General features: G+C 38.0%; 2 protein-coding genes across 2 annotated transcripts; one reads left to right on the forward strand and one right to left on the reverse strand.

The window, feature by feature from the left end:
- The first annotated feature begins 24,006 nt into the window (after positions 1–24,006).
- LOC125837827 (uncharacterized) lies at positions 24,007–38,013 on the forward strand. Its single transcript, XM_049516897.1, has 4 exons — positions 24,007–24,249; positions 33,479–33,840; positions 37,401–37,533; positions 37,684–38,013. Exons 1-4 carry the CDS (start codon positions 24,007–24,009, stop codon positions 38,011–38,013), a joined length of 1,068 nt encoding a protein of 355 aa, XP_049372854.1.
- A 2,592-nt stretch (positions 38,014–40,605) lies between these two features.
- Positions 40,606–42,502, reverse strand: LOC125837828 (zinc finger CCCH domain-containing protein 39-like). The gene is made up of 2 exons (XM_049516899.1): positions 41,770–42,502; positions 40,606–40,826 (listed from the first exon to the last, which is right to left on the reverse strand). Exons 1-2 carry the CDS (start codon positions 42,500–42,502, stop codon positions 40,606–40,608), a joined length of 954 nt encoding a protein of 317 aa, XP_049372856.1.
- Between the last annotated feature and the right edge of the window lie 29,587 nt (positions 42,503–72,089).

Genomic DNA, 72,089 nt, shown 5'->3' on the forward strand with positions numbered 1-72,089 from the left:
GATACCTAGCCTAATTCTATTCCCCCTTATAGAATGGCTCCAACTGAGCTTAAGGAATTGAAAGAGAAGTTGAAAGACCTTCTAGATAAGGGCTTCCTCAGACCCAGTATTTCCCCATGGGGTGCACCAGTGTTGTTTATGAAAAAGAAAGATGGTTCTCACAGGATGGCATTGACTATAGGCAATTGAACAAAGTCACAATCAAGAATAAGTATCCCATCCCCAGGATTGATGAGTTGTTTGACCAACTTTAGGGTGCTAGTCATTTCTCAAAGATAGACCTTAGATGCGGTTATCATTACCTCAGAGTCAGATATAGTGACATCCCGAAAACAGCCTTCAGAACTTGGTATGGTCATTACGAATTTATAGTTATGCCATTTAGACTAACCAATGCTCTTGTAGCTTTCATGGATTTGATGAACAGACTGTTCAAACAGTATTTGGACTTGTTCGTTATCGTCTTTATTGATGATATCCTCATTTACTCTAGGAATGAGGAAGAACATGCGAATCATTTGAGGGTTGTCCTGCAAACTCTCAAAGATCGTCAGTTATTTGCTAAGTTTAGCAAATGTGAGTTTTGATTGCAGTCAGTTGCTTTCCTTGGGCATATAGGTCTAGCGAAGGGATCCGAGTGGATTCTCATAAAATAGAAGCAGTGAAATAAAGTCCTAGACGTACCTCTCCTACAGATATCAGAATCTTCTTGGGTTTGGATGGCTATTACAAAAGGTTCGTGGAAGGATTTTCATCCAGAGCCTCTCCGTTGACTAAGTTGACTCAGAAAAAGGTTAAGTTTTAGTGGTCAGATGATTGTGAGAAAAGCTTCACAGAACTGAAAAACTAGGTTGACTACAACTTATGTTCTGACTCTACCAGAGGGTTCAAACGGTTATTTATCTATTGTGATGCATCTATAGTCGGTCTAGGTTGTGTGTTAATGCAACGAGGTAACGTTATAGCTTATGCTTCTAGACAGCTTAAGGTGCATAAGAAGAATTATAAAACTCCTCGAGCTTGCAGTCGTGGTGTTTGCACTTAAGATTTGGAGACTCTACTTGTATGGGGTTCACATAGATGTGGTCACAGAACATAAGAGCCTTCAGTATGTGTTCACCCAGAAAGAGTTGAATCTTCGCCAGATGAGATGGCTTGAGTTCCTCAAAGATTATGACATGAGTGTGCATTACCATCCTGGTAAGGCCAATGTAGTAGAAGATGCCCTTATAGGCTATCTATGGGTAGTATAGCACATGTTGAGGATGAAAGAAAAGAACTTGCAATGGATGCTCACATACTTGCTCACTTAGGAGTTTGTCTTATGAGCATATTAGATGGTGGTGTAACATTTCAGAATGGGTTAAAATCTTCAGTGGTAGGGGAGGTTAAGGAAAAGCAAGACAGCGATCCGATATTGCTTCAGATTAAGGGTGCAGTCCATCAGCAGAGAGTTGAGGTATTCTCCCAAGGGGGAGATGGCGTGCTTCGCTATCAGGGTTGATTATGTGTTCCTAAGGTGGGTGAGTTGAGATAGAAGATTCTTGCAGAAGCCCATAATTCCAGGTATTATATTCATTCAGGCACTACTAAGATGTACCGTGATCTGCGGGAAGTAATTTGGTGGACTGGTATGAAAAGGGATATGGAGGATTTTGTAGCTAAGTGCCCCAATTGTCAGCCAGTGAAGGTAGAACATCAGAAACCAGGAGGTATGACTCAAGAGATCAACATTCCTATTTGGAAATCGAAAATGATCAACATGGACTTCATTACAGGTTTACCTCGTACTCGCAGACAACATGACTCCATTTGGGTGATAGTTGATAGAGTTACTAAGTCTGCACGCTTTTTGGCTGTTAAGACTACAGATTCAGTGGAGGACTATGCCAAGCTTTACATTAATGAGATAGTCAGGTTGCATGGGGTACCTTTGTCTATCATCTAAGATAGAGGTCCTCAGTTTACCTCTCATTTTCGGAAGTCATTTCAGAAAGGTCTTGGTACTCAGGTTAACCTTAGCACAACATTTCATCCACAGACGGATGGTCAGGCAGAGCGTAAAATTCATACCCTTAGACGATATGTTGAGAGCTTGCGTGATCGATTTCAAGGGTAGTTAGGATGACCACCTTCCTCTTATAGAGTTCACCTACAATAATAGTTTCCATTCCATCATTTAGATGGCCCCGTATGAGGCATTGTATGGGCGTAGATGTAGACCTCCAGTTGGTTGGTTTAAAGTAGGTGAAGCAGCCTTGATAGGGTCAGATTCAGTTCATGATGCTATGGAGAAAGTACAACTCATTAGAGATAGACTTAAGACAGCCTAGAGTCGCCAGAAGTCCTATGCAAATGTAAGGAGAAGGGAATTAGAATTCCAAGTTGATGATTGGGTTTTCCTGAAAGTGTCACCTATGAAAGGGGTGATTAGATTTGGCAAGAAAGGGAAGCTCAATCCTAGATATTTAGGCCCTTACAAGATCTTTAAAAGAGTTGGTAAGGTAGCTTATGAGTTAGAGTTACCAACAGAACTAGCAGCAGTGAATCCGGTTTTTCACATTTTGTTGTTGAAGAAGTGTGTGGGTGATCCAGCATCTATTGTACCTTTAGAAAGTGTGGTTCTGAAGGATAGTCTCACTTATGAAGAGGTGTCAGTTTAAATCCTTGATCGTCAGGTTCGAAGGTTGAGAAACAAAGAAGTCACTTCAGTTAAGGTTTTGTGGAGGAGTTAATCCATAGAGGGAGCTACTTGGGAAGAAGAAGTAGCCATGAAGGCCAAGTATCCCCATCTCTTTCCTTCCGATTCCATTCCAGCTTGAGGTAATAGTTCCTCTTCCATTTTTCAGTCATTCATACGCAGTTTCAGTCTTAGGATCATGTTCCTTTAGTTTATACTTGCATTTTTAGTGTATTTGCATGTCCTTCGAACTTAGTTCTGTCAGAAATCAGTTTTCAGAGTATAGTGGTAGGGGTTGCAGCTCTCTTCCTCCATTTCAGCTAGTTTAGTCTTCATTCGAGGATGAATGTTCCCAAGGGGGAGATAATGTAACACCCCGTATGCTAAAACTACCAAAATACAGGTTTCAGGAATTTTAGGTGGCACCAATGGCCACTACCCACGGTCCATTCTGATAGTCCGTGGTTCACAAAATGTGACCCTTCCCCCAGACCCTTCGAAATTTTGGCCAACTGTCGACCCACGGCCGGACCTACGGTCCGTAGGCCAAGCCATAAACCATGGTCCTAGTTTGTGGATCGAGGCCCCAGATTCCAGTCCCAGTCGTTGATCGATGGTTGACCAGCACGAACCATCGGTCAATCCACGGTCCTTGGGTCTGGTCCGTCGATTGGCCCTGACAGCAGTTAAGTCAAGGGTCATTTGGTCTTTTCCTTATGCATTGGACCCCTAAACTACATCGTTTAAACCTTAAACCACGTAGTTTTGGTTAGTTTTACCCTAGTAACTAAATTAGAATCTACCCTAAGCAAATCATTCACCAAAAACATATAAAAATTAGAGCGTAGAAGCAAAAAGAAGTCGACCAGCCCTAGTTCCAAAACGCAACAAGGTTTTCATCAGTTTCAGCTTGAAACCAAAAGATTTCTCTGTGAATTTCGTCACTAGGTATGTGGGATTTCACTAGTTGGTTCCTTTGACCCATTAGGTCCCTAGATTTCAGTGAGAATCTTGGTTCCCTTAATATTATATAGACCTACGGTTTCGTGAATGTAAGAAATCTTTAGATTTTAGCTGTTAGAATGACCCAAATCAGATTATCTTGAATCCATGATCATTTTTTGTAGATTCAGCTTTGTAGTTCTTTTAGTTCATGAATTACACATGCTAGGTCAAATAATTCAAATATACATGCCTCAGTTTTCGAATGTCTCATTATCGATATATTAATGTTGCATTCTCAGTTTGCATGTCAATATTTTGGCTTTCCAGTATTACTGAAATTCAGTCATAAAATGTTAATTACATAATGAATTGGGAGAAGGTTAATACTGAGTGAACTAGGGTCAGTCATCCTCAAGTCCCAGAACTACGTGCCCCATAGGATAAGTCCCATCTATTGGGCATTACATTTTAGTGATCACGCCAGTCATGCCTCTATACCTCTAGAAGGGTATATTGGGTCTTCTCGATGGGGCGTATACATCAGACTCCACATTTAGCTCATGAGGTTTTATGTCGATTATTAGTAGCCCCACAGTTCAGTCAAATTCTATTACATTGACCATGTTATCAGTTATACAGTCATATTTCAGTCTCAGCATGTTATAAACTTGGTCATTGCATTTAATTAGTTCATGTTCAAGTTTCTCAGCATATTTACATTTCAGTTCATCTTTTATCATTGCTCAGATATATGCTTTTGTTCAGTTATGTTATTGTTCAGCTTTATTCTGTCATGTATGCTTAGTACCTTTCAAGTACTGATGCATACTTTGCACTACATCTTCTCGTGATGTAGGTTCAGGTCCTCAGCAGTTAGATAACGCATAGATCGATTCTCGATCTTCAACCTTCAGCAGTGGTGAGTCATCATTCTTCGAGGACAGTTGACATGTTATCTTTCTGTTTTAGTCTTTAGTTTTTAGTTTTTAGTTTTTGCTAGATTTAGCTAAGGCATGTCCCAGCACTTCTAGTCAGTTAGAGGCTATTTTCAAACATAGTTAGAATCAGCTTTAGTATTTGAGTTTGACTTTTCTGTTGTATTCAAACTCTCAATTTTCATATATTCAAATTTAGTATATGGGTATTTCACCATCATTTAAGATTTTCTCATGATTAGCTTCCGCATAGTATTTATTGATTCAGTTTACTTTAGTATGCTTATGATATGCCAGCAGGGTTAGCTTGGGGACACTCGTGATCCTATGTCCCGTGTCCGCGTCCTGGGGGTAGCTTCGGGGAGTGACATATGTTTCCAAACCATTCTTGGATTCTTTTGTTATCGTGTTTGTTGATGTATTTTGGTTTATTCTAAGAGTAAGGAAGAGCATGCTGACCATCTTCGTACTGTTTTGTGTGTCCTGGGAAGAGAGAAATTATATGCCAAATTTTCCAAGTATGAGTTCTGGTTGAATTCATTTGCCTTTTTGGGGAATGTGGTTTCAAGGGAAGGGGTAATGGTAGATCCTCAAATGATCAAAGCAGTCAAGAATTGGGCCCGGCCTAGCCCTATGACTAAAGTTAGGAGTTTCGTGGGGCTCGCCAGCTACTATCGATGGTTTATGAAAAATCTTGCTTCCATCGCCACGCAATTGACAAGGCTGACCAAAAAAGAGGTGCATTTCTAGTGGACCGACAAGTGTGAGGAGAGCTTCCAAAAACATAAAGCACCTATTCTAGCACTACCGGTGGAAGGTAAATATTTCATTATTTATTGTGATGCTTCACATTCGGGCTTCGGTGCTCAGCTAATGCAGTAAATAAATGTCATAGCTTATGCATCGCATCAGCTGAAGGTGCATGAGAGAAATTACCTGCCACAATTTGGAGTTGGCAGCGGTAGTGTTTGCCCTCTAAATTTGGCGGCATTATCTTTATGGTGTCAAGTGTGAGGTGTTTACTGATCATCGTAGTCTACAACATGTGTTCGCTGAAAAGGAACTGAATTTGAGGCAGAAAAGGTGGATGGAGTTACTCAAGGATTATGATGTTACCATCCAGTATCATTTGGGTAAGGCTAATGTGGTGGTGGACGCGCTAAGTCAGAAGATGGTAAGTATGGGTAGTTTAGCTTGCTTGGCAGTGTCCAAGCAAACTTTGGCCAAGGAGATTCAGACTTTGGAGTCTAAGTTCATGAAGTTGGGCATCTTAGAGAAAGGTGGGGTGTTAGCCAGCACCACATTCATTGAGGAGATCAAGGCCAAACAATTTGAGGATGAGAATTTTAATGAGCTCAGAAAGAACACAATGTCTGGCAAGGCACAAGATGTGGTTCTTGATGCGGGAGGTATGCTTAGTTTTAAGGGGAGAATTTGTGTTGCCTAAGTGGATGACTTGATTCAGAAGATGTTGACAGAATCCCATGGTTTGCGGTATTCCATTCATCCGGGTGTGACCAAGATGTACCAAGATTTTAAATGACTTTATTGGTGGTCTATCATAAAGAAAGACATAGTTGAGTTTGTGGCTAAGTGCCAAAATTGTCAGTAAGTAAAGTATGAGCACCAAAGGCCTGCATGTTTGCTTCAGCGAATGCCAATTCCAGAATGGAGGTGGGAAAGGATAGCTATGGATTTCGTGGTTGGACTTCCCAAGACCTTGGGAAAGTTTGATTCCATTTGGGTGGTGGTTGACAAACTGACTAATTCAGCCCATTTCATTTCAGTCAGAGTAGACTATAATGCTTAGCAGTTGGCTAAGGTTTATGTGATAGATATAGAGAGGTTGCATGGGGTGCCCCTTTATATCCTCTCAGACCGTGGTACGCAGTTCACAACTATGTTTTGGGGAAAATTGCATGAAGAGTTAGGCACTCAACTCACTTTTAGCACAACTTTCCATCCCCGGACGGACGATAGTCAGAGAAAACTATACATGTAGCACCTCAGAAAAATCAGCTTTTGGACTCAGCAGAAAAATCTATGACCCACGACAGGGTTCATGGATGTGAAAGGAACCACGGTCCGTTGACCTGCCTGTGGCTCATTCCCTTCCAGAAGAAGTGGACCACAGGACCCTTCACGGGCCGTGGACCACCCCACAAGCCATGTGGAGGCTCGTGTATGCCAGGCAGAACCCCACCAAGCTTAGACACCAGACCACGGAGCCCTTCACGGGTTGTCGTCTTGATGATGGGCAGTGGTGGCTCCCGTGAAGCCAATCCAACAGGCCCTTATGCGTTGGACACCTAAACTATGTCGTTTAACCCCTAAACTATGTAGTTTTGGTCAGTTTGAGCTTAGTAACTTAATCATATCTTACCCTATTCGATCATTCACCAAAAACTAGAGCAAAAAAATAGAATTCAGGTGTTAGCATCCTTAAGAACAACAACAAGGTTTTCTTTAATTCCAACCTTAAAATCGAAAGATTTCTCCATGAAATTCATCACCAGGTATGTGGGATTTCACTGGTGGATTCCTTTCATCCACTAGGTCCCTAAATTTCAGTCAGAATCTTGATTCCCTAAATATTGCTTAAACCTAGGGTTTTTAGAACTCCAGATAATTGCTTTGAGTTAGTTGTTGTAACGTTCCTAATCAGATTATCATGTCTTAGTGATGTTTTGCAAAGATTCTTGCATGGAACTCAGAACCCTAATCGTGTAGTTCTTTTAGTTCATGAATTACACTAGTTAGCACAGATAAACAGATATACATGCCTCAGTTTTCAAATGTTTCATTATTAGTACTTAGTGTCGCATTTTCAGTTAACATGTCAGAATCTTGAGCTATCCAGTTTATTTGCAGTTATGTTGTATTGTACACATCTAGTTGGGAGTAGGCTTGGACCGAGTTGGACTAGGGTCAGTCAACCTAATAGTCCCAGAACTACGTGCCCCCGTAGGAGTATAATTCTCCTCTGTTGGACATCAATTATAGTGATCACTCCAGTCATGTATCGATACCCCTGGTAAGATATTTTAGGTCATCTCGATGGGGCATATACATCGTACTCCATGCTTAGCTCATGTGGTTTTATATCAGTTAGTAGTAGCTCCCACAGTCAGATTCTAGTGTGTTGATCAGGTTATCAGTTACAGTTCAGTATTCAGTTTCAGCGTGTCATGTATTTGTTCATTGCACTCAGTTTAGTTCATCATCAGTATGTTCAGTATATTTATCATGATCATTTTATATCATTGCTCAGTATGTTTTTTTCAGTAATGTATATTGTTCAACTTTATTCTATCATGTATGCTTAGTACCATTCAAGTAGTGACGCATACTCTGCGCTACATCTTCTCGTGATGTAGGTTCAGGTCCTCAGCATTCAGATCACGCATAGATCGGTTCCCGATCTCCAGTTCAGCAGTATCACTAGTGAGTCCTTATTCTTTGAGGACGATAGACATGTTTTCCTTTGCTTTCGGTCTTTTAGTTCAGTATTGCTAGAGTTAGCTGGGGCATGTCCCAGCATCTTTAGTCAGTTAGAGGCTTATTTCAGACATAGTTAGATTCAGTTTTGCTTGAGTTTGATATTTCAATTGTTAATTAACTCGTAGTTTTTATATTCCAACTTAGGCCGGGTATTCCCCATCATTTCAGATTATATCATGTTTAAGCTTCCGCACAATATTTCTCTTTTCAGTTTATCTTAGTATGCTTATGATATGCCAACTCAGGGTTAGCTTGGGGTCACTCGTGATCATAAGTCCCGTGTTTACGTCAACTGAGTAGCCTTGGGGCGTGACAAACTTGGTATCAGAGCATTAGGTTAAAGCGTCGTAGGATTTCTGAAAAGCCGCACTAAGTAGAGTCCTTTTCATGGGTGTGAAGCGCACCACATCTAATGAGAGGGAGTGTCACGACCAAAGGGTACCCCCTAAACGTAACAAGGTACATAATACCCCGAAGGGCACCATGTAAGACACTTAGCATATCATCACATAAAGCATTAGAACAATAAGAGTAAAACACATTTCAAGTCTTAAAAAGTTTTTCATTAAAGCAAAGTGGAAGTCTAGACTTGTCTCAATATGCCATCTATTACAATCTTGAATCAAATAGGGACACAACCCATCCAACAAAATCCGAAAGTCAAATACAAGAAAAGGAACTACATATTTGTCCTCGAACTATGAGGACTCACCAACAAGCAAGGAGAAATGAACAAATCCAAGCTCTAGCAACAATGGGGACCACCTTGAGAACCGGACCCTACACTTGGGGAAAATGTAGGAAAATATGGGTTATTACAAAAATGTACTAAGTATGATAGCCATCCATAAAATCATGAAAACATGCAAAAAGGGACATTTTAGTTTAATGCATGCAATTTACTTAGTTAAAGCGTCATATTTAGGGTAAAGGAAAAGCATAATTCATAAGAATATTCATTACATAGATCATCATATCATAAGAGAAACATATCATAGGTACCCTCAAAGCATACTAGTGCAATGCATGAATAAGATCCCATAATCCCACGCATGCTAAGTAAAGCTTCTTGAGTAGCCATAGTTCATAATTCATATTCTTATCATATTACGAATAAGACTTAACCGACATAGACCATGTGAGCTTACCATAGAATTCGGTGTTGCCCACACCGAAAAGGGTTGTCCTACTTGCCTAAGGTAGAACCATACTTTTAGCTTTTAGGTGGATCCACTAGCTAAATAACCTATGGGGGCACATAGTTTATGGTATAAGGAGATTGCTACTAGAAACCCGCCCTTTCTAGCAAGGCAGCTTCCATCTCAAGAGATACTTTCTAGAAACACCTTATTTCTAGCGGGGGGAACTTTGATCTCATATTCAATATCCACTCGGTGCTAAGAATAATTCCCTTGGATTACATATTAAGTCTTGACTTAAGTTCATATTCATGGAAGAATGCCTTGACACTCAATCAAACATAATTCATAAGATAGCTCATAGATTCAATAGGTGAGAATAGCCTTTCAACCTTAGAATCAGCATATTCATACATAGGTGTGTAGATGAGGATAACCTTTCAACAACACAACCACTAAATCATAATCATAATCACTTTACTCTCAAAGTGTTCTTAAAGCATATACATAAATCTCATAATCATGCATAATTCTCATATTTTTCCCTTCAAGGACCATATATCATATTCAATCAACACATCTACAATTCCTACATTAGACATGGATGATAAAATAATTCAAATAGCTCAATTACTACAAGCATAATCTCATAATATTCTTGTTTCATCAATTAACTCACATCACAAGGTCACAAATTGGGAATATGGAGATTTCATGGATTCTTGGGAGATTTCATCATAAAACTATAATAAATCCTCAATTCAATCATAATATAAAGTAATTAAATCAATAGAATCACTTTTTAAAAGGAATCCATGACTTAGAGTCAAACCCTAGCTTTTGGGGAATTTCTACCTTTGAAATTGAGTTTTGAAGGGACTCCATGGATGAATTATATCCATGGATGAAGAGCTACTATACCTTAGCTTTGAATTCCAATGAAATTGAGTAGAAAATCTTGCTCCTTCAACCCTAGCTTCACCTTCCTTCTTCTTCCTTGGAGTTCTAGAGAGAGATTTTTTTTTGAGAGGGTTTGGGTCTTTCTTTTGGTATTTGGAATTATGAGGAAGATGACTTAATTTAGGGACTTAAAAACCTTATATAGTTAGTATAATTTAGTGTAAAACGATGTCACTTAAAATTAATTAAAACTGGAAAACCCCATAATGCCCCTAAGTGTAACTGCCAAATGGCAGTTTCAGGCCTCACCCACGATGACACGACCACGGTCCGTGGATGGACCCCCATGTGGCGTCCTGGTGAACCGTGGGTGGAGGTTTAAAGACCTATTTTTTGTAGGCTTGACCCACGGTTGCCCACCCACGAGGTGTGGGAGGACCTACGGGGCATAGGTTGCCATCGTGGGTCACTGCCCAGGCAGCCTCCTTAGGGTCCTCCTCAAGGACCCATGGTTGGTCCTTGGGGTTTGAACCTTGACGTTCTAACACAAAAACATTTATTTTAAGGTACGAGGAGGTACGTTTACCACTCTAACCCTCATGTTAAGCTCTAGTTTAACCTACTAGCTTCAGGAGTATTACAAGGAGGGAGCAAAGTGTTTTAGGAGACCTTCACTTTCTTTGCTACTCTTATCATGCGTGAGGTATGATCCAACTTCTCGTTCTAACTCATCATTATGTGTTTCAGATCATGCCTCCTCATAGAGCTTATGCAAGGAATGTTAATGCCCGTAATGCTAATGCAGCTCCTCCAGTCCCAGACCATGAGATTTCAAATACAGAGCTTCAGAATGTTATTCAGCTTTTGGCTCAGAGTGTAGCCAACCAGAACAATCAACAGGTTCCAGTTCCTACAAATGTTAGTGGATCAGTAGCAGCTAGAGTCCGTGAATTTTTTAGGATGAATCCGCCTGAGTTCCTAGGGTTGCAAGTTGGTGAGGACCCCCAAAACTTCATTGATGAGGTTAAGAAGATCTTTGGGGTGATGCAAGTGATAGGAATTGATAGGGTAGAGTTGGCGTCCTACCAGCTTAAAGATGTGGCTCACATTTGGTTCACGTAGTGGAAGGAAAACAGGGGTTAGAATGTAAATCCTGTGACTTGGGAGTGTTTTACCGGAGCTTTTTTGGACAGGTTCTTTCCAAGAGAGTTAAGGGAGGCTAAGGCTCAATAATTTATGAATTTGAGACAAGGTAACATGTCAGTCCAAGAGTACGTACTAAAGTTCACCCAACTCTCCAGGTATTCTCCCCACATGGTTGCCGATTCAAGGGCACAGATGAAAAAGTTTTGTTTGGAGTATCCGATTTGGTAAAGACAGTGCAGAAATGCTATGTTTTTAGAAGATATGAACATCTCTAGGCTCATGACTCATGCTCAGCATGTTGAGGGAGATAGGCTAAGGGAACAGGCTAAGGACAACAAGAAGGCTAGGACACGTAACTATGATTACTCACAGTAGAAATCGGGTGGTGGAAATTGCTCGCAGTATCAACAAAGGTGTTTAGCTCCAGCACCTTCATCAGGTAGTGCACCATCCCCCAGGTTTCGACAGGATCAAAAGGTAGGGTATCAGGCTCTAAGTCTCAAGGGACTATTTAAGGTACCATAACCTACCCAACTTGTCAGAAGTGTGGTAAGAACCATCCGGGCGAGTGTCTTGCAAGAAAGGAAGGATGTTTTAGGTGTGGTCAGACTGGTCACAGGTTGAGAGATTGTCCTTCTTCTAAATAGAGTCAAGGAGGTAATAATAGTAGGGGTCAATCTACAGCTCCAGCAAGATCAGAAGGTCGCCTGACTTAGCAGGGTGTTTCATCTGGTACATGTGGCGGTCAGTGCCAGAACAGGTTGTATGCTCTCCAGGCACGCCAGGACCAGCAAGATTATCCTTATGTGGTCACTAGTACGTTACGAGTCTTTCACTTATGTTTATGCTTTGTTAGATCCAGGGGCTACTCTTTCCTTTGTAACTTCATATATAGCAGTAAACTTCAATGTCAGTTAAGAAACTCTCTCAAAACACTTCTTAGTCTCTACTCCAGTTGGTGACCCAGCTATAGCTAGACGGGTATACAAATATTGCCCTGTCAAAGTCATTTAGAAAGTCACCTCAACAGATCTTGTAGAGATAGAAATGGTAGACTTTGATATCATTCTAGGCCTGGATTGTTTACATTCCTGTTATGCCTCAATCGGTTGTAGGACTAGGATCGTTCATTTTCAGTTTCCAAGTGAACCAGTATTAGAATGGAAGAGTAATAGCTCAATGCCTATTGGTCGATTCATTTCTTACCTTAAGGACAAAAAGATGATCTCTAAGGGGTATCTCTTTCATCTAGTTCGGGTTAAGGATTCAAGTTCTGAAACCCCAACTCTTGAGTTAGTCCCAGTACTTACAGAGTTCCCAGAAGTGTTTCCAAAATATCTTCCCAGAGTTCCTCCCGAAAGGGAAATCGACTTTTGAATTAATCTCCATCCAGATACCCAACCTATTTCTATTCCTCCTTACAGAATGGCTCCAATTGAGCTTAAGGAATTGAAAGAGCAGTTGAAAGACCTTCTAGATAAGGGCTTTATTAGATCTAGTATTTCCCCATGTGGTGCACTAGTGTTGTTCGTGAAAAAGAAAGATGGTTCTGTCAGGATGTGCACTGACTATCGATAGCTGAACAAAGTCACAATGAAGAATAAGAACCCTAAACCCAGGATTGATGAGTTGTTTGACCAACTTCAGGGTGCCAATTTTTTTTTAAGATAGACCTTATATCTGATTATCATCAGCGCAGAGTCAGAGATAGTGACATCCCAAAAATATCCTTCAGAACTCAGTATGGTCATTATGAATTCGTAGTTATGTCATTTCAACTAACCAATGCTCCTGCAACTTTCATGGATTTGATGAATAGGGTTTTCAAGCATTATTTGGACTTGTTCGTTATCGTCTTTATTGATGATATCCTCATTTTCTCAAGGAATAAGGAAGAACATGCGACTCATTTGAGGGTTTCCCAAAAAACTCTCAAAGATCGCCAGTTATTTGCTAAGTTCAACAAATATGAGTTTTGGTTGCAATGTGTTTTGTTCCTTGGGAATATAGTGTCTACCGAAGGGATCCGAGTGGATTCTAAGAAAATAGAGGCAGTGGAGCAATGGCCCAGACTGTCACGCCCCGAGGCTACCCCCCAGGATGTGGACACGGGACCTAGGATCACGAGTGAACCCAAGCTAACCATGCTGGCATATCATAAGCATACTTAAAGATTTCAACATATTAGACATATTTTGCGGAAGCTAGAAACATATCATAAAATGAAATGATGGTGAATATTCATTCTAAGTCTGAATATATATATATATACTGAACAAGAGTTTAAGAAAATGAACTATAACTCAAATGCTAAAGTTGAATCTATATATGTCTGAAATAACCCTCTAACTGACTAGAGATGATGGGACATGCCCCAGCTAACTCTAGCAAATACTTAAACTAAAAGACTAAAAATTGAAATATAACATGTCACTCATCCACAAAGAATGAGGACTCACCATTGATGCTGCTGAACTGGAGATCAGGAACCAATCTATCCATGATCTGGATGCTGAGGACCTGAACCTACATCACGAGAAGATGTAGCGCTGAGTATGTGTCAGTACTTGAAGGTACTGAGCATGTAGGATAGAATAAAGCTGAACAATAAAACATAACTGAAATAGAGCATATAGATCAATGATATAAGATAAAAATGAAGAATATGCTAAACATGTTGAATATGAACTAACTGATGTAATGACCAAGTTTATAACATATTGAATACTGAATTGAAACTAATAACCTGGTCAATACACTAGAATATGTCTGTGGGAGCTATTAATAACCGACATAAAACCACATGAGCTAAATGTGGAGTCCGATGTATACACCACATCGAGGGGACCTAATATACCTTGCCAAGGGTATAGAGGCATGACTAGCGTGATCACTAAATATAATGCCCACAGAGGGGACTTACCTACAGGGGCATGTAGTTCTGGGACTATGAGGGTGACTGGCCCTAGTCCAATTCAGTATTAAACCTACTCCCAATAGAATGTATAAAATAGAACAAAACTGTAATAAATTGAATAGCTTGAGATTCTGACATGTTAACTGAAAATGCAACATTAATATACTAATAATGAAACATTCGTAACTGGAGCATGTATAACCGAATAAGCTAACCTAGCAAGTATAATTCATGAACTAAATGAATCTACACAACTAGGTTTCTAAATTGCATGCAAGAACTAAGCAACAATTCTATGAAAACATGATATTCTGATTTGTCTAACAACTTATTCCCAACATAAATCTGAAATTCTAGAAACCCTAGGTCTAAGCATGATGTAGAGAATCAAGAATCTGTCTGAATTTTAGGGACCTAATGGGTGAAAGGAACCCACTAGTGAAATCCCATATACCTGGTCAGACTTTCACGGAGAAATCTTTTGATTACAAGGCTGGAACTGACGAAACCTTGTTGCGTTCTTAGACTAGGGCTGCTCGACTTTTCCTCTTGTTTTGCTCTAAGATCAATGAAATTTTGGTGAATGATTGATTAGGTTATGTTCAAATTTAGTTTCTAGGCTAAAACTGACCAAAACTACGTAGTTTAGGGATTAAACGACGTAGTTTAGGAGTTCAACGAATAGGGGAAAAGATCAAATTACCTCTGACTTAAAATCTGATGTAGCTAACCACGGCTCCTCTGACGGACCGTCAAAAGGACCACGAACCGTCAAGCTGGTCGTGGTCCTTGGTCCAGTAGTTGCTGGTTTGTAAGACGAGCTTCCACGAGCGCCACCTTAGACCGTCGTCAGGACCACGACCCGTGAAGGGTCCTATGGTCTGACGTCTGGGCCTAATGGACTCTGCCAGGCTCCCACGAGTGCCAGTACTGCCCGTGAAGGGCTCCGTGGTCCAATTTTGCTGGAAGGGTGCTGAGTTCATGGGCAGGTCAACGGACCATGGTCCCTCTCACGGTCCGTGAACCCTATCATGGTTCACTGGTTCTGGTGTTTTTCTGTTGCATTTTCTAAGTTTGGTTTTTGAGGTGTTACAATATCTCCCCCTTGGGATCATTTTTCCTCGAATGAAGTTTAAACTAGTTGAGTATGGAGGGAAAAAGTTGCAAACCCTACCTTTGAGTACTAGAAACTGATTTCAGACAGAACTAAGTTTAAAGAACATGCAAATACGCTGAAAATGCAAGTATAACTTAAGGAACATGATACTAAGAATGAAGCTACGCATGAATGACTGAAAAACTGGAGAGGAACTATTACCTCAAGCTGGAGTTGAATCGGAAGGAAAGAGGTAAGAATACTTGACCTTCGTGGTTGCTTCTGCTTCCCAAGTAGCTCCCTCTATGGACTGACTCCTCCACAAAACCTTGACTGAAGCGACTTCTTTTTTTTCAACCTTCGAACTTGACGATCAAGAATCTCAATTGGCACATCCTCATAAGTGTGATTATCCTTCACAGCCACACTTTCCAAGGGTATTATGGATGTTGGATCACCAACACACTTCTTCAATAACGAAATGTGAAAGACCAGATGCACTGCTGCTAGTTCTACTAGCAACTCTATCTCATAAGCCAGTTTACCAACTCTTTTCAAGATCTTGTAATGTCCTACATATCTAGGACTGAGCTTCCCTTTCTTGCAAAAACTCATGACCCCCTTCATAGGTGACACTTTCAGGAAAACCCAATCATCAATTTGGAACTCCAAGTCCCTTTTCCTTACATCTACATAGGACTTCTGCCGACTCTGGGTTGTCTTAAGCCTATCTCTGATGAGCTGAACTTTCTCCATATCATCATGAACTGAATCTGGCCCTATCAAGGCTTCTTCACCTACTTCAAACCAACCAACTGGAGATCTGCACCTACGCCCATACAATGCCTCATAAGGGACGATGTGAATGTTGGAATAGTAGCTATTATTGTAGACGAACTCTATAAGAGGAAGGTGATCATCCCAACTACCCTTTAAGTCGATCACACAAGCTCTTAACATATCCTCTAAGGTTTGATTGGCACGCTCTGTCTGACCATCCGGTTGTGGATGAAATATTATTGTAACACCCCGTATTTCTAATGAACTAAGCTAGAGCCTAACGTGTAGTCTAGTACCCTAATGAAATCTAAATGTAAGGTTAAGGTCCTAATAGAATGTTCCTAACTTAGTACTAGGGTTCTAGTGCCTAAACGTCAAGGCACGACTCCCCTAGGACCCCCCTTCATAAGGGTCCATGAGGAGGACCTAAGGGAAGGTACAAAAAGTGTCCAAAGCGGCCTCATTCACGAAGAGGCAACCTACGAGGCGTAGGTTGACTCATGCCCCGTAGGTGAGGGTCATGATTCAACACTTAGTTTCTACCAACGACCCTTAAAACTGCCTAGCCACAACCCCAATTCATTAGTGTGCAGTACGGAGCGTGGACTGATTCACGCCTCGTGGATTGGTCTCGTGAGTTGAGACTTAGTATCCTCACAAAACCCTCAAGCCACCCCTCTCTGATCCAAACCATGAGTGACCAGTACGGTCCGTGCTTTGGACCACGCCCCGTGAATGGGGACTCGTGGATGGTGGCTTGGGTGGACTTCCTTAGGTCGGCTAAGTGGGGGTAGTTTAGTAACTTCCTAATTAATTTGTTTAAGGGTTAGGACGGTTATAATTACTTAGTTTCAGTATATTAAAGTATTTTTAGGTATTAAAACAAGTCTATGACCCCTCAAAACTCACAACTCAAAATCAAAACCCACTTCCCTCCCAAAGTTCTCTCTCTAGGACTCCATTGAAGAACCAAGTCAAAGCTCAAGCTAGGTCACCAAGAACAAGTCTTTCTTCTCCAAATTCGTGAGGATATCCACCTAAGGTATGGACACTCTTCATTCTTGGGTAGTTATCTGTCACGACCCAAGAGCACCCCCTAGTCGTAACCGGCGTACTCGACCTCGAAGAGGTCTAATACTAGCCTCTTAGCATTCATTCATCGCATAGACACTAAAACCATAAGGAATTTAAAACTTTCTTTACCAAGAAAACATTTCATAATTTAAAAAAAAAAAAAATAGCAAGCAGAAGACTTTCTAGACTTTATACATGATGTCTCAAAACCATCTAATACTTTAGAGTACAAAATTTGGGACCAATCCCGTACACAACTTAAACAATACTAAAAAGACATAAAAGAACATATTGGGTATTGTCCTCGAATCTATGAGGACTCACCAAGTCTTCATCTTCAACACTTAGAAACCTATCAAAGCCATGACATGTCATCATCTCCAAATCCCTACACTTTAGTTCAAAAAGGGAAAGAAGGGGTTAGCACAATTAAGTACTAAGTATGGAGACCATGCAAAAACATGCCAAAAAGGACATTTTCAAGGAAGTAATGCTTTCATATCATTTGATAAAACCTCTCCTTTACAAGTATAAGAGACATAATACAAGTCAACATTAACATATGAGACCATAGCCAAGCACACACATACTTAACATAAGTCCATATACAACCCATGCTTAACTTTAAAAGAACACATGTCATTTCATTACCATAAGACCTCTACCTAATATAACCTTAAGACACACTTGAGTGAGACAAGAAGTGATCGCCCATACAACCTCTTCAAGCACACTTAAGTGTTCCCTAAGATTACCTTAGATAAGGACATTTCCTTTATAACATGACATCAATAGACCAACATTCTTTAAGAAACCATTTTGGAGACATTCAAGCACATAAGGGGACTTTCACATAATAGTCGTTAGACTTAGGGAACTCACTTTAGTATCTTCAAAGCCTACTCGTGCCATGTGTAGATAGCATCCCATACTACTACCTACACGTTGTAGAACCTATCCAATAACTAGAGTGCACATCCCACATGATGGGAATAGGCATAACCGACATAGACCATACTAGCTAGGTATGGAATCCGGAGTCTATCCTACTCCGTGGAGGTTGTTCTACTTGCCAAAGGTAGAACTAGTAAGCAACCCATGTAGGCACATGGTTTAGGGGATGTCCAAGGAAGTTCATTGTGCCTAATCTCATACTCAACTAGGCCACCTTCCTAACCACATCCACTCGGTGCTAGCCTTATTTCCCATAGAGTATTCAATCACATATGTACTTAGAGAAGGTTCCTTTTCTAGTTCAACCAACTCATAGTACCTCTTCCCAAGAAAGGCCCCATTTCTTAGTCATGGCCAATCAAGGTTCATAAGGATAGCTCATTAAATCCCCCTAGAAGGGTGCCTTAGGCCTACCAATCCAAGGTTCATCATTTCACACATGAGAAGGGCTACCACCATTAGGTCTACCGATTTCATGGTTTTACATTTACTTAGGAAAGCTAGACTTATGAAAGGGCACCATTTCTTAGTTTTGCCGATTCAAGTCTTGGCCTAGAATTCCTCTTTTAGCATTTATAGAAAGGGCACCATTTCTTAGTTTTGCCCATTTCACACATTCATGCATTCAAGACTTTAAGTAACAAGGAGGGACACTTTAGTCTACCAACCAAGTCACAACATTTTCATTTAAGGATACTTCATAATCCAACATCATTTCACATATACATCATGAGAAATCATACTTTAACTCACAATGCTATCCACTTTACATAGGATCATCACAAGATCACATAAAACTCATTCACATCATACCTTCATATATAGCTTCACATAAAACTCATTCACACCATACCTTCATATATAGCTTCACATAAAACTTTACGTATAGCTTCATATAGGACTTTACATATAGCCTCATTCATATATAATAATATAACAATACAATAACACTCATATAATGCCCTTCATGGCCTCAATCATAATACATTCCATAAGTAGACACCTCCACCATAAGTGGATCACACATCAACCTATCAAAATTTTATATCAATTCTACATTAACAATGAAGTTAGGCCAACTTACCCTTTTCCAAAGCCACAATCACCATTCCTCAACTCTCCAATAATTCACAATAGATAAACATAGATAATAATAGAAATCAACTATTCAACTCAATTTAAGCATAATTCTATCATCATTCAATCATAAACAATAACCCCACTTCATAAGCCAACTTTTGGAAATTTGCAAAGACATGGGTTCATGGAATTTCCTTTCTTAAAACCATCAATAATAACATAAATCCTCATTAAAAAAAACATTTAATGCAAGAACCCATGCTAGAATCGAAATTAGGATTTTGAGTTTTTGAACAACTTTTGAAATCTTTTGGATTGACTCTTTGATTGAAGAAGGAATCAAAGATGAAGAGTCCCCATACCTTATTCTTCAAGAACCAAACGAAATTAGAGAAGAAATCAGCAGCCACCATCCACCCTAGCTCCATCTTTCACCTTGAGCTTCCATGGGGTTTTGAGAGAGTTTTTTTTTTTGAGAGAGGGAGGGTTTCTTTTTTCTTCCTAATTGGAGTGATTTAAATGGACGAATTTTGGTCAAAAGGGTTTTATAATTTCTAGGAAATAATATATGTCCTTTGGAAAAAATTGGTCCAACACTTAGAAAAAAAAAAGAGGCGGGTGAACAGTAATTTCGGTCACTGGAAATTTGCATTTCCTGCCGGACAGATTTTACGAAAATGGGCATAACTTCTTCGTCCGAACTCCGAATGAGGTGAAACGAAGTGAGTTAGGTAGCTAACTCAAAGGGATTTCCATTGATATGTTATGGGCCACCCAATTATTTGTGTGCTAGGAGATATGACCCTCCAAAGTAGACCCTCGAAAAAGGCTTCACTTGGAAATTTCGGATTTTGATACGGTTGCTCTAAAATTTGGGTTAGACCCATTTCCCACTCAATTTGACCCCCTAAACAAGAATATGAAGTTGGATTTTCGAAAAACGAAACGGATCTTTTTATATACAGCTAAACAAGTTTTCGGTAACTTCCGAAGCACATTTTAAGAACTTTTTGGGTCAAATTCAATTATAACTATTTCATTAAGTTCTCGACTCCAACCTCACATGTGAGGCTCTAGTTTCACTCTATCATTTTCCGGGTCGTTACATTATCCCCTAAGAAGTCCCTTCAAAGTGTGTTTTTAAGACTTCCAAAATCTAGGGTTTTACTATAAGCATGGATCTTCTTCTTAAACGATTTCTATTGTTCAATCATGATCTATTGTGGTTAATTATGATGGTTTATGGTTATATTGTTGTAGTATTGATAGTTTTTGATGAAGATCTCTCTTGGACCCATGGTTTCCCTTTCTTCCTAAATTGTGAACTAGGATGTGACTTGATTAGCCATGGAGGTTCGTTATTGATTATGTTTATGTTTAATTGATGGTGTAATCATGTAATATCTCAATCTATTGTGGTAATTCTATAATGTTAGGGTTGATATTGGTTCATGGCCTAAAAGTAAAATTAGCTAGGGTTGGTGTATGTTGATGTTGTTTCTACATGACTATGTGAATTACTTGGATATGAATGATCCTATATCTAGTGTGGGGGTATTGATGTAAGATCTATCTCCCTTGTACCCTCTACACTTGATTATGTATAAAGCATGTATGGATGTATCTTTATGGTAAACATGTGATGTTGCTTGAATGGACCTTCCCATGATCACACTACTATTGCAATGTGAAAGGTTTTACTCACATGCTAACGTTTCTAAATGTTAAAGGAACATTCTCACTTATGGAACCTATGAGCTATTATGATATATATTGACATGAGGGTCTAATACACTAAACTATGACTACTGAACCTAAGTAAAGGCTAATGGTGACTTTTAAAGGGAATAATGCTTAGCACCGAGAGGACAGGAAAGTGAGATGGGGGCATTTACGTTTAGCAAGTCCGGCTTCCCAATGTAGGATATCTCATGAGATGGAAACCTTCTACGTTTAGCAAGTTCGGGTTTCTAGTAGCAATATCCTTGTCCCATAACTATGTGCCCACATAGGTCTTATCTAGTGGATCCACCTAAATATCTAGAATGTACGTTCTACCTTAGGCAAGTAGAACACCTCTTTTTGGTGTGGGGGTAGAACACCGGATTCCATGTAGTTCACATGGTCTATGTCGGTTAACACAATCTTTTCCTAAATGATAATGAATGAACTATGGTAAGGACATAGACTTTAACTATGACTTCTTAAGGGGTATTCCTTAGTGTGACTGGGGGTATGGGACTTCACTTGTACATTGCACAAGTGTACTCTAAGAGGAGTTTTGGTAAGATTCTCTTATATTATTGTGATTTATGAATAATGCATCGAAGGTATGAATGAATTCTATGAATGTGAATGTCATCACTTTTATGTATATTGTTGGTAGCCTAAAAGTAATACTTAGAATTTGGTAGGATTATGGGATCTTGCCTTTGTATTGCACTTGTGTGGCTTTGGGTTGCTCATATGTTGAATTAAATTATGTTTCTTTATGAATGTGCATAATGGTTCCTAAACTTGACTAAAAGCATGATTTCAACAAAATTTTCCTTTTATGCATGTTTTAAGGATTCTGTGCATGGTTTCTATACTTAGTACAATTAATTGTGCTAACCCATATTTTCTACTTTACTATGAGTGTAGGTTCCGGTCGTTGATACTTACTACTTCCTTGAAGGTGAAGCTTGGGTCGACTATTCCCTAGGCTTGGTGAGTCCTCAAGTTCGAGGATGAGTTGCTATTGATTAAAGTTTCTAGTTTACTTCTTATGTTCTACACTATGTTGTATTTCCCATTCTTGGGAACTTTATTGATGTAAAGGGAATTGTCTCTATTTGTACTCTTATATTTAGATGGTTATTGAGACAATGTCTAGTTCCCATTTTCCTTATATGAAGAAGTGACTTCTATTGTAAAAGCTTTAATTTTTTTCTCATTTTTCTATGTCTTTATGCGATGATGAAAGCTAAGGGCTTGTATGCGACCCCTTCTGGGTCAATTACGTCGTGTTACGACTAGAGGTGCTCTCGGGTAGTGACAAACTTGGTATCAGAGCCTAAGGTTTAGAAAGATTCTAGGATGATGTCTTATGAACCACATCTAGTAGAGTCTTGTTCATGAATCTGAAGTACGCCACACTTATGAATGAGAGGCTATAAGATGCTTAGGAACTTTTCACTTCTTAGATTATTCCTTAATCGTGCCTTAGAGTTTTTACTCTATAAAATCCCTTTTTCCTAACCCTTTTTATCTTCTGCTTATAGGAATATGAATACAAGAAGGGCGAACTTAAGAAGAAAGGTAGAAGAGATGGTGAATGATGAGGGAGTTCCTCCCCAAGGTCCTCAAGATGCCTAAGAGCCTTAAGTCCCTCGAGTTCCTAATGATGAGGGAGCTATGACCAATGTGGAGATAAGAATGGCTCTCCAAACTTTGACTCATGCTCTAACGACTCAAGTTACTAGAGATGCTAGGGTCCAAGTGAATCCCAATGCAAGTACTACCACTTCAAAGATTAGGAATTTCACAAGGATTAACCCCCCTACATTCTATGGCTCCAAAGTGGATGAGGACCCGCAAGGGTTCATTAATGAAGTGTTTAAGGTACTTAAAGTTATGGCAGTGTCTCCAAGAGAGAAGGAGGAACTAACCGCCTACCAATTGAAGGAATTAAAGGAACAACTCAAGGACTTGCTAGATAAGGGTTTTATTCAACCAAGCCTATCTTCATGGGGTGCCCGGTATTATTTGTGAAGAAGAAATATGGTTCACTTCTGATGCGTATCGATTACCACCAATTGAACAAAGTCACTATAAAAAATAAGTACCCAATCCCTAGAATTAAAGATTTGTTTGACCAACTCCAAGGGGTGAGTTACTTTTCGAAGATTGACTTAAGGTCGGGTTATCACCAACTTAGGGTGAGAGTTGTTGACATTCCTAAAACGGCTTTCCGTACAAGATATGGTCACTATGAATTCCTAGTTATGTTCTTTGGTCTAACAAATGCCCCGACGGCGTTCATGGATCTTATGAATAGAGTTTTTAGACAGTATCTTGATTTATTTGTGATCATTTTTATTGATGGCATTTTGATCTATTTGAGGAATGAGGGTGATCATGTGAAGCATTTGAGGTTAGTATTGCAAGTCCTCAAGGACCACCAACTTTATGCTAAGTTTAGCAGGTGCGAGTTTTGGCTAAGGTCGATTGCTTTTCTTGGTCACATTGTGTCGAGTGTGGGTATAAAGGTGGATTCGAAAAAAATAGATACGGTGAAGAATTGGCCTAGACCCTTAAGTCCCACCGCTATTCGAAGTTTTTTGGGTTTGGCCGGGTATTATAGGAGATTTGTTGAAGGCTTCTTATCTATTGCTTCTCCATTAACGGCCTTGACCCAAAAGAAGTTAAAATTTCAGTGGACGGAGGCTTGTGAAAAGAGTTTCAAAGAGTTTAAGGATAATCTCACCTCCGCTTCGATATTGACCTTGCCGGAGTGTACCGACGGATTCGTAGTATATTGTGATGCTTTGAGAATAGGATTGGGATGTGTTCTAATGCAACATGGTAAGGTGATCACCTATAATTCAAGGCAACTCGAGACTCATGAAAAGAACTACCCGACCCATGACCTCGAGCTAGCGGCGGTGGTTTTTGCCTTGAAAATATAGAGGGACTATCTCTATGGGGTACATGTAGATTTGTTTACCCACCACAAGAGTCTTCAATAACCGTTTACCCAAAAAGACTTGAATCTCCGACAAAAAAGGTGGTTAGAGCTTTTGAAGGATTATGACATGAGTGTCCAATACCACCCCGACAAAGATTATGTGGTTGCGGATGCCCTAAGTAGATTGTAAATGGCTAGTGTGGCCCATGTAGAAGATGAGAAGAAGGAATCGATTTGTGATGTGCATAGGTTGGCCCGGTTAGGTGTCCAACTAATGGAATCCTCCAAGGGTGGGTTTATGGTTCATAATAGTTCTGAATCGTCCTTTGTTGTTGATGTGAAGTCTAAGCAACACCTAGATCCTATTTTAATGGAGTTGAAAGAATTGGTTCTCAATAAGTCCGTTGAAGCTTTCTCCCAAGGGGGAGATGAGGTGCTTAGGTACCAGGGAAGATTGTGTGTTCCGAATGTGGATGGCCTAAGGGAGCAAATTTTATAAAAGGCTCATGGTTCGCGATATTCTATTCATCTGGGAGCCACCAAGATGTATCGTGACCTACGGGAAGTCTATTTGTGGAATGGTTTGAAAAAGGATATAGCGGGTTTTGTAGCCAAGTGTCCAAATTGTCAACAAGTCAAACCCGAGCACCAAAAACTCGGAAGATTGTCCCAATATATAGATATTCCTACTTGGAAATGGGAGGATGTGAACATGGACATTGTAGTGGGTTTTCCCCGTACTCGAAGGCAACATGATTCTATTTGGGTCATTGTCGATATGATGACTAAATCAGCCCACTTCATTCTGGTTAAGACTTCGTTCTCGGTGGAATACTATGCCAAGTTGTACATCAATGATATAGTGAGGTTGCATGGGGTTCCCTTATCTATCATATCGGATCAGGGTGCCCAATTTACTTCACACTTTTGGAAGGCATTCCAACAAGGGCTTGGTACAAATGTTAAACTTAGTACCACTTTTCATCCTCAAATGGATATTCAAGCGGAAAGGACCATTCAAACCTTGGAGGACATGTTGAGAGCATGTGTGATCGATTTCAAAGGTAGTTGGGATGACCATCTCCCTTTGATTGAATTTGCCTACAACAATAGTTACCACTCTAGCATTGCCATGGCTCCATTTGAAGCACTTTATGGGAGAAGGTGTAGATCTCCGGTTGGGTGGTTTGAGGTAGGTGAGTTTGCTCTAATTGGTCCCGAACTAGTTTATGATGCCATTGAAAAAGTTTGACTTATTAGAGATAGGTTGAAGACGGCCCATAGTCATTAAAAGTCTTATGCCGACAATAGAAGGAGGGATCTAGAGTTTGAAATTGGTGATTGGGTGTATTTAAAAATCTCACCTATGAAAGGTGTGATGAGGTTTGGCAAGAAGGGGAAACTTTGTCCCTGGTATGTGGGCCCATACCAAGTCTTCAAGCGTATTGGGAAAGTTGCATATGAGGTGGACTTGCCAAATGAGTTGTCCCCGGTCCACCCGGTGTTTCATGTTTCCATGCTCAAAAAGTGTATTAGGGATCCGGTGTCTATCCTTCCTTTAGAAGGCTTAGGAGTTGATGAGAACCTTTCTTATGAAGAGGTCCCGGCTGAGTTTTTGGACCGGCAAGTGAAGAAGTTGAGAAATAAGGAAGTAGCTTCCGTTAAGGTTCTATGGAGGAATCACCTCGTTGAGGGTTCTACATGGGAGGCCGAGGCTGATATGATGTCCTGTTTTCTTCATTTTTTTCCTTCTACTCCTATTCAAACTTGAGGTAAGTCATTCATCTATAGTTTTTAGTGTTTTGGGAGTCATGTGTATTGAATGAGCCCTCCATGATTTCCTTATGTGTTACATGTTCTTATGAGAATCCATTTATTGTTTACATTGAGTTTCCTTGATCTATATGTTCCTCTTGTTGAATTGCATTGTAGTATGATGATTGCATATTCAGCTTCATGAGGTGAAATAATGAGCATGCTTAGTTATGTTTTGATGACATGACATGTTGGCTTAATATTGTTGTGTTGAGCTTGCTTGAGTTGGAGAAGGTAGTTCCTCCTACGTTTATGTTATTTGATGAGTTTCACCCATATTGATTTTTGGTAGATATGGTTCTACTCTCACATGTCGCATTGACTATGTCTTGTGATGGAGATGAAGTTTCCACCTTTTGAATGTTGCATATGGTGGATAGTGCTTTTGTGAGCTTTGCTCATATTTGATATGTCATGCATGATGGGCTACAAGTCTAGAGTTTCTAACTTAGTTGATGTTTTGGTCATCATTTGGGGACGAATGTTCCCAAGGGGGAGATAATGTAACACCCCGTATTTCTAATGAACTAAACTAGAGCCTAACGTGTAGTCTAGTAGCCTAATGAAATATAAACGTAAGGTTAAGGTCCTAAAATAATGTTCCTAACTTAGTATTAGGGTTCTAGTGCCTAAACGTCAAGGCACGACTCCCCTAGGACCCCCTCCCGAAAGGGTCCATGAGGAGGACCCAAGGAAAGGTCCAAAAAGCTGTCCAAAATAGCCTCATTCACAAAGAGGCAACCTACGAGGTGTAGGTTGACTCACACCCCGTAGGTGGGGGTAGTGAGTCAACACTTAGTTTCTACCAACGACCCTCCAAACTGCCTAACCACAGCCCCAATTCACAAGTGTGCAGTACGGAGCGTAGACTGAATCACGCCTCATGGATTAGTCTCGTGAGTTGGGACTTAGTCTCCTCACAAAAAACCTTGAGCCACCCATCTCTGATCCAAACCACGAGTGACTAGTATCGTCTGTGATTTGGACCACTCCCCGTGAACGGGGACCCGTGGATGGTGGCTTGGGTGGACTTCCTTAGGTCGGCTAAGTGGGGGTAGTTTAGTAACTTCCTAATTAATTTGTTTTAAGGGTTAGGACGGTTATAATTAGTTATTTTAAGTATATTAAAGTATTTTTAGGTATTAAAACAAGTCTTTGACCCCTCACAACTCACAACTCAAAATCAAAACCCACTTCCCTCCCAAAGTTCTCTCTCTAGGACTCCATTGAAGAACCAAGTCAAAGCTCAAGCTAGGTCACCAAGAACAAGTCTTTCTTCTCCAAATTCATGAGGATCTCCACCTAAGGTATGGATACTCTTCATTCCTGGGTAGTTATCCCCCAAAAAGTCCCTTCAAAGTGTGTTTTTAAGACTTCCAAAATCTAGGGTTTTACTCTAAACATGGGATCTTCTTCTAGAACGATTTATATTGTTCAATTATGATCTATTGTGGTTAATATGATGGTTTATGGTTAAATTGATGTAGTATTGATAATTTTTTATGAAGATCTCTCTTGGACCCATGGTTTCCCTTTCTTCCTAAATTGTGAACTAGGATGTGACTTGATTAGCCATGGAAGTTGGTAGTTGATTCTGTTTATGTTTAATTGATGGTGGAATCATGAAATATCTATCTATTGTGGTAATTCTATAATGTTAGGGTTGATAATGGTTCATGGCCTAAAAGGGTAATTGTCTAGGGTTGGTGTATGTTGATGTTTTTTTCTACATGACTATGTGAATTACTTGGATATGAATGATCCTATATCTAGTGTGGGGGTATTGATGTCAGATCCATCTCCCTTGTACCCTATACACTTGATTATGTATAAAGCATGTATGGATGTATGTTTATAGTAAACCTATGGTGTTGCTTGAAAGGACCTTCTCATGATCACACTACTATTGCAATGTGAAAGGTTTTACTCACATGCTAACGTTTCTAAATGTGAAAGGAGCATTCTCACTTAAGGAACCTATGGGCTATTATGATATATATTGACATGAGGGTCTAATACACTCAATTGTGACTATTGAACCTAAGTAAAGGCTAATGGTGACATTTAAAGGGGATAATGCTTAGCACCGAGAGGACATGAAAGTAAGATGGGGGCTTTTACGTTTAGCAAGTTCGGCTTCCCAATGTAGGATATCTCATGAGATAGAAACCTTCTACGTTTAGCAAGTCTGATTTTCTAGTAGCAATCTCCTTTTCCCGTAACTATGTGCCCACATAGGTCTTAGCTAGTGGATCCACCTAAATAACTAGAATGTACGTTCTACATTAGGCAATTAGAACACCACTTTTCAGTGTAGGGGTAGAACACCGGATTCCATGTAGCTCACATGGTCTATATCGGTTAATGCAATCTTTCCCTAAATGATAATGAATGAACTATGGTAATGACATGGACTTTAAGTAGGACTTCTTAAGAGGTATTTCTTCGTGTGAGTGGGGGTATGGGACTTCACTTTTACATTGCACAAGTATACTCTAAGAGGAGTTTTGGTAAGGTTCTCTTATATTATTGTGATTTATGAATAATGCATGGAAGGTATGAATGAATGCTATGAATGTGAATGTCATCACTTTTATGTGTATTGTTGGTAGCCTAAAAGTAATACTTAGCATTTGGTAGGATTATGGGATCTTGCCTTTGCATTGCACTTGTATGGCTTTGGGATGATCATATGTCGAATTGAATTATGTTTCTTTATGAATGTGCATACTGGTTTCTAAACTTGACTAAAAGCATGATTTCAACTAAATATCCCGTTTATGCATGTTTTCAGGATTTTGTGCAATGTGCCCATACTTAGTACAATTCATTATGCTAACCCATATTTTCTACTTTACTATGAGTGTAGGTTTCGGTCGTTGATATTACTACTTCCTTGAAGGTGAAGATTGGGTCGACTATTCCCTAGGCTTGGTGAGTCCTCAAGTTCAAAGATGAGTTGCTATTGAGTCAACTTTCTAGTTTACCTCTTATGTTCTAGACTATGTTGTATTTCCCATTGTTGGGAACTTTATTGATGTAAAGGCCATTGTCCCTATTTGTACTCTTATGTTTAGATGGTGATTGAGACAATGTCTAGTTCCTATTTTCCTCATATGAAGAAGTGACTTCTATTGTAAAAGTTTTTAATTTATCCTTATTTTTCTATGTCTTTATGTGATGATGAAAGCTAAGGGATTGTATGTGACCCCTTCGGGGATAATTACGCCGTGTTACGACTAGAGGGTGCTCTCGGGTCGTGACAGTTGTGTTGAGATTAACCTGAGTACCATGACCTTTTTGAAATGGCTTCCAAAAATGAGAGGTAAACTGAGGACCTCTATCTGAGATGATAGACAAAGAAACCGCATGCAACCTAACTATCTCACTAATGTTAAGCTTGGTGTAGTCTTCCACCGAATCTGTAGTCTTAACAGCCAAGAAATGAGTAGACTTAGTAACTTTGTTTACTATCACCCAAAGAGAGTCATGTTGTCTGCGCGTACAAGATAAAACTGTAATGATGTCCATGTTGATCACCTCCCACTTCCATGTAGGAATGTTAATCTCTTGAGTCATACCTCCTGGTTTCTGATGTTATACCTTCACATGCTGACAATTGGGGCACTTATTCACAAAATCTGCTATATCCCTTTTCATGTCATTCCACCAAAAGACTTCTCGCAGATCAGGGTACATCTTAGTAGCGCTTGGATGAATAGAATACCTGGAGTTATGGGCTTTTGCAAGAATATGTTGTCTCAACTGACCCACCTTAGGAACACATAATCGACCATGATAGCGAAGCACACCATCTCCCCCTTGGGAGAAAACCTCAACTCTCTGCTGATGAACTGCACTCTTCAGTTGAAGCAATACCGGAACATTGTCTTGTTTTTCCTTAACCTCCGCTACTAATGAAGATTCTGAACTGTTACACCACCATTTGATATGCCCATAAGGCGAACTCCCAAGCGAGCAAGCATGTGAACATCTTTTGCTAGTTCTTTTCTTTCTTCCTCAACATGTGCTACACTACCCATAGATAGTCTAATAAGAGCATCAGCTACTACATTGGCCTTACCAGGATGGTAAAGCACATTCATTTCATAATCTTTGAGGAACTCAAGCCATCTCCTTTGGCGAAGATTCAACTCTTTCTGGGTGAACACATACTGAAGGCTCTTATGGTCTGTAAACACATCCACGTGAACACCATACAAGAAATGTCTCCAAATCTTTAGGGAAAATACTACGGCTACAAGCTCGAGGTCATGAGTCAGATAGTTCTTCTCATGCACCTTAAGTTGTCTAGAAGCATAAGCTATAACCTTACCTCACTTCATCAACACACAACCTAGGCCGTCTCTGGACGTATCACAATAGATCACATAACTGTCTGAACCCTCTGGTAGAGTCAAAACAAGAGTTGTAGTCAACCTAGTTTCAGTTCTGCGAAGCTCTTCTAACACTCATCTGACCATTGAATCTTAACCTTTTTCTGAGTTTAACTTAGTCAATGGAAAAGCTATGGATGAAAATCCTTCCACGAACCTTCTATAATAACCCACGTATAGAAACTTATTCATATGCGCCCTCGAATCAGCAACCATATGGGGAGCATACCTGGAGAGTTGTGTGAACTTGAGCCTGTACTATTGGACTGACATACTACCTTGCCTCAAATTCATGAACTCCTGAGCTTTTGCCTCCCTCAACCCTCTTGGGAAGAGCCTGTCCATAAAAGCCTCATTAAAACATTCCCACTTGATAGGAAATGCATTTGTACCCCTGTTTTCTTTCCATTCAATAAACTAGATGTGAGATACATCATTAAGTTGGTAGGACGCCCACTCTACTCTATCATTTCTAGTCATTTGCGTCACTCCAAAGATTTTCTTGACCTCATCAATGATGTTCTGGGGATATTCTCCAACTTGCAACCCTAGAAATTCTGGTGGATTCATACGGACGAAGTCTCAGACCCTGGCTAGTGTGGACCCAACATTAGCATTTGCAGAAATTGGAACCTGCTGATTGTTCTGGTTGGCAACACTCTGAGCCAAAAGTTGAATAGCATTTCAAAACTCTGCATTTGAAACCTCATAGTCTGGGACGGGAGAAACTGTGTTAGTGTTGCGGGCATTCGCATTCCTTGCGTAAGCTGTACGAGGAGGCACGATTTGAAAATGCATAACGACAATTAGAAAGAGAAGTTGGATCATACATCACGCACGATAAAAGTAGCACGATTTACTAAAGCACCTCCTAGACTCCCTCTCATCTGATGTGGTACACTTCACACCCATGAAAAGGACTCTACTTAATGCGGCTTTTCAGACATCCTAGGACACTTAAACCTAATGCTCTGATACCAAGTTTGTTACTCCCCGAAGCTACCCCCAGGATGTGGACACGGGACCTAGGATCACGAGTGACCCCCAAGTTAACCCTGTTAGCATATCATAAGCATACTTAAAGATTTTCAACATAATAGACATATTTTGCAGAAGCTAGAAACATATCATAAAATGATATGATGGGGAATACCCATTCTAAGTCTGAATATATATATACTGAACAAGATTTTAAGACAATGAACTATTACTCAAATGCTAAACCTCAATCTATCTATGTGCTAACTGACTAGAGATGTTGGGACATGCCCCTAACTAACTCTAGCAAATACTGAAAATGGAAAGATAACATGTCACTCGTCCTCAAAGAATGAGGACTCACCACTGATACTATTGAACTGGAGATCGAGAACCGATCTATGCATGATCTGGATGTGGAGGACCTGAACCTACATCACGAGAAGATGTAAGCAGAGTATGTGTCAGTACTTGAAGGTACTGAGCATCCAAGATAGAATAAAGCTGAACAATATTACATAACATAAATAGAGCATAGTGATCAATGATATAAGATAAACATAAAGAAAATGCTAAACATGATGAATATGAACTGACTGAATGTAATGATCAAGTTTATAACATACTGAATACTTAATTGAAACTAAGAACCTGGTCAATACACTAGAATCTATATGTGGGAGCTACTAATAACCAACATAAAATCACATGAGCTAAATGTGGAGTCCGATGTATACGCCCCATCGAGGGGACCCAATATAACTTGCTAAGGGTATAGAGGCATGACTGGCATGATCACTAAATATAATGCCTACAGAGGAGACTTACCTACGGGGGAAATTAGTTCTGGGACTATGAGGGTGACTGACTCTAGTAGAACTCGGTATTAAGCCTACTCCCAATAGAATGTATAAAATACAACAAAACTATAATAAACTGAATAGCTCGAGATTCTGACATGTTAACTGAAAATGCAACATTAATATACTGATAATGAAACATTCTTAACTGGAACATGTATAATCGAATAAGATGTCCTAGCAAGTATAATTCATGACCTAAATGAATCTACACAACTAGGGTTCTGAATTTCATGCAAGAACTAAGCAACAATTCTACAATAATATGATAATCTGATTTGGATTAGTCTAACAACTGATTCCCAACATAAATCTGAAATTCTAGAAACCCTAAGTCTAAGCATGATGTAGAGAATAAAGAATTTGACAGAATTCTAGGGACCTAATTGGTGAAAGGAACCCACTAGTGAAATCCCACATACATCGTGACGACTTTCACGGAGAAATCTTTCGATTTGGGGTTGGAACTGATGAAATCTTTTTGCATTCTTGGATTAGGGTTGCTCGACTTATCCTCTTATTTTGCTCTAAGATCAGTGATTTTTTTTGAATGATTGATTAGGTTAGATTCTAATTTTGTTTCTAGGCAAAAACTGACAAAAAATACGTAGTTTAGGGGTTAAACGATGTAGTTTAGAGGTCCAATGCATAGGGGAAAGGACAAAATGACCCCTGACTTAAAATATGACGCAGTTGACCACGGACTTTCTAACGGACAATCAAAACGACCACGAACAGTCAAGCTGGCCGTGGTCCTTGGTCCTGTGGTCGCTGGTTTTTGAGACGATCTTCCACGGGCGCTACCACAGTCCGTTTTCAGGACCGCGGCCCATGAAGGGTCCCGTGGTCTGACGTTTGGGCCTGGTGGACTCTACCTGGATCCGACAAGCGCCAGTACGTCCTATGAGGTGGTCCATAGCCCATGAAAGGCTCCGTGGTCAACCTATGTTGGAAGGGTGTTGAGTTCACGGGAAGGTCAACGGACCGTGGTCTCTCTCACAGTCCGTGAACCCTGTCGTGGTTCATTGGTTCTGCTATTTTTCTGCTGCATTTTCTAAGTCTGGTTTCCGAGGTGTTACACAGACCTACCTCTCCTACAGATATCAGAAGTTTCTTGGGTCTAGCCGGTTATTACAGAAGGTTTGTGGAATGATTTTCATCCATAGCTTCTTCATTGAGTAAGTTGACTCAGAAAAAGGTTAAGCTTCAGTGGTCAATAGAGTCTGAGAAGAGATTCTCAGAACCGAAAATTAGGTTGACTACAACTCATGTTTTGACTCTACAAAATGGTCAGATGGTTATGTGATCTATTATGATACATCCAGAGTCGGCCTAGGTTGTGTGTTGATACCGCAAGGTAATGTTATAGCTTACGCTTCTAGAAAGCTTAAGGTGCATGAGAAGAACTATCCGACTCATGACCTCGAGCTTGAAGTCGTAGTATTCCCTTCATATTTGCAGACATTACTTGTATGGTGTTCACGTAGATGTGTCCATAGACCATAAGAGCCTTCAGTATGTTTTCACCAAGAAAGAGTTAAATCTTCGCCAGAGGAGATGGCTTGAATTCCTCAAAGACTATGATATGAATGCGCTCTACCATCCTGGTAAGGCCAACGTAGTAGTTGATGCTCTTAGCAAACTATCTATAGAAAGTTTAGCGCATATTGAGAAAGAAAGAAGGGAATTAGCAAAAGATGTTCACCGGCTTGCTCGCTTTGGAGTTTGCCTTCTGAACATATCAGATGATGGTGTGACCGTTCAGAATAGCTCAGAATCTTCACTAGTAGCGGATGTTAAGAAAACACAAGACAGTGATTCGATATTACTTCAATTGAAGGGTGTAGTTCATCAATATAAAGTTGAGGGTTTCTCCCAAGGGGGAGATGGTGTGCTTCTCTACCAGGGTCGTTTATGTGTTCCTAAGGTGGGTGAGTTGAAGCAGTGGATCCTTACAGAAGCCCATAACTCCAGGTATTCTATTCATCTAGGTGCCACCAAGATGTATTGTGATATGCGGAAAGTCTTTTGGTTGAATGGCATGAATAGAGATATAGCTGATTTTGTGGCTAAGTGCCCAAATTGCTAACAGGTGAAGGTAGAACATCAGAAACTAGGAGGTATGACTCAAGATATTAACATTCCTACATGGAAGTGGGAAGTGATAAACATGGACTTCACTATAAGTTTACCTCGTACACGTAGATAGCATGACTCCATTTGGGTGATAGCAGACACAGTTACTAAGTCCGCTCACGTTTTGGCTGTTAAGACTACTAATTCAGCAGAGGACTACGCCAAGACTTACATTAATGAGATAGTCAGCTTGCATGGGGTTCCTTTGTCTATCATCTCAGATAGAGGTTCTCAGTTTACCTCTCATTTCTGGAAGTCATTTCAGAAAGGTCTTAGTACTCAGGTTAACCTCAACATAACATTTCATCCACAAACGGATGGTCAGGCAGAGCATACCATACAGACCTTAGAGGACATGTTGAGAGCTTGTGTGATCGACTTCAAGGGTAGTTAAGATTATCACCTTCTTATTATAAAGTTTTCCTACAACAATAGCTACCATTCCAGCATTCAGATGGCCCCTTATGAGACATTGTATGGGCGTAGATGCATATCTCCAGTTGGTTGGTTTGAAGTAGGTAAAGCAGCCTCAATAGGGCTAGACTCGGTTCATAATTCTATGGAAAAATTTTAGCTCATCAGAGATAGACTTAAGATAGCCTAGAGTCACCATAACTCATATGCAAATGTGAGGAGAAGGGACTTGGAGTTCCAAGTTGATTGGGTTTTCCCGAAAGTGTCATCCATGAAGGGGGTGATGAGATTTGGAAAAAAGGAGAAGCTCTGCCTTAGATATGTTGGCCCTTACAAGATCTTGAAAAGGGTTGGTAAAGTAGCATATGAGTTAGAGTTACCAGCAAAATTAGCAGCAGTGCATTCGGTCTTTCATATTACGTGTTAAAGAAGTGTGTGGGTGATGTAGAATCCATAGTACCTTTAGAGAGTGTGGCTGTGAAGGATAGTCTCACTTATGAGGAAGTTCCATTTGAAATTCTTGATCGTCAGGTTCGAAGGTTGAGAAATAAAGAAGTCGCTTCAGTTAAGGTATTGTGGAGGAGTAAATTTGTCGAGGGAGCTACTTGGGAAGCAGAAGCAGCCATGAAAGCCAAATATCCTCATCTCTTTCCTTTCGATCCCATTCCAGCTTGAGGTAATAGTTCCTCTTCAGTCTTTTAGTTACTCTTGCGTAATTTCAGTCTTAGTATCATGTTCTTTCAGTTATACTTGCATTTTCAGCATATTTGAATGTTCATGGGATAGTTCAGTTAGGTTTCAGTTTCCAGTACTTAGTGGTAGGGTTTACAGTTCTTTCCCTACATACTCTGCTCGCTCAGGCTTCCTTCGAGGACGAATGTTCCCAAGGGGGAGATATTGTAACACCTCAGAAAAATCAGCTTTTGGACTCCACAAAAAAATCTGTGAACCACGGCAGGTTTCACGGACCGTGAAAGGAACCACGGTTCGTTGACCTGCTCGTGCCTCATACCCTCCCAGAAGAGGTCGAGCACGGGACCCTTCACGGGCAGTGGACCACCCAAAGAGTCATGGGGAGGCTCATGTATGCCAAGCAGAACCCCACCAAGCTCAGACACGAGACCACGGAGCCCTTCACGAGCTGTGGTCTTGATGACGGGCTATGGTGGCTCCCTTGAAGCTAAGCCAGCAGGCCCCTAGCCCAAGTGAAGGACCACGATCACCTTCACGATCCGTGATACTTTACACGGTCCTTAAAGTGGACGGTAGAGGGAATGGCCAATAACCTATAGCTACTGGCTTACAGACCACAACCCATACGATGGACCATGGTCCTTGTGATGGGCCATCGTTATGTCCATGGTCGGGCCCCATCAGATTTTAAGTGGGGACATTTTGGTCTTTTCCCTTATGCATTGGACACCTAAACTATGTAATTTTGGTCAGTTTGAGCCTAGTAACTTAATCAAAACTTACCCTAATCGATCATTCACCAAAAACTAGAGCAAAAGAAGAGAGTTCAGGTGTTAGCATCCTTAAGAACATCTACAAGATTTTCTTCAGTTCCATCCTTGAAATCGAAAGATTTCTCCGTGAAATTCATCACCAGGTATGTGGGATTTCCCTGGTGGATTCCTTTCATCAACTAGGTCCCTAGATTTCAGTCCAAATCTTGATTCCCTCAATATTTCTTAGACCTAGAGTGTCTAGACCTCCAGATAATTGCTACGATTTAGTTGTTGTAACGTTCCTAATCAGATTATCATGTCTTAGTGATGTTTTGCATAGATTCTTACATGGAACTCAGAACCCTAATCGTGTAGTTCTTTTAGTGCATGAATTACACTAGTTAGGACAAATATACATGCCTCAGTTTTCAAATGTTTCATTATCAGTACTTAATGTTGCATTTTCAATTAGCATGTCAGAATCTTGAGCTATCCAGTTTATTTGTAGTTATGTTATATAGTACATGTTCTAGTTAGGAGTAGGCTTAGAGCGAGTTGGACTAGGGTCAGTCACCCTCATAGTCCCAGAATTATGTGCCCCCATAAGAGTATAAGTCCCTTCTGTTGGGCATCATTTTAAGTGATCACGCCAGTCATGCCTCTATACCCCAGGAAAGGTATATTGGGTCCTCTCAATAGGGCGTATACATCAGACTCCACGCTTAGCTCATGTGGTTTTATGTCGGTTATTAGTAGCTCCCACAGTCAGATTCCAGTACGTTGATCAGGTTATCAGTTACAGTTCAGTATTCAGCTTCAGCATATCATATATTTTGCCATTGAACTCAGTTCAGTTCATCTTCAGTATGTTTAGTATATTTATCATGTTCATTTTATATCATTGCTCAGTATGTTTTGTTCAGTTGTGTATATTGTTCAGATTTATTCTATCCTACATGCTCAGTACCTTTCAAGTACTTACATATACTCTGCACTACATCTTCTCGTGATGTAGGTTCAGGTCCTCAGCATTCAGATCATGCATAGATCAGTTCCCGATCTCCAGCAGTATCAGTGGTGAGTCCTCATTCTTCAAGGACGATAGACATGTTTTCCTTTACTTTCAGTATTGCTAGAGTTAGCTGGGGGCATGTCCTAGCATCTCTAGTCAATTAGAGGCTTATTTAAGACATAGTTAGATTTAGTTTTAGCTTGAGTTTGATCTTTCAATTGTTATTAAACTCGCAGTTTATATATTCAAACTTAGGTCCGGTATTCCCCATCATTTCAGATTATAACATGTTTAAGCTTCTGCGCAGTATTTCTCATTTCAGTTTATCTTAGTATACTTATGATATGCCAGCTTAGGGTTAGCTTGGGGTCACTCGTGATCCTAAGTCCCATGTTTACGTCAAGAGGGTAGCCTCGGGGCGTGACAATTCAAGTGTTAAACGACATGTTGAGAAAATGTGTGATTGACTTTGGAGGGCATTGGGATAAATTCCTACCATTGTGTGAGTTCTCTTATAATAATAGTTACCACTCCAGCATTAACATGGCACTGTTCAAGGCACTTTATGGGAGGAGATGTAGATCACCCATGGGGTGGTTTGGGGCTGCAGATGTGAAATATTTGGGGGTTGATTTGGTGAAAGATGCTCAAGATAAGGTGAGAAGCATCCAAACTAAGCTTCTAGCAGGCCAGAGTCGATAGAAAAAGTATGCAGATCGTAGGGTAAGGGACATGACATTTTATATTTGTGAGCAAGCTCTTTTAAAAGTGTCACCCATGAAAGGGGTGATGAGATTCATCAAGAAGGGCAAGCTTAGTCCTCGCTACATCGGGCCATTGGAGATTCTTGACTATGTAGGGCTAGTGGCTTATAGGTTGGCTTTACCGCCTAGCCTATCTGGGGTCCATCCAGTGTTTCAAGTGTCCATGTTGAAGAAGTATCATGTTGATGGGGATTACATCATTAAGTGGGCCTTAGTTTTGTTAGAAAAAGACCTTTGGTATGAGGAAGAACCAATAGAAATTCTTGACCACAGTGTCCAGAAGCTGAGGACCAAGGTGATAATATTTGTGAAAGTTCAATGTAAGCATCGTCCAGTTAAGGAAGCTACTTGGGAAACTGAGAAGGACATGTGAGACAAGTATCCACAGTTATTTAACAATTCAAGTACTACTCTACTCTTACCTTAGCCAGTTTTTCCTAGTTTATCACTCAGGGATGAGTGATGGGTAAACTGGTATCTACTGTAATGACATGTTCCCGTCGTTATGGAAAAGCCAATGGAGAAAGAATTGGGGCCAGAAAACTTTTGAGTAGTGACTTGGAAATGTCTAGTCTAGTCCAGATTTGGATGAAATCTGAGTCAGGTAAGGTCTAGGGAAATCTAGTAATGAATGGGGGATTTAATTAAGAATTTGATCACATGAGTGGATAGCCAAAACGTTAAGGAGACTGTACGGCTTTACACAATCGAATTCGGGCATGTAGAACTCCCAAAACTGATCTTGGCATGAAAGGGTAGTTTCTCAACGTCAAGGGTTGAAGGTGTGTTGCGAAATGGAAGCTTGGAACTCAAATTCCGAGCTTCTGTATCAGTGCAATCTGTCGGGTGGGATTATTCCCGCCAAGTAGGGGCCGCTGTGGCAGGACAATCGCAACTTAAGTTAGGGAAAAACCCCAATTTCGTTATTTTCTGCAAAACATCATTCTTGAGAGCTAGGAGATGACCCATAGAGGTTCTTGACAGTTTTCCCATAATTTTTAACACTAAAGGTAAGATAATTACTCCCCCAAAATGTGTTTCGATTCTTAGAACTTAGAATCTTGGGTAATTATCATTTGGGGACGGTTTTGGCATGAAGTTCATGGTGGAAAAGTCCTAATTGAGCATTAGGATCTGGGTATTGCCTTGGGTTGATAATTTTAGTTATAATTTGGGTAAATTAGGCCTTGTTTAGTAATCATGCATTATTTAACTATTTTAGACTAGGAACAACCGGAAAGAATCCGCATAGGGAAGGCTCAAGTGTCTTAGGAGGATTCAAGTTTGGTTTCGAGGTAGGTGATGGTTTGATTTCCTGTTTGTGTGATATACACCGGTTGATTGCTGCATTGTATGCATGCGTGTATGTGAATAGGGAAATGTGAATCGAACCTAATGAAATGATTATGTGTGAACAACTACATGCAATGAACCTACTACTTGACCATGTGACTATATGTACTATTCATTATGGTGTGGTTGTGATTGTGGTTGTGCTGATTGGATCGGGTGTTACGCTCCGACACATGCATTGAATCGGGTGTCACGTTCTGACACATATATTGGATTGGGTGTCACGTTCCGACACATACATTGGATCAGGTATCACGTTCTGACACACTAACAATTTGGGTATGGGTTCCATGAGAGAACCATTTCTGATTATTATGCTTATTTCTACTTATCATTCATATTGGGAAATTGTATGTTGCTCTTAAATGATAACTGGCTTGTGCATTCCGTATATGTGTGTTGATTGTGTTGTAATTGCTTGTGTATATTGTGCTTATTAGAATGGCCGCGTGATCCTATCAGTACACTGTGGTTGTGTACTGATACTGCACTTCCTCGTTCTTTGTTGAGTACAGGGTAATTTCAGGCGGCTACTGACAGACCTCAGTTAGGAGATCACTGATCGAGACTGGATTCAAGGGTGAGCCAATTCTTCCAAGCTGTCATGGGCCCCCTATTGTTTGGTCCATTCCTTTCGGACTCAGACGTTATAGTTAGACTTATTCGTATGTTAGTTTTTGGGGTTGCACCCCTTTTTCTTAGACTTGTCGTTAGTAGAGTTTTGGTACCTTGACTTCATGTTCTAGGGGTTGAATTTCCGCAATAGTTATGTTTAGTTGTTTATTTAATGCTTTCGGAGTTTATGGGAACTCCATGTTATTCTATCATTTAAAACTGCTTCAGTATATTTAGATGCATAGTTTTTTGTTAAGTTGATTAGTCGAGCTGTAGTAATGATTCTACCACCGGAGGTTTAGTGTGGGTGCCAATCACGGCGGTCTGGGTCTTGACAAATAGCTTGAGTATCGATTGATATAATGTTTTGGGGATGTTTTTGTAGATCTTGACTCTTAACTTCTTGTATTTGTCCTTTACTTTAGCATTCTTCTATTTCGTGTGATAGCTCGTTACTTCTAGTTCCAATCTATGGGTTCGACTTACCTACTAGTGGAATGGATGTACGTGTCATCATGATCTAAGATTTTGAATTGTGATATTTGGCCTACCAAAAACATGGCTAAATGAGCTATTAATTTGTCAACTGGCCCATAAAGATCTGAAAAAATCAAATAGTGTTTGGCCTTGGAACTACAATGAAGGTAGACAAAAATGAGCATTTGTATATGTTGGTGTTCTAGTACGATCATTAATAAACCAATCTTCTCAGAGAAAAGAAAAACATATAAAATAATGATAATCCATCCGAATAAAGTAAAATAAATTTATGATATTTCTATGTTTTTCTCGATGAAATTCTATTAGGTATTACCTTAAAACAAAAAGAATATTAAATCCAAATTTCAAAAGCCAACAGTTTACACATAATGTAAGAAACTATATAACAAACTACTATTGGATGATACACCATGAATACGATATCCATATTAGTTTATAATCCTTGTTGGGATGCATCCATTTATGTAATCAGTATTGGAAACAGTAAATTGAAAGTTCAGCTCTCAATGTTTCTAAATAAGAGGTGGGGTGGAATATAACCATCGAGCCAATCTCCATATATCTCTGCGATCTTTTTTGATGGTTTCCACTTAAGGATTTTCTTTTCCCCTTTTTCATCTTTTACCGAAGCATTGACCACTGTGTTTGCAACAAGTGGAGCTGAGAAGGGCCTTGGAGTAATAGGGACAGAATTCATCAACACAGGCGCTTGCAACTCTGCTAAAAGAAATAGCCAACATCAGCAAAATGAGCAGAGAAAGAAAGAACTTCAGGAAAGAGCTTACAAGATTAGACTTAAATAGAAAAATAAGAATATGACTCCAAGTAAGCGATCACAATCAAAGTCAATAGATCTCATATTTTACTATAGAAAGTCAAATATAAAAAATTAATATATAAGAGATATGTAACTCATGAAACCATCATTCACATACTTTGTGTCTACTTGTTTAGTAAAAAATTTGCAACGACCAAGTTACTTTAATGTTAGACCTATAAAAACCAAGATGTAGGATAGATGTTGTTAGCTTTGCATTGTTACTTGCTTTAAATGTTAGATATGAATAGACAGAGAAACTACATATCTAATGTATTTCAGAGGAAATAAGATAGTCGCCATTGGAGAACAATAAATAGTTGTGAATATGTGAAATACCAACCAAAGGACATTGTAACACAACCAATTCCTGGAATATTATATGGACCCAAACACATCAAGATTTTCATGTTTAATGAAAGAATACAACTGTTGAATGCTATTTTGGCTACAATTTTTTTACATGATATTTTCTCTTTTCTAATGTAATTACTATACAAAAGGTAAATCATATGAAGACCTTCTCTCTTTCTAATTTTATACAAGATTCTCATTCTAAGTTGAACTATTTCATCTCTAACAAAGAACTTACATAGCAACAAAAAATATTTCCTCTAGGATCTCTATCAATACCTAGTCCTTCTCTCTTTCCAATTTTATATAAGATTCTCATTCTAATTTGAACTATTTCATCTCTAACAAAGAACTTACATAGCAACAAAAAATATTTCCTCTAGGATCTCTATCAATAACTAGTACTATTCACCCTTTTTTTTTACAATAAATATGTAATTGAATTATATAAATGAAAGAAAATGTGAGGGCAAAAAAAGATTAGCTTACCTGATAGGCCATGAGCAAAGTGACAACGATCACGGAAGGAGCATTGACCTGTTCTCTCCCACTTGTTACATATCTTTGTCTTCCAATATGTAGGCATCTTAAAACGGACAATATCATTTTCATTCTTACTAGTCTCAATCATCTTAGGATCACTAATGTTCCTTGTAGTTTTGATACTTATTGCAAAACTCTCCTTGTCCTTTGGCATGTTGGTCTTAAAATTTGGAGGACGTTCATGACGAAATTTGCACTTATGTCCATAAGGACACTCCTCTCCATCATAAAATATCTTGCAAATTTTCATCCTATGCATTTTTTCCTTATCCTCATTCAACTCTCTATCCTTTACAAGGACTAGATCCTGCCAATTGGGAGGAGGATCCCGCAGATCTTCAACACCATGAGCAAAAGTACAATTTTCCCCATTCTTGTAAGCTTCTTTCAAGAACTTAGCACACATGCAGGTTTTATAAAATAAATGGCTCATCTCTTTGCTTTCTTGAAGATTTGGTGAATTCACTCTATATTTAATAGCTGGGAATGTTATAGAATTTGGCAAGTTGTTATCGGAATCTGTCATTCTCTTGAAAAAAGGTGCATGCTCAAACTGACAATAGGACTCAAATAGATCATAGTTCATCGAAGAATGAGGACAAACACCTCCAGCATCACCATCAGCAAATGGAATTAGAATAAAATGCAGAGGATAAGGCGGTTGATCGGAAAAACTCATATCTCCTTTTATGATGCTGATTATTTAAATGAAATCCGCTTTTATTCTTTTCCTCTCTCTAAAAAAGTAAAATAATGATTCAAACTTTTAGCAGAAAATAGAGAATTAATAAGATATAAAACACCTTAAATAAAAATTAGAAAAAGAAGAATAAGTATACAATAATAACTAACATATGGCAGAGAAACAGAGATACTATTGAAATAACATAACACAATAAAGGTACACAACAATGACTAAAACATACATTGGTAAACAATAACAAAATATTCAGTATAATTTTACAAGTGTCTTCTGGATATAGATCTTTTTACAGAAAACCATCAGATTAAAAGAAGAGTTTTCCAAGAAGAGTTGCAAGAATGATTTTTAAGTAACCGCTCATAGAAACAAAGAAACCACAATCATACCTTAATTGAAAATAAGTTAGGATTGACTATATGATTTTTCACTATTCCATGTAATCTCATCTCATGGCATGACATAGAAAATCAAAAAAAACTTCCAAAAAATTATCAAGGCTGAAAACAAGAATATATAACAAAACTGAATCCATTACCATTCTTAAATTGTTTAGGATCTCTTTGAAAAGCTACATGTTAATTACAATTAATGTAATTACCACCCTTGTAATTATATAATTACACAACATAATAATTACTCAACATAATAATTACTCAATATAATATAATAATTATAATAACAAGCGTATTGTTTGGTTGAACAAGTACAATTACTGTTAAATTAATTTTGATTTCAAAATTAATTTAAGTTAGTATATGGCAGATATGTGTCTTTATAAATGAGACTAAATAAGGTTTTTAAGATACATATAGTTTATTTAAAATATACTAATTAATAATTATATATTTGTAACTAATAATGTAAAAAAAGATTGATATATAATTTCCAATTAATAAAATTTTAATTCAATTACTTTAAATAAGTAAAAAAACTCATTTTATAAGAACATCATAAACGAGTTACTTGGCCAAAGGATAAAATCTACAAATATAATGTCATAACATAACTCAAATGTTTGACAAAAATAATATATCAATTGTACCACAAAATAATAAAAATTGAAACTATAAGCTAAATATATAATCCAATTTTTAACATAACACTCTTATCTCAAATTCAACATAATAAGAAATAAATTTCAACATACCTTAAGTAAATATAATTCAAAAAAACAAACTAAAGGAAAACTTGTCTCTTACCTCACTTAATGATGAAATTCTACTTTAATAACTATCACTCACTAAAAGCCAAATTTGTAAATGACACAATCTCTTTAATATTAGGAGGTGTAATTTCAAAAACAAAAATAATAATAGGGTTATGCTAAATTAGAAACATGAGGAAAACAAACCAGGAATAAAAATAATTTGAAACTAAGATAAAAGTAAACACTAATAACTAAAATAAAGATTGTTAAATAACATAGTCAGTATAATCTAACAAGTGTAGTGTGGGAAATATAGGGGGAACATAGACATTAACACTACCTTTGTGGATATATTTATTATTTATGTGACTGAGTTGCAAGAAAGATTCGTAAAAATAGTTCATGGGAAATAAAAAACACAATCACACCTCAATTCTAAACATGTCATTATCTATTATACAAATCTTCATTGTTCCATTTATGATCAACTCATGGAATTTCATAGAAGATCAAAAAATAATTCAACGGAAAAAACTCTACGTTATAGACAAGAATGTATGGTGAATCTGAGTTGGATCTTGTTCTTCAATCACTTGAACAAAAATTTAATGTTTCCAAAAAAATTTAAACAGGCAATGGATCACATATGAAGTCTTTAAGATTTTGAGGATAAAATTTAAATAAATAAATGTAAAAAAAAAACTCACAAAAGTTGGAAGTGATGACCGCCAATGTAAGCCTTGGTTGAGAAGAACAACTCGTATAGAAGCGAGACTAAAGTGATCTGTGAAACCCTAAAATCCCAAAATGGTCAAACCCCTAAATAGTTTCATAATTAATGATAATTTATGAGATTATCCTCTATAATATACTTTGGTACTTGGAATGTGGGCTTTCTAAAGGGGCCCAACTAATTTTATATTACTAAAATAACGCTATTTTTTTAATGATATGAAACAGAACAAGTTTGAAATTTTTAATTTTGTTTTGTGAATATGTCTTAGTATATATATATATATATATATATATATATATATATATTAATAAAATTCCCCGTGCCTCGCGCGAAAATTTAATATCAGGAAACTTATAAAAGAAATACTTAAAATCTATCACTCATTAAAACTAAAACACTATATTATCTTACATACAAGATTACGTAGTAACAAACATTAATATAGTAAAGGAAGATGATAATTATAACATCTTATCATTTATCCTTCAATCAATCATCTATAATTTGATTTTATAATTTATCCTTCTGCTTCTGGCAAGTATTACTATTTGATATTTTTGGGGAATCAAATGAACATCAATCGGAGATATTAAATTTTCTAATAAATAAATACTCGTTGGTGAAGGGACAAATTAATTTTAAAAGACTGAAAAAAGTGAATAAATATTCTAATTCTAACGTGTAGAAAGTCCAGCCATACCTTTTGCTTTACATATGTCATTTTAAAGATCCCCATTTAAATGTATCATAAGTAATTATTAAAATTAAAAATTAAAGGGAGAATGTATCATATTGGACAACAATTCAACTTAGTATATACTTGAAAGGGAAAAATATTACACAAAACTATTTAGTTTGTTTGGGTGTTTTTTTAAAAAGTCAACATACCAGAGTGATGAAGTTCAATTTGAAAATACACTTATATTCCAATCGCAGTGTCGAGAAACACATCTATTACTTCAAGAAAAGTATTTACAACTTGCAATAAACTTGGAAACATGTCCATGTTTCATATTGAATATGAGCAATTAATTTATTGTGTAGTTATCTATGTCTTTGGGATTAAAAAGGTTCCAGTCTAGTCATATTCCTCTATAGGTCGTCCGACACATCGTTAAACCCATGTCAAAAGTTTTTTAATTCTTGCCTTATTTTCCTGGTTCATTTTGTACATCAAGGTGCAATAGAGTTTTTAAGGTCTTTATGTCCTTACAATGGCATACGAAATTTGAATTTTTTCTTGAACATATGGTAGTATAGATCTTTAAGGCATTTTTTATTGTACCTTCAACAATTTCAGTAGAGAAAACTTGTTGAATACTCTATTAACGTGTGTTATTTAATCTATATTAACAAGTACTTGCAACAATAACTTTGCAGAAACATAAACAACAAAGTTTAAAACATGTACTCAAAAACAACAATTAATAACATAAGCATAAACTAATGATTGTTAAAAAACATATCAGGATCTGTAACAATAGAATGAAACAAAAAGGAAAAAATTGGGCCCACCGAATGCACAGTGTCCCCTTAAGAAAATTATTCCCCTCTAGTATCTGAGGTTTAAAGGAATAGATCCTCTCAGGATAGAACGATTATATTCACTAGTGTATTGATACAAATACAATAGTATGGTAAGCCACTCAACAAGAACAAAGTACACGAATATTTATTTGTGCAGAAGAAGAAGAAGTTCATAATTTTTGTTGTTTTAAAATGAGAGGAAATTCCTCTATTTATAGACAATAAAGGGTAGTATCGACAAATGTTTATTGTGCTTTATCGAAAAGGCCACAACTCTTTGGAAAAGTTACAACCCTTCGGAAAGGTCACAATCTCTTCATAAAAGTCACAACTCTTCATAAAAGTCACAATTTTTCATAAAAATTGCAACTTTTCATTAAAGTCGCAACTTTTAATAAAAGTCACAACTTTTCATAAAAGTCACAACTTTTCATAAAAGTCACAACGTTTCATGAAAGGGGAAGGCTAGTTTTGGAAATAAATAAATTAAAAGGGAATTGTGGTTTGTGGTGACACCACGTAGGCGGGCCTAGGATTCTCTTTTATATATATATATATATATATATATATATGATGATATATATACAGAGAGAGAGAATCTTAGGCTGGTGATATGGCACTCCCCTATTTCAGTATTGTTATTTGTTTGTTCTCTCAGATTTTTGGATTTATTCATATTTTAATCAAAAAATGCTTGTGATAATAAAAAAATGATAGTGAGTTGAGAGTCACATATTATAACAAATGAGAAGTCATGATTTAAACAATACAACCACAGTAAATATCAATGATTTATTAATTTTCTGTATTTCCTACTCTCTCTCTCTCTCCCCTCCCGCTATTCAACCTTCTTCATTATCTTTCCAATTTCTCCTCTCTTCGGCACTCTTTGAAATAAAGAATATACATTTTTCTTTGCGGCATGATAATATAGTCCAAACTAGCTCAAGTATGCAACTTTCCTTTAGAAAGTGAAATTATTTTACTTCTTTTTTTTCTTAACTTTAAATAAATTGTTCTTTGTTATCTGCTAACGAATAATATTTTTCATCTACATTTCATTGGACTTATTGATTATGCCCAAATTACACCTCCCTAAAGAAGTATAACCGGTCGTTGTCAAATACTGAACCTAACTTTTAGGTTAGGGTCGATCCCACGAGGAAATGGTCTAGACTTAGACTAACTTACAATATCTACTTTTAGTCAAATTACTTCCGTAAAAAGGGGGGATTTTTAAATAAAATCACAGTTGATTGATTTGTAGTAACAAGTAACAAGGAATCACAGTTTTCAGTTTGAAATATCAATATGAGATGAAAACTAGGGTACATGTGTTCCCCACAAGTTCTTAACGCAGTAATTCTAATAATTTTAACCCTATCCTTGTGTTAACATGCAAAGTTGATGTATAACCTAACTGATTGATCCTCCAAATAGGGAATTTCACCACGTAACTTGGTCCATCTATGGGTGTATGCTTAATAACCCTTACCCTTAACCCCAGATTAGCCTTCGCAATAAGTGGGTTAGGCTATTAGATAGTAGATTATCACGTCTAAATCTCTGTTGTTTAATCCCTTTCTCATTTGTTACCTCATTTGTCTGGTAAGTAGGAATGAGGAGAGTTCTAATGTTGGCCACCATTAAAAAGCTTTCTAAACAAAAGGATTAACAATACATGCATAAATACTATTCAAGAATTACTTCATTATTGGTTTTACTTTGTTGATTACTCATGGTTCCCGCAACCCTAGTTATGGATTTACCTATTCATGCTTGAGTTATCACAATTCATATTAGAGTTTGAAATAGAAATCATGAACTTACAATTTGAATAGATGAAATCCAAAATCTTGAATTGAAGATCAAGACAAAATTGCATAAACAAACTTAAAGAACTAAATGCTAAAAGTGTTTGCACACTAATTCTCAAAGTCAAAGTAAAGTCTCACAAAAGGTCTAACACCCCAAAAACGAAAAATACAACTTATATTTATAAAAATTAAATCCTAAACCAAGTAGGAAAAGAAAATATAAGAAAGTCTGGTTTGAGCAGTTTCGATCGACGGCAGCCATCGACGGTCCGTGAATCAATCAATGGTCTGTGGGTAGCTTTGTAGGTCAGTAGTTGGCCAAAATAGTATTGTCTTCAAATGACGATCATCACCTACGGCCCTTAGGTCTATGCACAGTCTATCCTGTCCCTTCGTTGTTCAAGTACTTGAACTCCTCTTCTCTGAATCAAATGACAACCATCATCCACGGTCCATCACTCAGTCTACGAGACGTCGTTAGCCTCTGTGGTTCCACCCTTGGTCATACTTCCTTGAACACTCTACCTACGGCACGTCAAGTAAATGATGGCTCGTGGGTGAGCTAGTTTGTTGCCAAAATTTTGCTAGTTCAGCTACTTTTAACTCTAACTGCTTCAAACCTATTTACTGCAAAATTAGACCAAAACACCATCACATCTAATAACAAAAATGCCTAAGACGCATGCAAACTTCAAGTATAATGCATCAAAAATATTGTAAACTCATGATACATCAATACCCTCAACTTAAAATCGTTGCTTGTCCTAAAGCGACATAACAAACTCTAGACGACACTTATGCAGAAGCAACATACAAACTCGAGCAATCACTTGGCATTCTCTATCAATTATCCGTTTTGAACTCTTTTCAGCATAGTGCAAATCTTATGAAACTTAACAACCTAACTTAGGTGGATCAAAACATGACATAGACATACCACATACATCATCACATACACAAACTACAATCACCAAGATGCCAATTCTTCAACAATGTAACTTTTGCCCTTACAACAAAAAAATCCCTTTTTCACACAAGATTTGATGTTTACTCAGTACACACTCACACTTAGAAGTGATTTAAAGAACAGTTAGTGCTCAATACCATAGGCCTGCCCTTATTTCTCTATTTTGACTTTCCAAACTAGTTACTTAGGATCACTATAGGAATTTCTTAGCTTGTACATAGGCTTAGGGTCAGTGTTGTACAATTGGATATTTTAGTGACTTTTCCGCCTTTCTTGACATTACATTGTCTATTTACCTCTTTCACAACCAATTCTGACATCGTCTTGTTTTCTATTCTTCTCCTTATCACTTATTAAATGCGGATGTGACTTTGACTTAAATTTCTTACTTTAACATTCTTGCTTGTTTCATCATTTCTTCATCTTTTTATTCAAGCCTCATATCATTCTTTTGTTGCTTTTCGATTCAGTCACACCATTCACTACCCTATTTCTCGACCTTTTCTTTTTCTACAAACAACTCTTTTCATACCCTTTTTATAGTTATCCTTTACCATAGCCACCCTCAGCTTATGTATTTTACATTAGTTGAGGTGCGCAATGTCCTGTTAGAGGAACAAGACCAAGATTTCGGTAACTTCTGAAGTAGCCACCCTCAACTTAGACTTTTAGCCTAAGTTGAGGTGCACAATGTCCAAGGAGGGGCCTTGGGAAGGTGAGTTGGGTGTATTGAAAGAAATGGTATTCGTTAGGCTCAAACATTTGGATCAAATGGAGCATCTATTTATTTTTGGCTGGTTTCTTTTAGGCTTAAGTGGAATCATTATCAACAACGGCATATGATCACTTCCCAATTTCCAGTCTAAATCATCTTAACAAGACTAACGGGGTAAGTTCTAGATTGGCACATACTATATGAATATGCAATAAGCTCACACATACACGTTACATTATTTCACTACCAGATCATTAGTGCATCTGGTTCAAGTTATAGCTTAAGTCAGGATATCATGTCAGTTCCTATCATGTGATATAAAGATCCAACACATTAAACTTTATCAAGCTCACAGATATAACACATAAGCAAAATTTAGAGGGGTATCATTTTTATGATCTCATTCCATCATGCTTTCATTTTTAGCTACTTATACATTTATACTATCTTCAACAAGCCGGTTCAACAAAAATGAAAGACAGCCCCTTGGGGAAAAAGAACACAGGCAAGAAAACCCCAAGGAAAGATTGTGAGTTGGTTACTCAAGCTTCACACTAACACTCACCATCCATTTACCCCACCCCTGCAAAAATATAGTGCAATTTCCCTCAATGCACAAAAAGTGTAAAACACAAGGTGAGACAAACCCGTGGTGCATAAGCGACGAAGACCCATCAAGAAGCAGATGGGCTCTGTTTCCTAAAACTCGTTGGATCATCATGAGTGACTCTCTCTACAGTAGTGGGAAAACCCTCAGTAGTGCTCTTAGAACCTGATGCACCCCCAACTATCTCTCATTCTCTCCTTTGCCGAAGATAGAGACTATCATTGGGTTGCCTCTAACTGTTGTTGCACCCTCCTCTTGGCCCATCTAGACTCATCTATATCACTAGTGGGCTCAAAAGAGCGGGTGCGCTTTTCGGCCGCACGGGGGATCAAGCGACAATATCCTATCTCCAAATGGTGAACTCAGCACCATATCATCCGCATCTACCTCAGGTGTGGGCTCTGGGGAAGCCTCAGCAGTAGCAACAAGAGCATGAACATCAGCTTGGAGCCTATCCAACTCTGTCTGGAAAGTGGTCACATCAATATTGGGTCTAGTCTGAGGCCTGTCAAGCACCCGAAGCTCAAAAGCATCTAACCGCTTATGCACCGCCTTGATCTTGTCATCCATCATCTTTTCCATGCTAGCCTCCAACTCATCCACAGATTTATATATCCATGGCCTCTTATGTTGTAACAAGGTAGCCATCTGAGTCTATAATTTATGGACTTGGTCTATAGGTATCAGAATGGACCCCGAAAGGGTAGGAGCATGAGGTGTGCTAGAAGTGTGACCGAAAGAAGTGGAAGGGGGAGCATGTACACAGGCCTCCATCTTAGGGGCATAAATTATGTCATCAGTTGTGTGCTCAACCCCAATCTGCTCAATATCAACAACCACATCAGCACTCAAGGGGGGCAAGTCAACAAGTGAAAGGACTGTTAGGTTTGCATCATCCTTGATCAAACCCACATCAACGGTTTTGATTGACTCAACCAGTTTATCAGAGTGCCAAAGAGGGATTGTAGCCTCTATGTAGAGATGGAAGATCAAAAATGGGAAAGGCATAATAGTGGTCTTCCGGAAGGCCCTCTCATAAATTTCCAAAATAATGATCCCCGAGAAGTCTACCTCATGCTCTGCCATCAGTTCTACAAGTATCACCGCACGATCCCAAGTGACAACATTATCCACCTTATGGGGAACAGTCTATGACATACAATGAACCACCAAAATTTTGCAGCAAATCTCAATGTCGCCTTTTGGATAGGCTGTGTAGTTTCATGCACCCACTCGGTGCTCTCTCCCTTATCCTCAATATGGTGAGCCATCCAACATAATAACTGCTCCCTCTTCTCTGAGTCACGGAAAGCTCTGCCCTACACTATCCCTATCCTATAGTCGTACTCCGCCATATTAATCGACTGAGCATGTATGGGGCCATAAATAAAATGGCACATGGTAGTCTCTGAGATATCAACACGTACACCCCTCACCAAGGTAGTCAGCAATGGAGGTTGAGCCAAAGGCTTGGCTCATTGTGGCATAGCATTCTACAATGTGGCTGCATAGGAAGTGTAGAACTCCCATACCATCTCCTCGCTATATTTGTCTGGACTCTCCACCATCGAGTCACATATATGCTTCTTGAAAAGATCATGAATAGTAGGCACAGTGTGAAGGCTCCCAGCAAGCACCAAATGCTCCTCGGTTATGATCCGGGCAATCTTTTGTTGTTCATTTCGGTATTTCCCATCATAGTATATTTGGAACTACTCTTAAACATACCACATGCTCGGCTCTGTGGAAAAATGCACAGGCAATAAAGGTACATTAGGGGGGTCATGAGCCTCACTAGAACTAGTGGCGTCCAAGGTTGAGGCTGGTGTTAAGCTGGAACTAGAGCCGTATTTTGACTTCTGATATTCGTCTCCTGAAGACTGGCCCTCTCCTTAGACCTAGGGGCCATTCTCCTCATCAAATACCACAACCTGAATATTTAAGTGCCTCGTGCACAAAGGGACAGTGGAGGAGCCTCTAGTACGATCAGGTGCATACTCTTTACCACGCAAAACCCATATCAGCCAACGTGACCACGCCATACACTTTATTTTCCCTTATTGTTGGTACGTATGAATATTTTTGGGTGCCATAAAACTTGTAAGGGTCTTATTAGTATTAAAAGAAACCGGAAAAAACAAAGGAAAAAATTTAAAACAAAATATGAAACTTAAATTTTTTTAGGGGCAGTAGTTGTTCTTAAGACCTATGGTAAGTACGTATGAACCGTCGATGGAACGACGGACCGTCAATGCCCACCATAGGTCGGGAAGCCAACTTTTGGACCTTTATTGACTAAAGCTAGCAAAAAATAAGCCTAGATCTCACATGTGCAAGCTGGGACTCGCTTAAGCGAGCAGTCATCCAAGGTCAACATGTCGCGTAAGCGATGACGCAGGGTTCACTTTTGTGAACTTGTCCAAAAAGTAGAGGTCACTTAAGAGAACTTATGTTCACTTTTACGAACTGCTTGTCACTTTTGCGAAGCCCGCCTTTTCAGACAGGGGCAGAATGGGAAATGCTCAAACTTTGGAACAATAATACAAAGAATAGGGCTAGTGAGGGACATTATTTAGAATCCAAGAATTGATATAGAGAATATTGTAGAGAGAAAAACTCATCAAAAGGTAGATTTAACATTTTTCTTGATATTGGGCTTGAGATAATTGAGGGCACGTTGCCACACATTTCATTTGTGGATCTGGAGATTGTGTTCTATTTTAGTAAAATCTTGTACCTTTCTTCATTTCATTGTTCTCTATTGCTAGAAATGTGGATGTAATTGCTTGTATGAAAACGGGGCATTCCTGTAAGAAATAAACTAAGCTATTTGGTTATTTGATTTATTGCTCTATTGCTTTTGTAATTCCCTGTTTCCATGATTGATTTCATGAAATAGTTTCAATCTAGTTTTCATGTTTGAATTTATGGGTCCAGAGTGCACGCTCAATCCCAGCTTCTGATATTCATGGGTTTCTTGAAAATACAATTTGGGAATTGGAGAATTAGATTGAAAATTGCTTTTTAGCTTTGAATGAATTTAAGATGGAAAGGAGATAGTTTAGGGTTTCATTGTTTAGTGCAAGGCTTGCTCAAAATAGAGGTCTAGATTAAGGTAGTAGGTTGTTTTGTACTGACATGATTGAGACCAAAAAGAGATATTGTGATATAACTCTTTGACACAGAAAGGAGATTAGGGTTGACTTAAGATGATCTAGCCCAGCTATTATTGAATGATCTTGATTTGAATTACAATGTATAATTGTCTGTTGATTAAGTCTTGAATTTTCCAAATTCTCATACATCCCTTGCTTGATATAGTCATGACCCCCATTCATAGTTTAATTAGAAAAATTCCATTTTATTTGATAATTTTGTGCATTGTTTATTTAGATTCAAAGTAGTATCTAGTTAACCTTTATCTTTTCTATTGACAGTACATTGTTCCTTGTGGGATTCGACTCCGACTCTTAGTTGGGTATTTTTATTGACGACGACTGCTCACTCTTTTGATTGGTTGTGAAGAGTGATTTAAGTGTTATTCAAAATGGCACCGCTGCAGGGGAACAATTAGGCGTATTGAATTTATTTAGGATTTCTAGTTTACTTGTTTTTATCTAGATTGTAAATAGCTGTCTTTATTTTGTTTTGTTTTGTTTCTATGGATTTTCATTATCATTACATCATTGGGAGTGGTATGCCTTTCACCGATCCATGGCATTTTGGTGAATCAAATGTAATAAGTCAATTAAGGCTTAGGGTCGTGGATGAAAAGATCAGTTGGGGCAAGAAAACCCTATTCCACCTCCTTTAATAAATGGAAAGGTTTTGAAAAAGGCACTTAGATCGGTCTCATTGCATGGTCTATCTTTAGTTTGGACTTGCTACTCTTAGGGCTAAGTTGAGAGAAATCGTAAGGGTGAAAACTCCTCATTATCCAATGGATGAAAAGAGCGAATAAGAGTCTCATGACTTGCACTTGCTTGGTGTGATGAGATGATCCAATTCATGTTCGAGTTTAAAAGGTTTAAAGACAAAACAAGTGAAGAGGTAGAGGTGGATATAGAAGATATCTTGAGCTTGTACATCCAACAAAAGTCAATAACAATCCAAGAAGCCAAAATAACTAGCATGGTACTAGAGCTGCAGGAAAAAACAAAAAAGATCATATATGGCAACTTTAGTTCATTTGAAAAATGAGAGTGTCACTCAATTCAAGGCCAATAATTATGAAGTTCAATGCTCACATGGCCTAGTGACCCTTTCCATCTTGCCCAATGATAAAAAAAGAAAGCATGATCTGAAGTTGGGTAAAAAAATTCAAATCTTCAAAGTGGAGAAATTGAGTGAAACACTTGACACTCTCTTGCACTCCCAATACTCTTCGAAGTGAAATTGATCTCAAATTGGGGAGACAGTTCATTGCCTTGAAGTGGAAACATAAAGGAAGATGTACCTGGTGTTGAGGTGCGCTTGATGGGAGGCAACCTATCGGTATCCAAATTAGTTTAATTTTGAGTTTTTGATTACTAGATTATGTTTAATTTGTGTTTTTGACTAATCCTCATGATTTTGGAGTCTTTGAAATTAATTTGAACATTCTTAGAGGCATGAATCTTAGAGAAAATGAAATTTGAGGTGAAAACCCATCAAAATATGACTTGGTAAGATTTTTGGGTGCCCAGGCTCGCCCAATGAGACTGTGCGAATTGCCTAATCACCCCTGGGTCTGCCGATTTGGACAGTGAGTGACCTCCCAAAAAGGGATTACAGGAGTGGCAAAAGCGAACACCAGTTAACTCAAAGCGAAGTCCGCAAAAGCATCTCCCTCTCGCGAAAGCAAATATAGCTTGAGCAAAGGGGCACTCGCTTAAGCGAACCCCACATTTCATCAGAAGTCACGAAAGCAACCAAATGCCACCTAAGAAAAGGTAAAGAGTTCAAAAGGCAGTGATCAGAATCCAAACAGACAAAAACCTTAAAATAAAAGGTCAAACTTTTTCTTCTCCTCCTCAAATGTCTCGAATCGTTCTAAACTTTTGGTCTTCATTGTTCAAACACAATCCAGTATGTCTCTCTCACTTTACCTCTCTTGAATTGGTAAATTTCATTTGGATAATTAATTTTTCCTTGATGTAAGTTGGGGGTATTTAGTGGGTAGTAACTTCTCTAACTTGGGGGGTGAGGGGACAAAAATTGTGAATGTGTAGGCCGAACTATTTGCTTAAATTGTTAAATGCATGTGTGTGGGATGATTTATAGTATTTTGAGGAAATCTTGAGTACCCATTTCATGATCTAATTGTTGAAAATAGATTGGGCACAAGTGTTTGACAAAATGCCAAAAAGAACTCAAAAATGATTTTCGAAACTTGTGTGCAGAAATGATTGTGTTTCTTGGTTGCTTGTTTGGTTGTTGTTGATGTTACACTGATGGTAGTTGAAATTTTGTGCTAAAAAGTGAGATTAAAATTGGTTGTTCTTGTTGAAGGGAGGCGACTATTCACAAAAGTGGACTCGTTATCTAAAAAGTGATGTTTGCTTATGCAATTTTCGCATAAGAAGTCTTCTGGTCTCTTTTCTGATGTAGCGAACATGACTTCGCTTTTGTGACATCTGAGACTATTTTATGCCAACATGAAATTTTTCAGCATGGTTGTTTTGGTTCCAAATTGAGTTCTAACCATTTTCTTTGACTTATACCTATGATATAGCATTATTTAACACATGATTCTCACACTTCTATGCTACTTTGATTTTCAGATTTTCACAAAGTCAAGAATGGCACATGAACTAGGTTTTGAGGAGGAAATGGTGGTCGAATATGACCAATATCAATTTGTCTCTCTCCGAGTACAAGAGATCTATTATGTTGATTTGATAAAGAAGAAACTATTTCCGGAGAGAGGCATATCACTTGACAAAGTTGAGGACACGCTTCCAACTTTCCACCAATGGTTGATTGCATCCGGTTGGATATGATTTGGAGATGAACCTTGTCAAGCGAATGAGCAATGGGTGAGGGAGTTTTATGCCAACCTCATGGAGAGTGACATGACATCAAGGTTGATCACCATCCGGGGAAAGGTTGTCAACTATGGGCCAGAGCAAATCAATCAAATATATGGTTTACTCAACCATGATATCAAGACCTTCACGAACAAAGATTGTGCTTCGGATGCTTGGATGGCTTCAAAGTTATGTCCACGCAAAAATGTTCTTTAGGCCATCACAAAGGATTAGATTTTATGCTCAAACTTGACCGCGGAGGAAAGGATATGGATGTTGATCGTATGCAGCCATACTCCCCCAAGTGGGAACATTAGCAACATTTTGGTATTGCGAGCACAAATAGGGGCTTGTTTACTTGATAATGTCCCACTGAATATACGCCACTTGATTTTGAATGAGTTCTGGAAATTTCAACTATATAACAGCCTATCTCTCATTGTTCCCGCTCTGATTACAGAGCTTTGTAAATGGGCTAAGGTGAAGGTACTTCCGGGTGACACTTGGATGGAGCCCAAAAATCATATTTTCCCACTCAAGATGTGTGATGAGGGCACGGTGGTAAAAAGCAAAAAGAGAAAGGTTAACTCTGGTAAGTATGTGCATGTGGATGATGATTCTCCTATACTGCCAGTCTTGGGCCCTTTTGAGTCATTAGTTAGTGAGTTGAATATTGTGAAGGAAATAGTGGCGGGGCTGCCTCAAGGGTCCGGTGAGTCATTGTCTGGGCCAAGATCTTATGTGCCCCAAAGTGAGTTTGATGCCTACTTAATTGATCAAAGGAAGCAAAAAGCTCAACTTGCAAATTTAGAGAAGGCCTATATCGGTTTGGCTAAGTTAGATAGAGATTTAAGCATCTCACATAGTAAAATGAAGAAGTGGAAGAAGAGTAGAGACAAGTTCTTCACTCAGATGTGGAAAGGGGTAAAAGGACTTTGGAAGGTTTTGAAGGCAAATGAGCTACTCCTGACTTTTAGGCCAAACGAGGATGGAGATGAGGTTGCTACATGGAGTGATGATGGTGGAGATGAGGATAGTAGGGCCATCAAGACAGATGAAGAGGATTGACGCAGCCTAGGGAGCCCTTCGTATTCTTTTTTTGAGTATTCTAGTTGTGATATGAGGACACAACATCATTTTTAGTTAGGGGTGCTCTCCTTTGTGGTGTTTTATCTTATTTTGATTGACATTTTGGATTGTTGTTTTGGATGCTTTTGTTTATTGTGCGGATTGGTCATTTTTATTATGTTTTGGTTTAATTATATTAGTATCTTTTATTAGTTTATGTTTTGTAGTACTAAATTGTGATGATAGTGCTCCATGCTTGTATGCCTTAAAGCAGGGGAAGTCTGAGTACTTGTTGCTTGTGAAATTGGAAGCCCTTGTGAAAGCTCAACAAAAAGGCTTGAATTTTCCAAATGATTGATTGGGTGACATCATTTTTAAGGGCAAATCATCATTTTGTTGAGTATTGTTGCCTTTATGGTTCTCTAATGTGAGGTTGTGACTTGTTTGGTACTAATAAATTTAGTAAAACCTTCTGAGTTGTGAAATGAGCACCCCTCCAAAAGTTTTGTGAAAATGAATGATTTTGTGACAATGGGTTGACTCATTTTATGACTCCAAATTACTAGGTGGTGAAGTGAAAAATAATTCTTTTTTTCTTGACTAGGAAGCAAAATTAAGCCGGCTTGAATAGTTTCATTCCATGTGTAGTCAGTCTTTGTAAATAATGTCTTGTGTTCATATGTGTTAACTAAAACTTGCCTAGTTAGTCTGGAAATGTTGGTCTTGAATGAGTTTGGTTGGAGAAGTGATCTTAGGCTTTCTTTGATTGTCCTAGAAGTCCACTTAGCCTAAAAATACCACCTTTGCACTAAATATGTCCTCAAGTGTCTCCTTTAGGCCTTATCTTTTTATTGGAAACTACATTACAAGCCTTGACCTTTGTTAAAAGTAAACTTCTTTAGAATCCTTCCCTCTTTGAACTTGAAAATTATGAAAATTGAGTCTAAAATGCCAAGTTGAGGGTGTTATGGGAAACTTATAGATGGATGCTTACCATATGAGGGATTGATAAAAAAAAAAAAAAAGGAACTTGAGAATTGAGGAGAAGTTTCAAAGAAAAAAAAGTTGTGAAAAAGAAAGTGAGTGTTTGAATAAATAAGACTTGAATCCTCCAAAAGTTGAAAATGGTTGCATGTGGGGAATCTAGAATGGAAGAACGGGAAAAAATAAGGAAATGACGGAAATGTGCATTGAGTTGAAAAATAAAGAAAAGTGGAAAAGTTGTTGATTGAAAAGTTGTGTGTAGTGTTTAAGGAAGGTGCATTCACTTGTACCTAAGTGATATTGTAACCTTCCCTAAAACTACATTACAAGTTTAACAAAGTACTTTGAGATCTCCGATAGAATGAAATTGAGTCAATGTTGTTTGAAAATATGGGCAAGCCTATGGTATGGCACTTTTTGAGTGTTAGTGTTTGTATTGTTGTCCCTCGTATTGTAAATACTTGTGTGTTTTGTGGGACATTTTTTTTCTGGTGAGGGAATGAGTTCTAGGATGGATTGGTAAAGTTGATAGATTTTGAAATTGAGTCAAGGGAAGTTGTTAGAATACTAGTAATTGTGAGTCACTTCTTGAGAATTCTTGTTGTCACTTGATCATTTTTAAAAATCATTGAGTTTGGGAATTTTGTTTAAACTTGAGGGAGTTGCTTGGCTTGGAAATCTCTTGCTTGCTTGCTAATTATTAGTACCAACCAAAGTCATAATCATTGATCCTTGTTGAAATGGAAGAGTGTTGTGCTTAAATTGAGTGCCTCTTGTGTTTTTTATGTTGTTTTGCTTGAGGACAAGAAAAGTTTTAAGTTAGGGTTATTGATGAGTTGTGGATTTCCACTCATTTGAAACTTTTTTCTTGTGATTTTGTGTCACTCAAGTAGATAAAGAGGCAAATTATCCTTTGAATTGTGTTGTTTCAAGTGTTTGGATGTTGGGAAAGAAAATGAGGAATAAAAGTGGAGTCGAAGCTGAAAAAGAGCAAAAACTTGGTAGAAAACATGCCCCAGATCTTGCACCTACGAGTTGGGACTCGCTTAAGAGAACAGCCGACTAGGGTCAACAAATCCCGTAAGCGATGACGCTGGGTTCACTTTTGCAAATTGGTCCAAAGAGGCAAAGGTCACTGAAGCGAACATATATTTCCTTTTGTGATGCCACTTTTATGAATCACGCCTTTTCAGATAAGTGTAGAATGGAAAATTCTCAAGCTTTGGAGCAAAAATTCAAAAAATAGGGATAGGGTGGAACATTTTTCAGAATCCAAGAATTGTTAGAGAAAGAATACTGTAGAGAGAAATCAAAAAGTAGATTTTACATTGTTCTTGATCTTGGGGTTGGGGTTGATAAAATTGACGGCAAGTGGCCTCACATTTCATACGTGGATCTGAAGATTGTGTTCTATTTTAGTAAATATTTTGTACCTTTCTTCATTTCCTTGTTTTTAATTTCTAGAAATATGGGAGTAATTGCTTGTATTAAATTGGGGCTTTCGTGATACAAATAAACAAAGCTTATGAGGTATTTGATTTATTGCTCTATTGCTTTTGTAATTCCTTGTTTCCATGTTTTATTTCATGAAATAGGTTCAATCTAGTTTTCATGTTTGAATTTAAGGGTTGAGAGTGCACGTTCAATCTTAGCTTCCGATCTTTGTGGGTTACTTGAAAATAGAATTCGTGAAGTGGAGAATTAGATTGAGAATTGCATTTTAGCTTTGAATCTTGAATTTGAGGCCGAAAAAAGATACTTTAGGGTTTCATTTTTTAGTGCAAGACTTACAAGAAAGAGAGGTCTAGATTAAGCTAATGGGTTGTTTTGTATTATCGTGATTGAGGCCGAAATGAGATATCGCGATATAACCCTTTGATACCGAAAGAATATTAGGGTTGAATTAAGATGATCTAGCCTATCTATTATTGAGTGCTCTTGGTTTGAATTATTCTGGATCATTGAGTGTTGATTAAGTCTTGAATTTTCTCAATTCCCATACATCCCTTGCTTGATATAGTCTTTGCCCCTGTTCGTAGTTTAATTAGAAAAATTCCCTTTTATTTGATAATTTTGTACATTGCTTATTTAGATTCAAACTAGTATCTAGTTAACCTTTATCTTTTCAATTGCCAGTACATTATTCCTTGTGGGATTCAACCCCGAAACTTAGTTGGGTCTTTATATTGACGACGACCACTCACTCTTTTGATTGGTTTTGAAGAGTGATTTTAGTGTTATTGAAAATGGCTCTGCTGTAGGGGAACAATTAGGCATATTGAATTGATTTAGGATTTCTTGTTTACTTGTTTTTATCTAGATTGTGAATAATTGTCTTTATTTTGTTTTGTTCTGTTTCTACGGGTCAAATCCCACATAGAATGGTATATCGTAGAGAATTTTTATCAAGAAATTTGGATGTTAAGATCGCTCATTTGTAATAATAAGAAAAAATGGGTGGATGATTCCACCAATTTAATAAAAAGCTTTGGTAATCAATTATCGAAACTAGACTAAAATATCGAAGAATTCAAGAAGTAACAAGCAATCCAGGGGTACGGAGATTGGAAATCAATGTCACGTAGGGGTAATTGTGTTGCTCAATAGTGATGAACATTCATGAATAGGCTAGGTCATCTTCATTGACGCTAATCATATTTCGATCTCAAAGCATCTATGCAAAGAATCTCCTTTCGGTTTATCTAAATGCCAAACTAAACAACCCAATACCTTACTCTATTCAATCATTAGAAATAGGGCAAATAGATCCATCCCATAACCTCTATTTTCAAGCAAGTTACAGACATCAAACCTAAATTGCTAGTATTGAACTAATTACCCACTCCAATTAATCTCTTCCAAGCATCAACCAGAGATTTGAAGTATGAATTAAGTTTACAACCTTAACCCATAAATTAAACCTTACTAATTAGCGCAAATTCATGTATGAACAGCAGCAAAAAAGAGCATAACACAATACCCACTATATTAAATCAACACCCAACCCCATAATTGCACCCCTAGATCTTGTGGTTTTCTTCACCCATCACAAAAAGCAAAGAAAATATACCTTACATGAAAGCAGTCATGGGTAACAACAAATAAAGCAATTCCGAGAAAACTCACTTTGGATTCAACTTCAATTTATCAAATTCAAGAGCAAAGTTGAAAATTCCCAAAAGCTAGAAAGTGTTCTTCAAAAGGGTCAAGTATTCTCTCGAAAAATAATTTTAGAACTACGGTTTCAAGACCTCTCTCACTCTCTTCGATTCCTAATTTCTCTCTCTTTGGGTTATTTTTTAATTTCCCAAAATTTGGCCCAAAAACCCAATGCACATCTCATTCAGCGACACTAATCAGGCTCACCGAGCTCGTTCGGCGAATCGCCTCTTGCTCTTCAGCTCACCTTTTCATGCTCTAAGCTTCAGGTATTTGAACCTCAGTTGGCGAATTTGTTTGAGTCAATCTTTCACATTCAGTGAATCATCGAGTACCACCTTGGTTCTCCTTTTTGAGCATTTAATTTTTTATTTTTTATACTGTCATTTTCAGAGATGTTCAGCAAGGCCGTTGTTTTCATTCGGATAATCGCCTTCTCTAATGGAGTTTGCCTACCCGATTCGATAGACAAAAGTGTTATTTACTTTTATTTTGGGTGAGGTCGTACTCATTAGGCGATCCTTTTTCTTGTTAGGTGATGAACAATGTATAGTTTGCACTTGTTTTTACATTTTTGGTCATTCTTTCGAACATCAATCCTTGCCTTGTCCATTTTCCTTCATAAACTAAAAATCATCAACATTTTATAAGAATAAGACAAATTAGGCATTGAGGACACTAATTATTGAGCAAAATAGACCTCAAATGAGCAAATCTACTACTCATCAATTTTTCACCCTCCAATTGTCAATTACAAGAGCAAAATTTTAACCCCAAACAAAGAGCAATACTCAATTGTTTCTCCCCCTAAGAGTTTCAAGAGTAAAAACTGATAAAAGATAAGAGAGATCTAATTTCTCTCTCTTTCTAACTATTTATACTTTCTAAAAAGATTCTTCTGCATCCCCTTCGACAACATTAGTCGGGTTGACCGAACTCACTTGGCAGATCGTCGTTCTTATCTTTAAGCTCACCTTTACTAGCTTCAGGTGTTTAAACACGAGTAGGTGGACTCGATAGAATATTTTCTTCACGATTGTCGAATCACCGAATATCACCTTATGCTCCTAAGATAGCCTTTAATTTTACTCTTCAGTCTGTCACTTTCGGCAATGCATTTGGGTTCGCCATTAGCAAATCAATGGATTACCTATTAATTCCTTCTTCACAAATTTAATTTAACACTTGGACCATTAAAAATTTCCATTTTGGCGAGGTTCAACCATTTGGGTGATTCACCCTTTCAATTAGGCGAACATCAAGTTGGGGTTTCTACTCTTTTCAATATTTTGGTCTTTCTTTCAAGTATTTATCCTTTCCTAGTTCCTTAGCCTTCATATATGTAAATCACCAAAATATAATTAGATAGGTCATAATTAGGCATTGAGAACACTAATTGTTTGTAACACCTCAGAAACTAGTAGGCTAAACTAGAGCTTAACATGAGGGTTAGAGTTGTGAATGTAACTCCCCGTACTTAAAATAAAGAATTTCTTGTTAGAACGTCAAGGTACTATCCATCAAGGACCAACCATGGATCCTTGAGGAGGACCCCTATAAACTGCCCAAAAGCAGTGAACCACGGCAGGACCCACGCCCCGTAGGTGGTGGGTCCGTAGATGGCCGAAAATCTCTGTCACCAAACCACGATTGACCAGGATGGTCCGTGGTTCCATCCACGGCCCGTCAACGTGGTCTCATGGATGGTGACTGGGAACTAATTTAGTTCATTAGTTTAGGGGTATTTTGGTGTTTTTCAGTTTCAATTAATATTAAGTGGTGTCATTTTAGCCTAATCTAGACCACATATATAAGGATTTAAATCCCCTAAACTAAGTCATCCAACTCATTATTTCTAAAACTCAAATCAATTCCCAAAACTTCCTCCTCTCCAAAAAAAATTATCTCTCTAGAAAACTCAAAGAAAAAGAAGAAAGTGAAAGCTAGGGTTCAAGAAGCAAGGATATTTACATCAAATTCATAGGGATTTGTGATTGAGGTATGGTGGTTTTCATCCATTGGTAGCTGTCACCCATGGAGCCCTCTCAAAACCTTCAATTTCAAATGGTAGAATTCCCCCAATTAGTAAGGGTTTTCTTCATTCACCATGGGTTCTTTTATCTAATGATTTTAATGGCTTAATTATGTTTAAATATGCATTAATTGATGATCTACAATGCTTTTATGATGCTTCCCTTATGAACCCATGCAAAACCTCATATTTCTCCAAATTGTGATCTCATAGGTTGGGTTGTTGATTGTGAAAGAAGATTTTTTATGATCTAATGTATGAATTGATAGAATTACATGAAATTGTGATGAAATCCCTATCTAATGCTTATATTCTATAATTGGTGATTGATGATGGCTTTGAACCTTGGAAGGGAAAAGTGTGAGTTTATGCATGATCTTATGAACTTATGTAAAATGTTATGAAGGTGCTTTGAGAGTAAAGTGTCAATGTTGATTGTGTTGTTGGGTTGTTGAAAGGTCATTCTCATGAAACACTTACAACTATGATGTGAAAGGTTTTCTCACATAGAAAGGATTCTTAGGTTGAAAGGCTATTCTCACCTAATTGAATCAATGAATAAGAGCTATCCTAATGAACTAACTTGGATTGATTGTCAAGGACATCCTTCCATGAGACATGAGTTAAGTAAGACTTAAAAGTATTCCGTGGGAATTATGCTTATCACCTAGTGGATATTGAAATGAGATAGAAGTCTTTTACGTTAGTTGAGTTCGGGCTTCCCATGCATGTCTCATGAGATTGAAACCTTCTACGTTAGTTGAGTCTGTGTTTCTAGTAGCAATTTATGTATCCCATAAACTATGTGCCCCCATAGGTTATCTAGATAGTGGATTCACCTAAGCTAAGAGTTCATGGTTCTACCTTAGGCAAGTAGAACAACTCTTTTCAGTGTGGGAGACACCGGGTGATCATGTTTTAGCTCACATGGTCTCTATGTCAGTTAAGGCTATTCTTGCCACAATAAGAACATGAATAATGAACTATGGTTACTTAAGAGACTTTGTATATGAGTTCAAAGGTTTTAAAGATGATATTGGCTTATGTTGTCCACGATTGTGACTTATGACTTCTACTATCTTATATGATGATTAAACTTGGAAAATTGCATACTTTCAAATGAAATGTCCCTTTTTGCATGTTTTAAACGTTTTTATGCATTTCTACCATACTTAGTGCATTTTTGTGCTAACCCCTACTTTTCCTACATTTTTCCTAAGTGTAGGGTCCAAGTTCTTGAGGTGATCATTCTAGTGGCTAAAGCTTGGACCTATGTATCTTCCGAGCTTGTTGGTGAGTCCTCATGGTTCGAGGATGAATTTTTCCTATGTTGTAGTTTCTTTCATGTACTTTCCCTTTTCGGACATGTTGTATGGGCTAGGCCCTATTTCATTCAAATATTGTAATAGATAACTATATTGAGACAAGTCTAGACTTCTTCTTTCTTTTATGAAAAACTTCTAAGACTTGAAATGAGCTATATACTTTATTGTTCTATTCTTATGTTATGATATGCTAAGTGGCTTACATGGAGCCTTTCGGGGTTTTATGTGCCTTGTTACATCTAGGGGTACCCTGGGTCGTGACATTGTTGAAATGAATAGGCTTTAAATGAGTGTAAATCTATCATTCATCATTAAAGGCAGATTTCATGGGAAAGGTCGAGGCCGTGGTAAAGGCATAGGACAATTTACTGAGTCACATAAACCCAAGAGTAACTTGCAATGTTGGTATTGCAAAAAGTTTGGCCACGCTGAAGCATATTGTTGGACCAAGCAAATATATGAGCAGAAGCATAGTGATTTCTCCGAGTAAGTTAAGGATGAAAGTAAGTTGTTCATGGCTCATTCTCCCATTATTGACAGTTCTGATGGTGTTTGGATTATTTATAGTGGATGGTCGAATCGTATGTCTGGTACAAAGTCTCTATTTAGAAATATTGATGAGTCAAAAAAGAGTGAATCTCGATTCGATGATGACAAGCAAGTACGTGTTGAAGGCAAAGGTACCATAGCCATCAAAACAATGTAGGGTAATTCTACATTAATGTGTGATGTGCAATTCATTCCTAGTTTGGCTTACAACTTGCTAAGTGTTGGACAATTGATGGTGAATGGTTATTCTGCTTTGTTTGATAATGACTCGTGTATTGTTAGTGACAAGAAATCTGGTCAAACTATTGCAAATATGTCTATGACTCCGAACAATATGCTTCCCTTTAATGTTTCAGATATTGTTAAGAATGTGTTAGTTGTTAAAGGTGTTAATGAAACTCAATTTTGACATCTTCGCTATGGTCATTTGAACATTAATAGGTTGAAACTGTTGACTAGAAAGAACATGGTAGTTGGTTTACCAAAAGTGGGTGAGCTTGAGTTATGTGAAGGATGAATAATCAGAAAACAAAGTAGAATATCTTTCCCTACAGGAAAATCTTGGAGGGCTAGCAGTTTCTTTGAGTTTGTACATGTTGACTTGTGTGTACGTACAGATGAAGACTAAGTCACTTTATGTGAGTCGATATTTTCTTCTGTTTACTGATGGATATAGCCGTATGAGTTGGACAACTTGAGTTTCGTCATCTCTTGATCAGGTTTGATTTATATGAAGACTTCGTTCAAGTTTTTTCGAAAAATTCTGGTTATATCAAATTCAATGGTGAAGAGTTTCTATCTAGAACATTTCTTTAGTCTATATGGTTCAATCCTAAGGAAGAAACATCGAAAGCATTGACATGGATATCTTTTCCAGATCTGCCACCAAATCTTTTTGCCAAAAAATCACTTTTATCAATTGCTTCAGCCCTTGGGAAACCAGTTGCGGTAGATAAAGCCACTCAGGAACGTACCAGGCCAAGTACTGCTACAGTTAAGGTCATTCTAGATCTACTGGATAAGCATCCAAAAAAAATAAAGTTATTCTTCGTGGACAAAGATTCAGGTAAAGTTATTGAGCATTATCAAGAGTTTGTTTATGATAATCTCCCAAGGTATTGTATACATTGTAAACGACAAGGGCATGATGAAAATAGTTGTCGTGTGTATCTCGGCAAGGTTGGTGCTAAAAATCAGAATGATGCAACGGATAAAAGTACGGATGTGAAGCAATATTAAGGTGATGCAAGGGAGATTATAAATGCTAAATTTCATAGCAAAAGCAACAAAGAAGAACAACGACAGTTAGTCCCTAATGATAATTCAGATGAAGGAAGAGATTCTAGAAATAATTTGGGTGTTGTCAGGGATGCTACTGTTGATCGAGTTGTTGCAAATAGTTCTGAAGAAGCTACAAATTTTAACTCTAATAATAAAGAGAATCTAAAGAACAAAGGCAAATCGATTAAGTCGTTAGGCGGGGTGTTGGGAAAGATGGAGTGTTGGGTTCGCTTAATGTAGTTGCGGCTAAACAAGACAACTCCATTGCAGTAACCTCCACTAACGAATGGACTTTCATCTCACATTAAAAAGAATGGTGTTTCTAAGTCCTCAAATAATCAGATTTTGCACCAAAACAATTCTACAGAGGTTGAGCTTGATAGAAGCAACATTGTAATGGAATGTACTCAATTCGACTTGTTGCGAGATGAGAATGTTGGACCGCAAGAAAGGATACATGGTACAGATGAATTATCTACTGAATTTGGAAGTACTTTAGGCAAATCCCAGCCTGTTACTGGTGTACTTCAGCACACACAAAATTCTACCCAGTTTGACAAACACGCTAACAATTTGAGTCATGTTCCTCGAGATTTGAACAAGAATAGGGAGCATCTTGATCAACAAGTTGTTTTGACACATGAAAATGAGTTCATTGTTATAGAGGAGATAGCTGGTAAAGAAATCAGTCCAAATACACCTATCATGATTTTTTCGAATCCAGAGGAAGCTAAAAATGGTTTGAATGTTTCTAAATAAAAATAAAAGGAAACGAGTGCTTCTAAATGGGTAGATTTAGTTGAGGAAGAGGAAAACATTACTTCACCTCCTATGAGTAAGTTAAACCCTTAAGCACCTAAATTTGTGCCTACAAGTAAGGAAAATCCATCTATGGCAATGACAGTTGATAGCTTTAAAAAGAGTTTGGCCATGAACACCAACGTTATTGGAGTATTGGCTAAGAGTCATGATCCAGAAGTTACAGTTTCAGGAATTAGTCCAACTGCAACTTATGATATTGACTTGGGAACAGACATGTCTGATGGGGATGATGAGGAAGAGATGTTGGACATATGCTTTGATAAGGTGGCCAAGGAAGGGGATCTCTCACCAAGGCAACAAAGAAGTGGAAGCAACAAAATCAAAAAGAAGGCACATGGAAGGCAACACAGTTGGGATGGTAAGGTGACTGAGGAATTTGTTGCAAGGCACCTACCAATGAGACTAGCAAAGCAAAATCATATGACAGTCTCAACAACTTTAACAGGATCCAATAAATCCAAGAAGAATGATGAACTATCAAGTGTTTTTGGACAGAATTGAAGAAGAGGATATAGATTTGTGCACCAGTGGAGCACGTGAACCCACTTGATTCGGTAGTTGTATTTCAAAGGAGATCTCGAGGTGAGCTGTCTAGTTGATCCGCAACACCAAACTCCCTTATCATTCTTATTACAAAATTATGTCATTATTATTCTAAACAAATGTATTGAGTTTACTTTCAAACATTGTATTCATATTTTCGAAGCTCTTGTATTTATGCTACCAAATTTTGTGGTTTAAAACAAAATTCTAAAAAGAAAAAAAAGAGTTGGGCTTACTTTCTGAAATTCAAATCTGAAGCGTTTCTCAGAAAATTCAAGGCTCTCGTAGAGAAGCAAACAGGCTGCAGCATAAAATTTCTTCGCACAGTTCATGGTGGTGAATGTTTATCTAATGATTTTAATTTATTTTGTGATGAGAATGAAATTCGCAGGGAGTTTACCAAACCGTACTCGCCATAGAAAAATGGAGTCGCCGAGCGGAAAAATCTCATGGTGGTTGATATGGAAAGAAGCCAACTTAATGGAAGGGGACTTCCTGTTCACTTTTGGGAAGAATTAGTGGTTGCAGTTGTCTACCTCTTGAATATTTCTCCAACAAAAGTTGTTTTGGATCAAACTCCATATGAAGCATGGATGGGACAGAAACCACGAGTAAGACACTTGAAAGTCTTTGGTTGTATAGCCCATACTTTGGTTAATATATGTTCTAAACTCAATGGAAAATTTTGAGAAATCTATTTTCATTGGTTATAGTCCTCAATCCAAAGCATATAGACTATATAATCCTACTAGTGGTAAACTGATTATCAGCAGGAATGTTATATTTAATGAAAAATAAGCCTGGTAGTAGAATGGCGAGAAAGAAGATTCAATAGTTTATATTTTGATTCAACCAGAAGGAGAGCATACAACTATTCTTGTATCAATAAGTTCTAACTCTTCCTCTCCTTCTAGTAAAGATATTAATATTTCTGCTCATGGCAGCATTAGCAACAATTCTAATCCAACAAGCTACCATTCTCCATCTTCGGCTTCATCTAGCAAAACGCCACCAAGAAAGTTTTGGTCGCTCAAAGATGTTCATACATCTTGTAGCTTTTCCTCAATAGCTGGTGAACCAACATGTTATTAAAAAGCTGCAAAGCAACCTGAGTGGTAGAAAGCAATGATTGAAGAGATTCAGACAATTGAGAAAAACCAAACCTGGGAGTTGATTCATTTTCCTAAAGGGAAGAATGTTATCAGGCTAAAATGGATTTTCAAAATGAAATGTTGATCGAAGTGTCAAAAGGCATAAAGCTTGACTTGTTGGAAAAGGATATTTCCAACAACAAGGCATCAACTTTGAAGAGACATTCTCAATAGTTTCTCGCTTTGAAATGGTGAGAACTACTCTAGCCTTGGCTGCTCAACTTGGTTGGCTTGTGTACCAATTTGATGTTAAGTCTGCCTTTCTAAATGATAAGTTACATGAAGAAGTATAGGTCTCATAAACTGAAGGCTTCATCCCTACCGAAGGGAAGAGCAACGTATACAGATTGAAGAAGGCATTGTATGGTCTAAAGCAATCTCCATGGGAATGATATAACAAAATTGGTTCTTTTTTTTTCAAGAGCATCGGTACAAAAGACGTGATAATGAACCCACACTTTATGTGAAGAAGTGCGATAATTGGTTTACTATTTGTCTGTCTTTATGTCGATGATATATATATATATATATATATATATATATATATATATATATATAGGCTCTTGTGAATCTATTGTTTCTGAATTTAAAAGTTGCATGATAAGCAAATTTGAGATGTCCGACTTGGATATTCTGCATTATTTTCTTGGGCTAGAGGTGAGAGAAGGTTCAAATGGAATTTTTATTTCGCAAAGAAAATATGCTACTGAACTTTTACAAAGGTTCAACATGATGAACTGTAATCCATCTCCCACAGCCATAAATATGAATGAGAACTTGCTACTTAATGATGGTAAAGCAACAAATGTTTCTTATTTTAGAAACCTGGTTGGTGGTCTAAACTACTTATCACACACTAGGTCCGATATAGCATTCTCTTTCATCTTGATTTAAAGGTTTATGCATAGTCCTTCAAAGCAACACCTAGGTGTAACCTAAAGGATCGTTTGATATGTTCATGGCACAATAAGTTATAGAATTTGGTACTCAAAAGTAACAGATTTCAAATTAATTGATTTTACTGATAGTGATTGGACAGGTAGCTTGTAGAATCAAAGGAGAACATCTGGAAATGTTTTTAGTCTTGGTTCTGGATCAATCTCATAAAGAAAATAAGATCCATTAGCTTTATTATCTTCAGAGGCAGAATATATGGCTGCAACTTAAGCAGGTTGTCAAGCTGGATAGTTAAGGAAACTGTTAGTGGATCTTCAACAAGAACAGGTTGCTCTAACTGAAATTTGGTGTGACAACAAAGCATGGATTATTATACAAAGAATCATGATTTTCACAGTAGAGCCAAGCACATTGACATTCATTATCACTTCATCCGCAATCTTGTTACTGCTAGAATAATCTCATTAAAATTTTGTGGCACAAATGATCAAGTTTCTGATGTTCTTACTAAATCACTTCAATGCAACAAGCATGACTTCTTCAGGCTACAAATGGAAGTATGTGATTTTGAAGAAATGTGAAGTGTTGATGTAACACCTCAAAAAATTGAAAGTTTGATTGAAAAGGAAAATTTACATTTTTGGTACATATGCAATGGTCTACGAGTCCTACCTACGCAATGTAGGAAGTCCTACGGGTCGTAGAAATGCAGTCGTAGGATTAGATTGATATTTCAGAATATCAAGCCTATGATGTTTGACCTACGAATATCCAGGAAGAATCGTAGTATGTTCTAGGACCGTAGCAGGGATCCGTAGAGGTGATCCAGAATTAGAGAAATTTTGGACTCTACGGAAAGGATCCATGGACACAAGAGTGGATGATGACCCATAGGGAGGTATCATGGAAATTAGGTTGGATTTTTGGGTTCCAATATTGGGTCTACGATTGACCAGTTCGTTCCGTAAGAAGTACCATAGGTCCAAATAGTAGTCTTTTGGCAGTTTTTAATTGAGGGTGTTTTGGTCTTTTCAACCCAATTAATCCCTAAACTATGTCGTTTTGGCTCTATTACTACCCTTATAACCGCTTTTAATCTTCAAACCCTACCCATTCCCTCCCATTCACTCAATCACACAAAAAAAATCTCAAGTCTTCTTCTCCAAATTCTCTCAAGAGCTTTCAAGGTGGAAGTTAGGGTTTCAAGCTTCAAGGTCTCATTTTCTTTGCATTCTTAGGGCTTTAATTGTCAAGGTATGAAGGAATTCACCAATCGACCGCTTTCATCCAATGGGTCCCAAAATAATCTCAATCTCCTAAATTGATTTCACTTAATTCTACTAGGGTTTCATGAAAATCTCTGTGGATTCTATTTATTATGATTCAATTATTTGTATTTAATCTTATTATGCATGATTTAATTAAATTACATCTTTTTCAATCAATTTCATAGGAACTTATGTCTATATATACTTTATGAACAATGATTATGAACTTATGAATTAGGATCACAAATTTGATCAAGGATTTATGCATGTTTTAAGAAAAGAATAATTTATTGTTAAAGGATGGTTTTAAGGTGAAGTATCAATGATTTGTGAAAGGTTTTCTCACATTTGAATGAAATCATGACCTAGAAGTTTATAAAGTTCAATTTCTACTATGAAAAAGTTTATATAATCATGATTTGAAAGGAGCTACTTTATTATGAACTTACGCTTGGATTGCTAGTCATGATTGTTGCCTTTCCAACTATTTTGATATGATTATAATTATGTCTTCTCTGTTGGGATTTACTTGGAATCGAGAGGACTTTGGATTTGAGGTTGTCACGCCCCGAGCTTACACCCTGGACGTGGCTGGCACTCGAAAACCATTGTTGGCCCCAAGTGAACCCTTGGTCTGGCTTACTTACTCAGCGGAACACTTAAACACAAAAATATACTAACAAGTAACTAGTGAAATAACTTAGAATGTCTTTAAATAAACATTCAAACTTAGCCAAAATGGCAACCTCAAGTCTCAAAAACATAAGCCAATAATAAAGTAGTGACAAATGAACTTAACTAACTGACTGTCTGTCAATGAAGCCTCTAAAGAACTGAGATGGATGTCGGGACAGGCCCACGACATCCAAATGAACTAATAATAAAACTGAAAGCAATAAAAAGGGACCCTCCGGAAGCAAGAAGGTTCACCACAAGACTCTAAGTGCTCAAACTAGATCA

Source organism: Solanum verrucosum, unplaced genomic scaffold (genome assembly GCF_900185275.1).
Source record: "Solanum verrucosum unplaced genomic scaffold, falcon-dt-bn FXZP01000139.1, whole genome shotgun sequence".
In the NCBI taxonomy this organism is placed as follows: domain Eukaryota; kingdom Viridiplantae; phylum Streptophyta; class Magnoliopsida; order Solanales; family Solanaceae; genus Solanum; species Solanum verrucosum.

Bases quoted from the DNA above. Each gene is read 5' to 3' on its own strand.
- LOC125837827 (XM_049516897.1), top strand. From the start codon at position 24,007: ATGGCTAGTGTGGCCCATGTAGAAGATGAGAAGAAGGAATCGATTTGT. The intron at 24,250-33,478 runs GTGCTTAGGTAC...CATCCTGGTAAG, and splicing joins TCTCCCAAGGGGGAGATGAG to GCCAACGTAGTAGTTGATGC. The intron at 37,534-37,683 runs GTGAGAAGCATC...TTCATCAAGAAG, and splicing joins TGAAAGATGCTCAAGATAAG to GGCAAGCTTAGTCCTCGCTA.
- LOC125837828 (XM_049516899.1), bottom strand. From the start codon at position 42,502: ATGAGTTTTTCCGATCAACCGCCTTATCCTCTGCATTTTATTCTAATT. The intron at 40,827-41,769 runs GTAAGCTAATCT...TTCTTTTAGCAG, and splicing joins CTTTGCTCATGGCCTATCAG to AGTTGCAAGCGCCTGTGTTG.